This window comes from Typopeltis vanoorti, chromosome 6 (assembly GCF_054136105.1).
Source record: "Typopeltis vanoorti isolate ZY-2024b chromosome 6, IOZ_Tvanoo_1.0, whole genome shotgun sequence".
NCBI classification, from domain to species: domain Eukaryota; kingdom Metazoa; phylum Arthropoda; class Arachnida; order Uropygi; family Thelyphonidae; genus Typopeltis; species Typopeltis vanoorti.
The window spans coordinates 4464996-4525943 of record NC_143554.1 but is presented as its reverse complement, the minus strand read 5'-3'; the positions used below and the strand labels follow the sequence as shown (position 1 = coordinate 4525943).

Genomic DNA, 60948 nt, shown 5'->3' with positions numbered 1-60948 from the left:
TAAAAAATTGCTTTATTAAAAATATTTCACCCTCACCACGAACAAACACTAATAATGAAAGTTTCGTATCTCACAAAAATAACGCGCAAGCATACAATACACTGCTCAAACTAAGGCTCTAAATAACATGTACGCTTACTGGCCGCCATTTTGTATTCAGAGTCGCATTAGTTTGAGCACTTGATTTTTTTCGACTTTATAGCGAACAGTAATATTTAATTATATACATATAAAGCAGTTCAACCAATAATAAAGGTCATGGGAAGTCTTTCCTTTACGAATTACACGAAAAATGAATGCTTATGAACGTTATACAGCTACTTCGTTTATTGATAAATGATACACGATATATAAGCGCCTGTGTAGCGCAATTGGGAGAACGACGGTACATTGCGCCCTTCGATTGGAATAGGCCTAAGTTCGATTCTCGTCGCGATGGGAGAAATCATTAGCTGGACGATTTCAATCAAAGGTGAGTTAGCCGATCTCATACGGTGGTAGCAGGGTTTTTTCTTCTGGAAACTCGGGTTTTTCATCTCGCATACAGACAAATCGGCCCTTCAGAATACACGCAATTTACAGACATAGAATACTAGTGGTGGTGGAGGTGGGCGGTAGATGGCGTTGATGGAGATGATTCGTAGTAGAGGTTCGGTGGAGTGGTTAAGACAGTTGTAGGTATCCTCCCGCGATGAGTCTTCGGACTCCTTGGAGGTGTCAGGAATAATAATAATAAGTATACTGTATAACTATGTCTTATGCATTTTATCAAAATCGCTAATACTTAATTATGTAATGAAAAAAATTACATATATAAAGTAGTATAACCAATAATAAAGAACATGGGAAGTCTCTCTTTACGAATTCCACGAAAAATGAATGCTTATGAACGTTATACAGCCTTCTTTTTACGGATAAATGATACGAGCTCTAACCGCCAAGATGGCGCCTGTAAGCGTACCTGTTATTTAGAGCCTTAGCTCAAACGAGCAATGTCGGAATAACTTGTAACGTGCAATCACAAGCGCAAACGAATATCGGCGAGACTGGCTGAGATGGGTCGAACGTGACAATATTGACATTGCGTTAGATGGCAGTGTATTTGTTTCGTAGTCTAAGGCGTTAATCGAACAATTCCAATTATTATCTATTCAGTTAATGTCGAAACATAAGCTGTAATCTTTAACATGTTATATTGCATGTATATAATGTTTTAAGCATTGTTATTAGTTATAAACACAAACAAATTAAAATTTTTTCATTTTTCCCTTGGGGGTACTGCAGTGTCGCAGAGCTTATGTACGGGTCGCCACTATTCCAGTACAGTCACTGGTCGAAATTTTAGGAGGAAATGTTTTAGAAAATGATTAGCCATAATTGATTTTTCTGGTTTATTCTTATCAGTTCTTCCTTTGGTTGCTTGTAAAGGTTGTTTATATTCTTTTATAAGCTATTTTATTCATTATAATAATACCCTAATAATGCAGTAAGGCTCCATGCCTAGAACGATGATCGCGATTTCAATATGCATAGTTTTATAGCTGAAGAATGTGCAAAATGTCTTCACTTCTTGGAGTGACAGATTTGTGAGCGCACCTGTCCGAAATGTTTAGATAACGAGTCAAAGACGTGTTTGGATATTAAGGAGAATGGCATCGCAGAGTTGAACAATGAAAGGTGGGAAAACGTGAGGCTGAATGCCTTCGAGATTGTTGCAAGTGAAGTGTTGGAAATGAATGAAGATGCATGCAGTACGAATGATAATAAAGATAACGTACTTACATTGAGTTCTCCATGGAACAAAACGTAAAATACAATCTTTGGAGAAATTCCTGGCGGATGGAATGGCACTAAAGCAAAAGAACTCAGTAGATGCCAGTGATGACAAAGCAGAGTATTACAGAGTAAAATAAGGATCGAATTTTGTATGGTGAGGACGTCATGACGAAATCGTGTTTCCCTAAGCCAAGGATTAAGGATGTTAGTGATGCTATCTTATCATGTCTTATACAATGCTCCACAGGTGACAAGTGTTGTATAAGTCATGATAAGACTGTTCTGCTGCAATGGTGTGATAGAGGCAAGGACCTGTAATTGTGAATGAATCAGCACGCAGCTAATACAGGAGTGTAATAAATGGTTTGCTCTTGGATAGATTTGGAGTTTGTCTCTGGAGAAGGCATTGTTCATTTAGTGTTCAAAAGTGCAGAGTCAGGGGAAGTAGAATGTTTCAGGGTTAGGTTGCAGGTGGGAAAGTTATCACATAATACTGAATGTAGTTCCCCAGGTTCTTAATTAGTGGACAAATCAACACAAAATGCAAGGGAGGTTATATTATTATTATTATTATTATTACATGACACCTCCAGAGAGTCCAAAGACTCATCGAGAGAGGGCAACTATTTCTCTGTCTCCAACAACTACCATCATAATCTACACCACCGCCATCTGTCGCCCACCACATCCACTAGTATTTTTATAGACAAACACAAACGTCCATGCACACGGCAGGAATCGAACCTGAAATCTTTGGCTGTAGAGCGGATACGCTAACTACTCAGCCAAACAGGCTGGCTAATACATACATATACCAGAACTATTCAGAATAAAGGTCGAGTTTTGGGCATTCGTTAGTTCATCTTGGCCAAAAGTTATAAGCATTAGTGAGACTTTGTCAATGGAGGATGATATAGTCCAGTGCTGTTCAGCATTTTAATACTTAGCGCCTACTTTTGTAGCTTTCGTGAGGGTAAAATTTCCTTATCGTCCACTAATATTTATAATGAAAAAAAAACACACAAAAGGTTATATACATAAACCCTAGATAAAACAATAAAATTTGTTGAAGTCGCCTTTCATTTAATGAGATCCTTGAGCCTGATGCTGAGAAACTAGACGTTGGATATCTGGTTCGATTTTCGTAAAGAACGCGCGAAGGTCTCCTATTTCAGTGATTTTCAGCCAGTTTCTTTGATTGGTGACAATATGATTCACAGCACTAAAGCCTGATACCACTAGATAGGAGGTAAGGAAAGATAGCAATAAATCAAATATTATTTTTCGCATATTTAAATATAAGGAAGGCATGTTTTTAAATTTTTTTTGTCATAGTTTTTGGTATCCACCAGTACTGAAATTTGATTTGCTCTCTTCACCATATTTAAGTACTAATAATTCTTCTTGAAATATATCTACCTCAGCAACATTTGCAGTAAAAGGATTCACCATCCAGTCAACACCTTCAAGTTCAAAATATTTCTAAATCGTTTTTCCATATCCAATTGAAGTTCATTGAGGTGACTACTGAATCTTTTAATCTCTGGAATTATATCATCTTTTGTTGATGCTAATTCCAGAAACTGATGAAATGTCCCTCTTCAAAAGATTATGACGAAAAAGATCAAGTTTTTTGATAAATAATGACATTTTTGCAACTGATAAATATATATATTCGAGCTTCAAATTAATTTCATTAAATTTCTTAAAAATGCTTAACAAATAAAATGCATCATGCTTTATAGTTTTTAATTGTTGACAGGCGCGGGAACGCGGGTTTTTTCTTCTGGGAACTGGGGTTTTTCGTCCTGTAAACTCAAAAAATCGACCGTAGAACCCACACTATTTTCAGACATTAAAAATATATTGTGTTAGGGTTGAGTACGACGAGATGACGGCACTTGTTAGCTGTCTCTTCATTGCATTCCGCTAAATTAGTGATAGCCTTGGGCCAGCTATCTCTGATCGAGATTGAATGGCCCACTCAGTCTACAAAAGGTAGATAGGACTAAAACAGCTTCGCTTACTCCCTATACGAGAATAAAAAGGCGTTAGCTGCTCTTTTTTATATTTTTTTTATTGGTGATGACAAAAATCAGCCTCATTTTCACTTTCAAAGAACTGTATGACACTCATATAATTCAACAAAACGCATCAAGCATGCACCCTTTGAGAGCCAGTGAACTGTGTGTAACAGTAACCTAATATATTGCTCATTATTGTCATGGCACAGCTGTGAAACATTCTATCATTTTTGGTATTTGATTTGATCTTATTTATAGCCCACATTCTTCTTTTCTTTATATAATAGCGCCTCCGTAGCGCAATTGGAAGAACGACGGTACATTGCGCCCTTCGATTGGAATAGGCCTAAGTTCGATTCTCGTCGCGACGGGAGGAATCTTTATCTGGTTGATTTCAATCGAAGGTGAGTTAGCCGATCTCATATGGAGGTAGCAGGGTTTTTTCTCCCGGAAACTCGGGTTTTTCATCCCGCATACATACAAATCGGCCCATCAGAACACACGCAATTTACAGACAAAAATTACTAGTTGTGGTGGTGTTGGAAGTGGGCGGTAGATGGCGTTGATGGAGATGATTTGTAGTAGAGGTTAGGTGTAGAGAGAATTGTAGATGTCCTCCCACGATGAGTCTTCGGACTCCTTGGAGGTATCAGGAATAATAATAATAATAATAATAATAATAATAATGCTTTTATCCTGTTTGGTGCAGGATCCGCTATGATTATGCGAGCGTGGGATATCCTAACTGGCTTGTCGCCGGGTCTGGCGTTGGAGGGATGGGGGGATTTTTATGATTAGAAGTGTGTGCTCATGGGGCAGATTTGTCTGTTCTGGGAGACTATTTATAGCCCTAATTACTATACTTAACGATGAATTAAGTCTTTACTTAAATGTTATAGCCTCTGCTACTAATGACTCGCAAAAAGGTTAAGCAAATTTGAGCGCGGTTAGTAGTTGGTGGAAGGGATCAATCATTCGATGCTGTTGGCACACACTCCCTCGATGAGTCTTTGGACTCCCTAGAGGTGTCACATAATAATAATAATAATAATATGTTGCTTATGTATCACACAATGAGTACACAAAACGCTTGCACTTCCTCCTTCAAATAAACAACAAAATTACGATAGCGACCTATCATTGATGGTACTCCATCAGTAGAGCATGCAACAATATTGTTCAAGGGTACTGTCCGACCACAGATCCAAGAACCTAGTCTGGCAACCTACCAAGAATAGTCAATTCATGCTGGGGAAAAAGAAATAAAGGATGTACAAATTGGTCGCCAACATGCGAAATCACGTGCTTTATATAAAAATTTCCAACTGTTATACAAGCAAAATAGTTACCATTTTAAAAACTGCAATGTTCATAAAAGAAAAGTTAATTTCCGACTTGTAATAATAAACAACTCATCCCACAAGACGGATTGATTACCCTATTATCAGAATGGATTCTCCTTCTTTTAACATGAGCAGAAGTGTGTCGAAGGATCTCGCATCTGTGGGCTACAGTACATTCTTTAAATTAAGTTGATATTGAATCCAACATTATTTCAAAGCCGAATAGAGAAACTATAAAGTTTCGGCGGATCCAAGTGCAAGCAAACCTTTCATGAAAGCACCAACTCGTAGTAAAGGTGGAGTAAGCTCTGATCACTATCCTTAGTATTTCCCATAATGTAAAACACATCTCCTAGCGAAATGTATGGTGTTATACATTATGGGGGGCGTCACTACCCAGACCGGTTTCGACCTTGTTGAGGTCTCATCAGTGGGAGCCAGACCCAGATGTTCTGCATCACTCAGGTTGAAGTGATGCAGAACTTATACATTACCATACGAGTTGCTAAAAAAGGTGTCACGTCACAAAAGGCACCAAGAATTACCGAAAGAGAGAGCCAAAAGGCTTCATTTCGGCGATCTATAAGTTCTGCATCACTTCAACCTGAGTATTTACATTTGGGTCTTGCTCCCACTGATGAGACTTCAACAAGGTCGAAACCGGTCTGGGTAGTGATCCTCCATAATGTATAACATGTCCACTAGGAGATGTGTTTTAGATCATGGGAAATACTAAGGATAGTGATTAAAGCTTACTCCACCTTTACTACGAGTTTCCCCTGTCATGAAAGGTTTGCTTACGCTTGGATCCGCCGAAACTTTATAATTTCTCTATTCGGCTTTGAAATAATGTTAGATTCAATATCCACTTAATTTAACTAATTTTGCATCGCCAAAGTGAAGCCTTTTGGCTCTCTTTTTCAGTAGTACAGTATATATATATATATATATTTTTTTTTTGTTTTGTTTTTTGCAAAGTACGATTTTACAGTAGTAAATATCAGTGGCACACTCAGAGGGGGGCCAAGGGGCCCTGTACCCTCAAAGAAAAAGGGGAAAAAAAAAACACTAGAAAATTTAAAATTTTCCAAAAATCTTTTCTTAATTAAAATTCTTTTATTTATTTAAGTTTTCATCAAGGTACCGTAAATATGACATCAATAAAGTATTATCTACAATGGTAGACTCGTTTAACTGCATGGAAAATTCCATAAGTTTATTTTCAACATTAACTTCCATTTCATCAATTCGTCGCCTTACTGTGGGAACTGAACATTGCATATCGCTAATATGCAATGCTCAGTTTGATCCTGATGCCATGGCCCTACACGGGTGGGGCTGACGGGGCTCTAATCTGGGGGCCCGTCTTGTCGGGTCGGCCAGTTAAGTGAGACTAACAAACGACAAAAAGAAACTTTATAAATTATGAATGATGTGCCTAGAGGGACTAGTAGCTTTTGCAATCGTTTCCGACCCATTATCCATCTTTTCAGACTTATGGACTTAAGCGTTATTAATAACGCTTCTGAAGTTTCCTTTCAAAAGGATTTACTTTAGTTTTCAGTTTTCGTTCGTCTATCTCGCTTCCTCCTTCAATACTGAACACAATTAAAGGTTTTAAAAAATATTTCAGATCTTATAAAGGTATGCTAATGACAATGTTTTGGCAAAAAATATTAGCAAATGTTGACAATAAGAACATTATTATACAAAGTAAAGGAATATCTCTTGAGGTCGAGTCCGCACTTATAAGAGAATTAGTGCAAGAGATACAACACTTAAATGACTCGTGGGAAAGTGTTGTCCAAGAAGCAAAAGTAGCACACTGATTGCTAAAGCAATCAGTGTGCAACCTCAATTTTGCGAAAATAGAGAAACTACTATAGAACCTGAAGATTTCAAAATTTTCGTAATTTATCCAGTATTGGATTTCATTATGAATGATTTAAAAACGAGGGTTGAAGCAGCAGATAATATATGTGAATTATTCTCACCTATTTTAAATTTCCACAACTTGGATGATGGTCAACTTATCGCAAAAGCAGCAAAACATGTGAAAAAGATCTGTCAGAAGAGTTACTGAAAGAAATTCTTCACCTTAAAAGTATTCATAAGATAGTTTTGGGCACAGAAACAAGTCTGGTGAGACTTCTGAACGCAATTTATGACAAAAACCTGCAAGATATATTTGCCAATATCTGCCTCGCCATTAAACTATTTTGCACAATACCGGTTACTGTTTCTTCAGCTGATAGACCATTCAGCAGACTGGCCAATTCATTGAAAACATGGCAAAGAAGCACAAGCAGCCAAGACCGACTTAATCACCTAGCAATTTTGTGCATCGAAAATGATTTGGCTAAGCGATTTGATTTTACTGACATAATTGATAAATTTGTGTCGAGAAAAGCTAGAAAACATACCTTGAAGTAATTTTGAATATTATTATTAGTTTGTATTATGTAGATGTTGGTAGTTTTTTAAATAAATATTACTTTTGTGTTATCATTTAAACTAATTGATCCTAAACCATGGAGACTGTATAGCAATGTATTATCCTTAACCTGAGCGATAGGTGGGGGGCCCCGCCAAAAATCCTGGTCTGGGGGCCCGCTTCAGGATGTGGAGGCCATGTCTGATGCATTACTGTTGAGATCAATTCTTTGATAGCGGGTATTATCAAATCAAAGTTTCTTCAATGTTATGGCTTTTACCAGATTTTTAAATTAATTGTGATATACGATTAAGCTGCAGTTAATCCCTTTCTTTCTTTGTATTTTGTTTCTTGAATGATGCAGTTATTGTAGAATGATTTTGAAATCTTTCATAGAGTTCTTGAAAATATTTGGATGCTTTGTAGAAAGACCTCGCAATCAACTTAGTTTCATTGCTTCGTCAGAAAATGTGTTCTGCCACAGTAAACACATTGTAAGCTTTTGTTTGTAATAGATTAGATGAAACCCATCTTCAGAACTCTGGTACACAGCCACGGCTTTTTTTTTTTAGCATGATTTTAATATTTGTTACACAAATTATTCAAATCACAATAAAAAAATTATACGAAAAAATCAGAAATCTCATCGATGGCAATACCATGCACTAGCAATATATATTTTGACTGAATTACAGAGGCTGTTTGCACCTGTGAACCAATATTGTGGCGCGTTCAATGAAAACGTTTTGGTAAATCTTGTTTTATGTATGTTCAATATTCGTACACCGTATGCACTTCGAGCATTCAACCAATAGCATGCCACGACGAATAAAATCGTTTTGGAACAACCTTGTGCTATATTAAAGCAAATTATCAGAGACACAGGTATTACAAAAAAAAGTCGAGAAGCGTTTAAATCAGGGGTCGCCAAACTTCTTTGACCGTAGACCCCTTCAAGAGTTTCTTGACTTTTTATCGACCCCCCTCTATTTTATTATTACGTAATTATAATAAGACAAGCAAAAAAGACGCTTATGTGAGTTTTTATTGTTTATTTTATAGTTACAGTGTTTCTTCTATGTATAATATAGTATATATTATTATATTACTATCACTAGTGATATTAATATGCTGGTATTACTACCAGTCCTGCTCAACACTCTCAACACAGAGAAGTTTAGTTCGTGAATGAATAACAATTGAATTAACATGCAGGTATGCATAATAATCTACCTGCATGTTCTATTGTATACTCTTGTCTGCAGTGTGCATGACACAGTTAAACAATTTGCAGGTCTCTATTATTCTCTAAGGTGAATTTTGATGGGTCTGAACCGAACATAATGTCTGAATATTACTCTCCTCATAATTATTTGCATAATAATGTCCATTGCTGTCATTAGCTCAATTATATAACAGTGCTGCTCTTACATTCATATTCTCTCCATTCCTCTCATTATAATTTAGTTTCTTTGACTCTCCGTTCCAGTTATTAATTTTCAAAACCCCTAATACTACACGCATCGAGGTGTAGGCCGTCCCTCTTATACAAATCCAGTCTTTCAGGTACAAAGATTGTACCTGAGACACACTCCACACATCCAAAAACTTGCACCCATTCTTTCTACACAGCCTATGCATCGAATTATTTGCCATCATAGCCCTTCCTCATAATTCATTTTTATCATGGCGATACAATTTTTAGTTTCTCACTCTTGTCTCCCGACTCTTCCAACAACCCTTTCATGTCCTCCCTCATACTGAATTTATCACTGGTTAAGTCGTTAGTACCTACTACAATAATGATCTCGTTTACTTGTCTTTTCTGTTTTTGAATTGCTTGAGTTATATTTTTAATTTTTGCTCTTGGAAAACTCGTAGTTATGACCAGCATGTTTGATGATAGAATCGCCATACCAAATTACATCCTTCTTTTTTTTACAAAGAACGGTATTTACCTGGTTTTCGTTACGTACTGACTTACGTACCGATTATATAACATTTCGTTACGTACCGATTCTGTGCTTTCTTATTTTGCAACTTAATTTTCTTTTCCTTACTATGTTCATGAGCACGTGTAGCTCAGTGGTTGTGGCGTTTGCACACCACCGCGCTTAGCCGCACGAAGGAAGACTTGGTTTCGAGTTTAGTCGGCGACTAGAGGAAATTTTTCTAAGCCTTTTTTCGACCGGTTCCCGAGTTAGTCGATCTCAGGCACAGGCAAGCGGGTTTTTCCTCCCGGAAACTCGGGTTTTTCGTCCTGTAAACTCAAGAAAAGACCGTAGAACCCACATTATTTCAGACATTAAATATATTGTGTTAGGGACCACGAGATGGCGGCACATTTGAGCCGTCTCTCTCTCTTCACTGTGTACCGCTTAATTAGTGATAGTCTTGGGCCATCTATCTCTGCTTGGTACCAGTGGAGATTGAACTGCCCACTCAGTCTCCAAAAAGTTAGATAGGGCTAAATGGCCTCGCCTACTCCCGTATACGGGAATAAAAAGGCGTTAGCTGATTTTTTTTTTGGATTCCTATGTTCATTTAAACCAGTGGTCAATATCGAACCACAGGGGTTCGATATAACATTGTTAGGGGGTCGATTAGGGCTCAGGGGTCCATAGAAAAATATAAGACATCATTGTACAGGTAATATTTAATTCGGTTAACTTGGATTACCTCCATCCTGAATGACAACGCAATTAAGAGTGAATCGTGGGAAGTGACATGAATAAGACCTGTAAGATGGAAAAATTGATTAGGGTAGGGCTTGCATTCAGAAGTGGGCTGACAGTGAATCTCTACTTTGCAATGAAGCACGGGTTTACCAAGGGATGGTCATGTTTTAGCAAAGTGATGAAAATAGTTACGGAGGCCAATCAAGTAGGCCATACCAATAAACGGATGTTGGTGGTTCCCGCACGGCGGGGGCAAGATTGCAACGCGTGCACGGTTTTTATTTACTTATACTTACACGTATTCGATCCCAGTCTCATTTTTGCGCATCGACATACAAGTGAGCGTTAATGTTCTAAAATTCATCAACATACATATTAACACGAATGCTAGGGTTATCAGAAACAAAGGAATAGTTTGTTGCCTTAGTCGATATATTGGGATCTCAGGTTGTAGGCATTAGTGAATCCTGGGTATCAGAATCAGACATCGTAACTGGTATCGAGTGTAAAGAGTACAATATTTTTAGGAAGGACAGACAGTATAGTAGAGGAGAGTGCATTCTGATGATATCGGATGACATGAACCCAGTTAGTGCTGAGACCTATGACTGTAACACTAGTAAGTTTTTCATATTGCAGTGAATTTGAAGCCATCTTGGTGTCAGGTGGAATCTAACAAGACCAATTACATAGTGGGGTGTTGTTACAGATGTGGTGGATTGTTGCTTGTGACGAAGAAATGCATCCAAAAATAGAAACGAGGGGCGCTAAAAGAGTAATCATAATGGAAGATAACCACTTATGTTACCAATATTTCGATAACTTTAATTATCGAAATATTGATTGGTAGCAGTAGAAATTCATTAGAAGAATGAAAATGCATTTATTAAGCTGTTGAAGGAAAACTTCCTCAAGCAGTATGTGACAGAAGGAACTCGAGGTCAAAAAGTATTATATTTGATTATAGTGCCAGAGGGGGTTTCAGTTAAAGACGTAACTATTCTGCCTCTGGTTGGTGACAGTGATCATGCGGTACTCACTTGGGAAGTGGTTAAGTTTGTGAATGTTCCATTCAGAAAAGGTTACATGCTGAACTACAAAGCAGGAAATTATGAACAACTGAGGAACATACCGAGTTCAGTGGAATGGGATTGGCTGATTGATGGGAAGAATATCGACAGTGAATGGAAGGCATTTAAAAATACTTAAATGATGCGATATCAGAATGTGCCCAGAGAGTTCGAAGAATAAATAGTGTAGGGATCAAATGGATGTGTAATCTTATTAAGCAAGAGATTCGTAAGAAATGGATGATGTGGAAGGAATACTGTGTGCAGGATTATGTATGTTTTGAAAATAATTATAAGCAGCAGGCTAGTTACAATTGTTATATGGAAAGCTTAGTCTGAGTATGAAAAGAAACTGGCTCTGCAAGCTAAAGACAACACACAAGAATTCTGTCAACATGCTTCAAGTAAAATGTAAATGAAAATGAAAGAATACTCTTCTAAATGCAGATGGTGTGAGGGTAATAGATGCAGAAGAAGAGGGTCCTTAACTAATAATTGTCCATTCTGCTAAAAGCTGTTAACCTGGTGTATACATTGTGCTCACTGCTACCTCTTCACTGAATGAAGAAACTCAGGTGTATGAAGAGGAGGCATTAGAGCTGTAGCACAGAGTGAATAACAATTCAACAATAGGGACTGATGGGATATCAGCGCCAGTGCTAAAAGAGTGTTCAGATGAACTGGCTATTTCTTTGACCAGGCTATATAATTTGTCTCAGAACAGAGAAGATTCTGCAGTAATGGTTAGAATGTATAATTCCATTGCACAAGAGTGGTGCAAAGACTGATGCACCCAACTATCGACCAATCAGCATCTCAAGTGGTGTTGAAAATTTTGGAAAAATTGATTAGGGTAGGGCTTGCATTCAGAAGTGGGCTGACAGTGAATCTCTACTTTGCAATGAAGCACGGGTTTACCAAGGGATGGTCATGTTTTAGCAACTTGCACACATTCTGTAATAATGTTACCATTGAACTAGACAAGGAGAATGGATACACCACGATAGATTTTGCTAAGAATTTTGACAGAATACAGTATGGAAGACTGTGGCATAAATTGGATAATTTGAGTTTGGATTATAAAATATCAGCGTGCATAAGATGGCTGACTGACAGATATCAAAAAGTGGTCTACGGGAGATGTGAGTCTGCAAGATTTAAGGTAACTAGTGGTGTACCATAAAGATCAGTCCTTGGTCTGCTGTTATTCAATCTGTACATTAATGATATTTAGAAGGATTCAGTGGCACACTTAGGATTTAATCTTGGGGGGGGGGGGGCGAGTTGAGTAGACGATTTGAGAATACACACTACACATTGAGCATCTGAAGCGATCGCCAATACATGTTACCTGTAATCGCCTCTGCCCTGGCTTGGACAAAAGAAGTAGTGCTGTCTGCCTGAGCACTACTTCATTTGCCTTGCATTCACAGCGGCCGATTCCCGAGAGGTATAGGGTATTCCCATCTTATGTGACTGCTAATTCATAAGTAGTATAGAAATAGAAGACATGACACAACATAAACTAATTAATAAAAGAATTTTGGAAAATTTTCTAGTGTCCCCCCCCCTTTTTCTTTGGGGTAGCTAGGGCCTCTTCGTCACCCCCCAAGGGTGCACCACTGAATGATCTGACAAGCGACATACGGCTATTTGATGATGCAAAGATATAGATAAGTAAGATAATCATGCTGATATGCAGTACTTGCAGAATGATTTGAATAGGCTTGGATTGTGGGAATGAGAAAATGGATGGTAGTTCAATGTCAATAAATTTAAAGTCATGCACTTTGGCGTGATTAGATATCCAAGGTCATATCATATTGGTGGGATTATGCTAGAAGAAACTGATCACGTTAGGGATCTTGGAGTGTCAGTACATACAAGTTGAAGTTCAGGGACCATGTACAAGGACTGCAAATACAACTCAAACGATAATTGCAATGCTGAAACAAATGTTCACATGTAGAGATAACGATGTTATTTTGCCTCTTTACAAGGCCTTGATAAGCCCTTACTTGGACTGTTGTGCACAGGTCTAGTCTCCTTGTTTCTGTTGCGATTCTGATACAGTGGAGAGAGTGCAAAGGAGAGGGCTAAAAATGACATCAGGATTTCGGATTGATTATGAAAACAGATTGAGAATTTGTAGACTGTAGACACTAGCAAACAGGAGAAAGTGGGGCGATATGATTGAGATTTACAAACTTCTGAAAGGATCATACAGGATTTCAATTGATGGAATGTGGGAAAAGAATAAGAACGCATCATTGGAAGTTGAGAATGAATGCTGCTAAGAAGGGAGTGAGGGTTAGATTTTTCTCATAGGGTGGTGCATGATTGGAATGGATTGTCATTGGATGTTGTGAGTGCAAGCAGTGTGAATGAATTCAATAAATATGATAGCTGGTGTGTGTAGTATGTGGCCTCTCTTGATGAGTCCCTGAAGGTCTCTTAAAAATATTTTTATTATTTGCTGTACTCACAAAAAATTTTTTAACTTTTTTCGCATACGTTCTCTCACAACTTTGAGTTGGTATATTTTAGATATTTTAATATAGCATGTAATTATTCTGCTGGCCACCTGAAAGCTTAGTTTGCCCAGTAGTGGATAGTACCACGCAGGTTGAAGAGCACTGACATAGTAATAGGCACAGAATGCAAGGGTATAGTATTATCTGAGGCTGGAGGACGGAGCAAACATAATGTTAGGAGCGAGTGTTGCTCATGACAGCAGAAATGAATCCAATAAAAGTAGAAATACATCAGGCCAGCTCACTTGAAGCTATCTGGAATAAAATGAAATATATATAGTATTTGTAACTAGAGACATAGATTGAAAGGAGGAATGGTCACAGGGAAGGAAGGAAATAGAATTTGTACATCTGTTAATTCTTCTTCTTCCCTTCACATATTAGGCCTGGTGGCCTGTCACGGGGCTATTCTTAGCTCTTCTAAGCCATATCCATCCCAAGGATGCCTCCTGGTGTGTTCTATGTCTGTAGATGTGTGTCCATGGGGCCGGTTTGCCTGGTTGCAGGAGGAAAAACCCCAGATAAACTGTGGAGAAAAACCCTGCTGTGCATGCCTAAGACCAGCTAACTTGGCTATGTCTAAGAAAGATCCTTAAGCTCCTCATGTCGGCAACGGGAATCAGACCCAGGAGACTCCTTTCCCAGGCATATGATTGCGAAGCACATAGCCACTCGGCTAACCATGCAGACACATCTGTTAATTACCTGAGACAATAATGAAGTGGACATAAGGTTTGAGAGTGCTGAGTCTGGTCATAGCATCATCAAAGAACTTAGTAGCAACCAATGTAGCCACACTCCCTTATATGGTCTTGACCTGAAAGATTGCGTGAATTTTGCAGAATTTTGTTAAGCAGAGGTATTATGTGTAATTGCAAAGCAGGTGATTAGCAAACTGAGGAGTCAGCCTAGAGCAGTGTGATGGCATAAGAATTTGGAGAGTAGAGATGTGCATGGGAAATGGTCATTGGCCACAGATGCAGTGTCAGGAGGATAAATCAAGGAATTGGATGGATGAATATCATTATTAAACAGGAGACATTAAGTATAAAAAGTTGTGGAGGGTATATAAAGAAAAAGGTAATCTTTCTGGTAAGGAAAATCAAAGCTGATTATTATTACTATTATTTCATGACACCTCCAAGGAGTCCACACTCATTGAGGGAGGACAACTACTCTACAACCCTCTCGCACGACTTCATCCACCAGCTACACCGAACAGCTACTACCATCATCATACACACCAATGCCATCTACTGTCCACTACAGGTACTAGTATTGTCTGTAAATAGAGTGTGTTCTGAAGGCCGATTTATCTGTATTCAGGATGAAAAACCCAAGTTTCTCTGAGAAAAAATCCTGCTACCTCCATATGAGATCAGCTAACTCACCTTCAATCGAAAAAAAACAAAAAAAAACATAGAGATTACCTCCAGTCACGATGAGAATCAAACTCGGGCCTTTTCTATCGAAGGGCACATTGTACTGAGAGTTATGAGAGGAAAGTAGCTGATGGGGCCAGAAGAAATCCCAGAGCTCGTTTGCTTGAAGCAAGGTAAAAGGAAAAATGACTTCAGAATGATGATGAACAATTGCTGATGGAAGGGAGGTAAGCAAATAGTTGAGTTACTGAGTGATCATTTTGCAGGTGTGTACTATCCAGATGGAGACATTTCAGTGTCAGATGTGAACGATAAGAGAATAGAGGTTGTCTTTACAAGGAGATGAACTTCCTTTCCCGTGTGAGACACCATCCTGCTTATTGAATGCCTGAAGTTAGAAGTTCCATGTTTGTTCTCTAATACATAAAAAATAAATATAAAGCAAAAAAAAAAATTAATTTCTCAACCTACCTATGGTACTAATGTACTATACGTGGAAGTCACATTAACCCACTTACCATTCTCAATGTGTTTTACATGGCAATAATAATTACATGGATGCAAAGTGCTCACTGAAATTTAAATAACATTTGAATACTATTGCAATAAAATGCATATAAGGCATAAATTAATTGATATATTTCATCTATATGGACATTTGGGTGGTTAGAGAAATATAAATTCTAATGGAAAGGCTAATATATTGGTTCCATAATGCTATTATTTAAGGAAATTAACAATGGATACAATATATTAATTATAAAAAAACTTTTAATACTTTAAATATTATGGAAGTCAAATTGGAATCTTCAGGGAATGAAGAAATTGAAAGGTAAGTCTAAAGTCTAAAACAGCACCCCCAGTGGGGCTGGGATGGATGTTCTTCGATGCCAGGCTTAAGTTCTCAGGATCAGTACTTCCCAGATTTGAAGCAGTTTTATACATATTCTTATTTAATGAAGTTAGAGCAATTCCTTAAGGCTGATTCCAGGAACAGTCTTTCATATTTGAATTTGCTTCTGCAGAGTAAAGTAGCCTTTTCCCATAGTATCTTGTGGCAGGTGTCCAAATGGTTGGCAAGCTGTGAGTGACTATGTTGGTGGAAACGAATGCAGTCATTTTCAGCAATTTTGATGGCTGTCCTGCCTGTTTGGCCATAATAGGACAGCTTGCAACTGCATGAAATCTGATAGACACCCGAAAGGACTAGGATGTTTGGGAGGAATGAATAAGGGATGCTAATTTTTATATGGTCTGTACGTGGTTATAAGGTTGTATCTTTTTAGAAATTTTTTCAGTTTTTCAGATGTGCTTCGGATACATGGGATAGTAATAGCTGTGGTATAGTCTATGTTCTGGAGGTGGGCAGGGGGTTGGGGTTTTAGTATTTTTTGGATTTGGTAGGATTGTAGACATTGCCTAAGGTGTTATGAATGTGTTCAAGTTCAGTGGAGAGGGCACTGATATCAGAGCTAATCAGTTTTGCTCTGTTGTACAGGATTTTAATGATTCCATACTCTTGGGAGAAGTAGCGTGACTGTTGGTGAATGTATCTGCCTGTGTGTGTGTGTTTTCTGTAAATAGAATGCCAAGGATCCATTTCTTCTCTTTCTCCAAGGTGAACTGAGGTGCTGGATTATACGTTATGTGCCAGGAAGGTGCAGAGTCTCAGAGCCATGTGGCAAATAGAGAACACATCATGAACATGCCAAAATCAAACTATAGGTCTGTGTGGGAAACAGGCTTATATAAATATGAAGATCGAAATACCGGGAAATTAAAATAATTATTTATAACACGGTTGTAGATTCCATCATTTGTGTAAATGAATGCAAATCACCATGTAACACTAAAGGAAATATTCTTTGATAGCTGAAGTGTAAAAAATGTCTGAAAGGAATCCAGAGATTGGCATTCAGAGTAGCAGTAAGCTCCTCTCTAAGTGAACAAATAGCTTGGTTAGTGTCGGCAAGTAGAATACGCATGACTCCAATTTGTTCACATTCGAGAGTGAAGCTAGTGTATTTATATATGTGGAGATACATAGGTGAATTGAAGCAGTGTTTTAATTTCACAGTTAGGAATGGATATAAAAGCACACAAGACCAGCAACGGTCCCTATGGGTTCCAATGCACTTGCAAGTTGTTCTATTATGACCAAGCAAGCATGACTGCCAAAATCACAATTGCTGAAAACACAAGATCTACATCCAATTCCATGACTACAGTCACTCAAGGCTTACCAACCAAGCTTTGGACACCCACTACAAGATACTATGGAAAAAAAAAAGCCACTTACTTCACAGAAGCAAATTCAAATATGAAAGAGTGTTCCTGGAATTAGCCTCAGCCTTAAGGAACTGCCCTAACTTCAATAAATATAGTTGAAAACTGCCTAAAATCTGAGAAGCATTGTTCTTGAGAAATTCAGCCAAGAAAACACATGGCCATTAAGGGCAGCGGCGTTGTTATACCTTTTGCCGACTGGGGTGGTCCTTGAGTTTGCCACCCCTCTCAATACACATCAAATATGCTACAAAAAGTCAAAATAACTTATAGGGTAAGGTTCAAAGTGTCACCTGGGGGCAGACCGCTCCCTCTAGCTACACCACTGATTAAGGACACTATTTTAGAACTGTAGACTTACCTTTCTTGTTTCTTCTCCAGTTATACTTACCCTATGCTGTGCCTCTGTGCACATACCAATTTGTTCTTTGTTCTCAGAAGATGACAAGTTGACTTTGCTGAAATATTGGAAAAAATTCTTTCTAATTAATGTATTATTATTAAGACCAAATCTCTATGAAGTCAAAAGATTAAGCACGTGTGTACTCACTGTTACACACAAAGCCTGTCAACTCTGCTTTAAACTCATTCAATCATCTGTAATCACCACTCACTCACCACTTTCCACGCAAAGTGGTGAGTGAGTGGAATATGCTTCTTATGCCCCTTCTCATACCCTCCTTATACAGATTCCAAGGAATGTTCTATCTTGTTCTATCCCCTTCTCCCATTCCACAAAAAACTTCTTCCACATTAACCTAGTAACAATCCTTTAGGAACTTGAATGTCTCAATCACATCACCTCTCTTCCTCCTATTCACAAAGCTTTGCAAACCATATACCCTCAATCTGTCTTTATATCCCACATTCCAAAGACCTGTTACCACCTTAGTCAGTCCTCTCTGGACCCTTTCCAATATATCCTCATCACCACAAAAAACCATGAGACCGAATCTAGGATCAAGACCTTATACCATGGAACCAGAACCTCTATTTCTACAAGTTAAGGTCCTTCACATCATTGTCATAATCTGATGTGACAACTTCACAACTTGTACAATGTAACCTCTGAAATTTGAACTCTAATAATAATCTTCTTTTTCTTCTCCTCTCAGGTAATAGGCCTAGTGGCCCGTTACAGAGCTATCTTTAGCTCTTCTAAGCCGTACCCATCCCGAGGATAGGGTAGCTAGCCCTATGCCTCCCGGTGTGTCCTATGTCTGTAGATGCGTATGCTCACTGGGCCAGTTTGCCTGCTTGTGGGAGGAAAAACCCCAGATAAAATGGGGAGAAAAATCCTGCAGTCCATGTCCAAGACAAGCTAACTTGGCTATGTCTGAGAAAGATCCTTAAGCTACTCACGTCGATGACAGGAATTGAACCCAGGACACTTCCTTCCCAGGCATATGGTTGCAAAGCGCATAGCCACTCGGCTAACTGCACAGACTTCTAATAATAATAAAGTAAAAAACTCTAATAAAATAATGAAATGAAATTAGCTAATGAAGCCATAAAGAATCCCGGATAGTTCTTTCGATATGTAGCCAGCAAAAAAAAATAATCTTTATGGAAGGATGACATTGATTGGTAAAAATGGTATAAGAACAACTGCTGCAGAAGATATAGTTGAGATATTTAATGAGCAGTTCATAAAGGTCTTTCATATTTGTGAATGTAACATCATGGAGAGGTTTGAGAGAAGTTGATGATGAGGAGAGACTTACTGTAGGTGAGCAAGTGGTATATGCGGACATGAGCAAACCTGATATTAATAAGTCTGTGAGACCTGATAATATTATCACCACATATTTTGAAGGAATGTGACAGAGCTGGTATCTGCCTTATCGGCATCTTGCACTGGGTTGAGTTCCAGAGGAGTGGAAGGAAGGCAAGATTGTGCTGCTTCTTAAGGGAGGTGACAGAACTCAAATATCAAATTATAGGCCTATCTTTGTTTCAGTTGTTGTGGTTCAAGTGTTAGAGAGGCTGGTGAGAACCAGGATTCAGAAATAGGTTGACAATGGTATTATCTTTGATTGACAGAATGGATTTGCTAAAGGGAGGTCATGTTTCAGTAATCTACTTAGTTATTACAATAAGACAACAGCTTCAGACAAAGCAGATCAATACACAGTAGTATACTTACATTTTGCAAAGGCTTTTGATACCACATGATAAGTTGATAGTCAAACTAGAGCAGATGGGGTTGGATATTAGATTAGTGCATTAGTTTGGAGATTGGCTATCTAATAGGTATTAGCAAGTTGTGTATGGGAGAGCAATATCTCAGAAGAGTAAAATCATTAGTGGTGTGCTTCAGGGGTCTGTTTTAGGGCCATTGCTGTTTAACCTGTATATTAATGATATTGGGGAAGATTTGGATGGGAATATTCTAGTTGTTTGCAGATGATGCAAAGCTGGGTGAGGAATAGAGCAGATGATGTGACCTTACAAGTGAATGAACATGAGAGTGGGGATGCCAGTTTAATGCTGCGAAATGTAAAGTTTTAAAATTTGGGAAACAAAGATGGGATGTAGAATTTATGCTTGGTGAGGATATATTATTGGAGGAAATATAAGAGATCATGGGGTGATTGTGGGTAAGGATTTAAAATTTAGAGGATGTATTGCCAAAATTGTGAGAACACCACAATGAATGATGTGGATACTGACCTGTAGAAGGAGAGAATCTGGACCCTTTCCAATATCTTTTCATCCTTTTTGAGTCTAGTGGATAGAAGGAAGAGAGGTGGTATGATAGACATACAAGTTGGTAAGGAGTTGTTTTAGGATCAATATTGAAGAGGTTTTTCATAAAATGGTGGGAGATCAGGGGAGAACAAGAGGTTATCCATGAAAGTTGTATAAGGAGGATGTGAACAAGGAAGTGAGAAGCAGGTATTTTGCATGCAGAGTTGTGAATGCCTTGCATGAAAGCTGTGTGTATGACAACAGGACCTTCTAGATAAGTTTTTGACTCCATGGGGGTCTTAGGTTAATAATAACAACTTCAGATCTTTGTCCAGCACCACTCTGCTGTCTTCTGTCTACTCAACTTCTTCCAATGGGATGCAAAGTGTATACCTTGCATCCCATTGTTGCCTGCCAAATTTCAGAACCTTATACTTTGCAACATTGAACTGACAGTTTTATACTGTTGTCCACTCATACAATATGTTCAAGTCTTCCTGTAAGGCCATATCTGCTTGATTCATCATCACTCTTCCTAGTTTTGCATCAGCAGCAAACACTTGTATATCACTAGTGAAATCTATCCCAATATCATTAATATACAAATTAAATAATAATGGTCTCAAAACAGACCCCTGTGGCACACCACTGGTGACTTTCTCTCCTGGGATAATGTATCCACATAAACAACTTGCTGATACCTCTGTGAAAGCCAGTTGTCTATCCAACTCATTAATCTGTTGAAAGTTTTTCCACTTGGTTATGCTATAAATTAAAGACGCCAAGAAATTATATTCTTGGTTTAATCCTTTATCCAAGTATAAGCAAACAATGTCTATTACATGAAGTAATTTCATAACTAGACTACTTGTATATAGAGGCTAATGACTTCACATCACTTGCCTTAGTATCCCATAATGCAAAGCACATATCCTTATGGATATGTATAATGCTATGTATTATGGGAAGGGTCACTGACCAGACCAGCTTTGCCTTTTATTGAAGTCTCCTCAGTGGGAGCCAGATCAAAAAGTGATAACAAGGTTGAAGTAATGCAGAAGGCATAAATCCACATACAAGTAGATAAAAGGTGTCACACCTCATTACTAAAATACTCTGGATGGTTTACAGATAGATGTTGCAAGTTTTTCCTACCTGGTTATACTATAAATTAAAGATGCCAAGAAACTATATTCTTGCTTTCATCCAAACCAATTTGCTCCAGTTTAGTTAGCAACTTGTGGTGTGGCAATCTATGAAAAACCTTTGCAAAATCTAATTATGCCACTGCATATGTATTTCCCTTGTCCAATACATTCATCACCTTGTTATAGTACATAAGCAAGTTGGCAAAACACAACCTCCCTTTAACAACCCATGCTGACAAGTACAAAGAATACCACTTTTATCAACCCACTTTTGTATCATAGCTCTCATCAACTTCTCCAGTACCTTAACCACAACTCCAGGTATATAAATCTGGCCTATAATTTGTAGCCTTAACTATATCTCCACCTTTGTGAAGTGGAACAATTTAACCTTACATTAATATATTATATATGTTCTTAAGTCCCTTAAATAATGCTGTTATGAATAAAATATACACATACATCAAAATGTGTACTACAATTTAAATATCGTCTTGGTATATTTCAATGAACAACTTTTTCATCAAAAAAAGTTTTCATTGCGGATACATTATCAACATTCCGTAGAACAGAATGTTGATAATGTATCACTTTTTGATCTGGCTCCCACTGAGGAGACTTCCACAGCTTGGTGGGAGGGTGGAGGAGGAGGAGAAGCAGCATCTTTTCTATTTCTTCAAAAATCTTTCAAATATTTGTTTTGTCATTTGATCATGCAACTGTATCACACTTAAACACATATCTGAGATAAAGTACTGCATGAAATATGAAGTTCTAAGCACCAAAGTATCAAAATGAAACCAACATAGCTGTATGGAAAGGAGCAATATTCATTAAAAATAAAATAAATAATAATAAAAAAATGTGAATCTTACCCACAATGTACGATGGTATTGTGGGCAGATTAAGAATTAGATAATCATGGAACCAATAAGCGAAGTATGGTCTCAGAATGGACAGTTGAATTCATCTACAACTTAATTCTGAGCAAGTTGGAGAACTTTATTTAATGAAATTCATATCAAACAAAATCTCAGGGTTAAAAAAAAAAAAAAGAAAAAAAAAATCCCAGTTCTTGTGGGTTGCAGAACTCCCAAATACTTTGTTAATTGCACTTAATGAGCAAATTACTTTAATTCTCACTTGTGTATGCTAAATTAGAACATAACCAGGTGTTCAAATTCATGCATATTAAAAACACAGTAAACTCTCCATTCTCACTTCATGTTGAAAATCTTATATCTTGGACACCCATACTACTAGTGCATTATAGGTGAAGTGCCTTAAAAAAGAACCACATATTTAGAATACTTTATTATAATATGGAATTTATTTCATAGTCCTAAATTTCATAAATTTATAATGCTTTTTGTAAAACACATCTCCAAGCATTTTGCTACTTGAGGCACATATTTGCCTCAAGCAGTAACACATGTACAAAAACCACATGTGTATTTAACAAGTGGTGAAAGATTTGAAAAAGTGATGTATTATAAAAGACAATTCACCTGTTGTGCTCATCTAGCTTTCAAATAACCTTCTCTCACATACTGGCTATACTAGTAGAAATGTTGCTCTAATAGATATTATGACAATATCCATTTCTCATCTCTGAAAACAAACTAGAGATTTTGAAGTAATAAAATGATATTATTATTACTTTGATAATTGAAAAACACACTTTGGCTGAGTGTAAGCTCCCACAATGAGTCTAATGTCATGAAAATTTGCCATTAATAAAAGTAATGAGGGAGAAGAAAAATAAAAGGAACTGAGCAATATAATACCTAGGTGAATTTTTCTCAACTTTTTTGTGTGTGTTTTCTTTTAAAGTCGTGTAATTTATACACACAATAATCACATTTTCTTTCAGCACAAAAGCCTATTAACATCAATTTATTAATTAAAAATGATTAACATTAATGTTTTGTTCAATATATAAATTACAGCTATTTAAAATAAACTTGTGTATTCAAAATTTATTTACATCAGCACCATATATTTAGCAAATACAAAAATTTAGAGTTCTGAAAAATCTCTGTTAATGACAGGAACTTTTTGAAAGTGAACACTAGTCAGGAAATGTAAGTTGTATAAATAAATCAATTATTACTTGACAACACTTAAACATAATACATAGACACACATCACACTTTTATGATTATTTTATCTTTCTATTATGGCAGTAAAATGAGTGGCATACCTCACAGAGATAAAGTATTTTTTTATACATTTAGCTATAAAATTCAATAAGGCACTTTTAATTTTGGGTTAATACATTAATTCTTATAACAATACATTATAGAATGACTTAATTTTTAGAAATGTAAATGCATCAAAAAATAGACTCTGAAAGAAAACATATTCACAAGAGATTATTATAACCACATATTTCTACTAGATTCTGTCTTCTCACCATATTGTTCCTCCCAAGAAAGAATGAGAGAACCAAGCTGAGATTTGGTTCCTAAACTTTCTGCCCTGCTTTGGATGCAATGATTATGCAGTTCACCATTTAGATTTGGGTCACATTCTTTTAAATTAAATCTCAGTCTCAGATCTGGCTCTATTGCACGCATTACATGAACCAGTTTTGACTTTAGAAACATTTCAAATAATCCCAAATCTAAATCATAAAGTTTTGGATTCCTTAAGTCTTTGTCAGATCTAATTATAGGCACTTGTTCTTCTATTGCCTTCCTTGAAGCAAGGAAATCAAACACATAACAACTCATGTGATAATAGCTATGTATATCAAAATGACCAAAATCTTTCTTAACTTCAACAGAACTTGGCATAGTTGTATGTCTGAAAGCTACTGCAGGATGATACTGTATAAAAGGAACTGGAAAATATACTTGAGTTTTCAGGATAGTATTCATTCTTACTCTGTTTAAATATTCAGGATGTATTTCCATACCTACTTGGCATAACAGAATAACTGAATCTGGAGTAAGTTTACGAACAACCAGATCTAAAATGCTAATCTCTGATGGTATTTTTCCAAATGTTCTAATGCTAAGCCATGCAATTTTTGCACCAATAGATCTATATTTATTAGTATTTACATTAATGAGATTTTTTAGTGTTCCAAAAACATCATCCTTTTCTCCCTTGCCTGGATCATGTGGCCCATATAAAAAAACAACAAGTAAAACAGTATTGTCCTGTTTGTCTAAGCAGGATTTTGCATAATCCCCGAGGAAAGTCACAGCACCTTCACGATCTTTTAAAGTTACCACTAAAATAAGAACTATACGGATATGTTCAGTGACAAATGGCACAGGAATGATTTCAACTTGATTTAGAGGTCGAACTACTTCTAAACTCTTCAAAGAAAATGTGTTGCACTTTTCATCTTTGAATACTAAATCAAATCTATACTCCATTCCCCGGGATGGATCAAACCTCCTGTAACCATTTTTGAGGCCATGAAATGTATATTGTCCATTGTAGTTATTTTTTATCCAAGATATACATGCGTGTTTAATGTTTTCTATGTCAAGCTTCTGTGCACCTTTTAATTCAGATACAATAGTAAATTCATCTGAGAGAAAACTGTGAGAGTCATTAAAATACATCCATGGAATGACATCAAACCTGCTGTTTGGCTTAAAGGAAGGCTCTATACCAACTGGCCATGTAACATGCCTTTTATCTTCTGGAAGATGATTGTTATTATTAACTATCTTCTCTTCTACTGAACGCATCATTTCCTCATTCCTATGAAGTTCCTTATGACAAAAGTAATTATGTATCTGGAAATGCTGTTTGGCTTCATATAGTGGAAAAACTGTCATGATATCTTGGATATCTGACCAAGACAACTTCTGAAATGTTGATTTTAATGGGGAATCTCTTGAAATATGATATGCAGAATATAATCCTCCCTTAAAAAAAAGAAAAAAATATATTATATTAAACTGACTTACTGTTTTGGCATTACATTCACTCACCACTCTTGAAAACACAGAGAAAAATATTGTTTTAAAACTGTATTATAAAGATTTTACATTTACTGAAATCATAAAATAAAATCAAAACAAATTACAGCTGACTAAAGTGTAAAAAAATTATCAACAAATCCAAAGTAGACTTCATAAGGGCAAAATACGATAAGTTTTTCTGCTGTTGAACTGGCAATTGAGTTTTGGTCTCTTGCTAAGACTTTTGGCATAATATCTGTCTTTCTTTTTTTCTACCTCTTATTTCCCACTTGTACATTTTGATGGACCATTGTAACATCAGACAAAGATAAGGTAGATCTCTTGGCTGTCTTTTCCTCCAATTCTTATTTAGATGACAAGGCAAATCACCTTCTGCAAGGCTCCATCAAATCATTAGTAATCGCAATACAGATTCTGCCATTCTCATTCTACAACAGACCTCCTAGCTAATCTTTTCATCTTTGGACACAAGCCAAGTAAAGATTTGGAGAATCCATGTGGTTGCTCTGGATATTTTCAAGGCATCTGATTGTCTAGCAGTGAGGCCTTTTCAACAGGCCATCTCATGGTTTCCCTCCTGCCCTTTGTGACTGGAATGTCAGCTTTTCTCTTCTTCATTTGAGAAACTCTAGTCATTCACTACGTGTCATAGTGGGTAACTTCCTCTGATCAGATTTCTTTATTAACACTATAATACACTCACTCATCCTTTTTTCCACTTACATCAATGATCTCTCCAACTTCAAATCCCATTCATAGTTCTGCTGATCACAGGACCTGCCATTCCTCTTCTTCATTTGAGAAACTCTGTAGTAGTACATAAACAATTGAAGTGCCAAGATCTTTCTATAACCAGTCATAAACACTGATCTCCTCACAATTCTCAAGTGAAGGTGAAGAAAACTTGAATTTCAATGCAATTAAACAACAATCCTGTCAATTAATGAGCAAAAAATATTGAACTTCACTCCTTACTGTTGATAATGTTTCAATATCTTCTCAATATCAGTTTCCTCTTCTTGGACTGGCTTTCACATCCAGCTTATCCTGACATAAACATACATCAATAGCCTCCTCTAAAAAACTTGGCATTCTTCTTCTTCAATTAAAATACTACTTCACTCCTAGTCAACTCCTGACACTTTATAAATCTCAATCTTACCCATCTTCAAATATTGTTCTCACATTTGAGATGCTGCACCATAAACCTCCTTAAGAATTCTTGAATGTATGCAGAAGAGAATAATCTGCCTAAAAGGTAGCTCTCTCTCAGACTCACTCCAGTCACTTTCTCATAGAGACTCTGTTTCTGCATTAAGCTTTTATGTTTTCATGGGCATTGCTCTACTGAACTGGCCACTACCACTCCTCTGCTTTCCTCTAATCATGTAAGAACTAGAGCAGCCACTAATCAACATCCATACAAAGTCTAACTCAAAACATATTGAACCAATATTTCATCATCTTCCTTCATTCTATTTATCTCTGATCTTTGGAACAGCCTTCCCATATGTTTTTCCAAATGAGTACAACCCCAGATTTCAAGGAAGATGCTAATAGATTACTTCTTTTTCTTTAATCACTTGCCCACACATAGTACTGTAGTGTTATAGGTTTTGTAGTCACTCATGTATAGGGTCAGTAAAAAAAAAGACTATTGCAGCTTGAGAAAATTATTATTGACTTGTATGGTAAGGACAGCTAATATGCAATATGAGCATAAATTAGCTAATCAGACCAAAAAAAAATCTGAGTTCTTTCAATATATACACATCTTAAGTGAGAAATGAATTTCATCAACCAGTGTGAGACCAGTGCTGCTTATTGGAGGTCCAAGTGGCTCAAAAAAGTTCCATGCTTGGAATTTTGAGCCCCCCCCCCCTCCAAAAATAAAAAATAAAATAAAATCCTCTAGAGTAGGATTTCAAGACTATGTAAAAATAAATAAAATAATATAAATATTATAAAAAAAATTTCTTAGCCTGTCCATACCACTGATGCACTATAGTCTTATAGCCTTTTATGGGTGGGACACAAAAAAATGTGGCCAGTAAGTTTAATTATGGAAGGTTTAATTACGATATTAGTTGATAAAAATGGCAGAATGGTAAGGGAGGATATAATTTAGATATTTAACCCTTTAACTACTATGATCGAGTTAACTCGAGCGTGGAAAAAATGGTGACCTTGCTACGATCAAGTTACTCGACTAAAGTTTATTTGACTTGGATTTCTGTCCTTGTATAACATCTAAAGAGAAAAATTTGAACTGGTGCAACTAATCATATTAAGCACCTTCATAGTGCAATTGGAAGAATGACAGTACATTGCACCCTTCAATTTGAAAAGGCCTAAGTTGAATTCTCGTCGTGCCGGGAGGAATCTTTATATATGGACTTTTTCAATCGAAGGTGAGTGCCGATCTCATAAGGAGATAGCAGGGTTTTTTCTCCCAGAAACTTGGGTTTTTCATCCCGCATACAGACAAATTGGCCCTTCAGAACACACGCAATTTACAGACAAAAAATACTAGTTGTGGTGGGGAGTGGTAGATGGTGTGAATGTTGTACTTCAGATGAAGAAGATCCTGGCGATTCTACATAAATTAATATGTGTGTAATTTGCTTAATCAAGTGGACACCCCCTTGATTATGCAAATTTTATAAAATACTATTATTGCCATTTTTGTGAGTGAACAAGCATATAACAGAATGCATGATGCTTTCTGGACTTCTTACTTCAGTAAGAATTTTAAATGATTTTATTTATAATTTTTTTGCAAAATTAATTCAGCACATAGGACAATGCCAGTAGAATATAAAATCAGCAGTTAAAGGGTTAATAAATTATTCATTAAGGTTTTTCATTCTTGTAAATGCAACATCATGCAGAATTTGAGTACAAAGGGAATTTACAAGGGACTGATGGTGAGCAAGCAGAAGGTATATAAGGAATTAAGTAAATTTGATATTAAGGCAGTAGGATGCAAGACATCATTGCACGTTCGGAAGGAATAGTTCAGTGACTTAATGGTAGCCTCGATCTGCTTCTTTAACCAGTCTTGTAAAAGGGACAAAGAGTGGAAGGCAAATAAAACTGTTCCACTTCACAAATGAACAATAAGTAATTAAGGTGTTGGAGAAATATATAAGGGCTTGAATCCAGAAATGGGTTGATAACAGCAGCATTCTCTATGATAGTCGAGTATGGGTCTACTAAAGGGAGATCATATTTTAGCAATTCACTTACACATTACAAAGTGAAGCATTGAACATGGGTGGCCCTGGCTCAGTGTATAAAAGGAGATATTCATTACGCTGATTAAATTAAATTAGGAAGAGCAATGTTAGGAAGTTGTGATGTGATGTTGTTATAAGAGAATTTGAATATGTTAGAGTTTTGGGCTGAAAATTTGGTAATTAGATGGAGTAAGTTAACAGATTAGTAAGATGGATAGAAGACTGGCTGTCTGATAAGTATCAACAAGGTGTATATGGGAGTGGAAGTAGAAATGGTCCCATGCTTAACTTGACTATGAGAGTTTAATGGGGAGGCATGTAGTTTTGAAGTTTTAGATTTCAGTAGCTGTAAAGACATTCATCAAATTTCTGGTATAACGACATGAGATGAACTAATATAAAAACTTTTACTTTGAGATCTTTTCTTGTCAGATACCATTGTCTTGTTCAGATAGTGTATAGAAATTTTAAGGATAGGTACTGGGAAGAAGCACAAGGTCTTGCTGTGAGTTCCCCATTATTCTTCAGTTCTAGCTAGCTAACTTATTTATGAATCATTTGAGAAGAAAGCCACAAAGATACCAAAAACCTATAATTTGACTGCAATATATTTATATTTTCATAATCTGGCCAATCAAATAAGGATTTCAAGAACTATCTTGAATTCCTCCAGTTCTAGTATAATATGTACTCTTGAACTTGAAAATTGCACAACATTCATTACCTTTTCCACAGAGGTCTCCAAAGATAAGACTTACCTATTCAGTGTACAGAAAACCCACCAACATTACCTCAATCATACTCTTTCACTTAATGGATCCAGTTGCAATACTATCAATAAGATTTTACAAACCCCAAAGAGATTGGCTGAAGCAGAAAACAAAAATCTAGAGAATTTTGCAGTTGTCTCACTAGTGGAACAAATAGTGACTGTGGAAGACCGACTTTAGTTTCCAGGAATGAAACACAGATCACATCTGCTGAAGAAATGGAAATGCTCAGTGAGTACTTCATTAGTGTATTTCATGTAAAGGGGAGGGGGAGTCTTAAATAACAACAGGAAGCATATAAGGATTGTCAGAATGCTGACAATTCAAGAATGGGAAGTATTGAGAATATTAAGTAACTCTAATACTAATAAGGCTGTAGAACTGGATGGGACATCACCACATATATTACAGGAATATACAAAAGAGCTGACCATACCCTTTGACTTAATTGTCAAAGTGTATATCATGCATAGTGGTGAAGGTGTTAGAGAATACAAACCTGGATTGATGAAAATTAAAATCTTTTGAGATACAGCATGGGGATTTGTTACAGGGAGGTATTGCATTAGCAACCTTTGTCCATTTTATAACAGGGTGACTAATGTACTAAACAGAGGAGATGCTTATAAGTGATTTATCTGCATTTTGTGAAAGCATTTTATATAATACCATATGATAAACTACTGTTGAAATTGAGCAGGATGGGGATATCCAATATTCCACAAAATGAAGGCAATGAGTGAAATAATGGGATTCTGTCCTGAGATCACTGTTGTTTATTTTATACATGAATAACATAGCTCAGTGCAGGGCCACCCTATGGGTAAGAGGCACCTTTGCTCAAAGTTATATTTCAGCACCCTCATAAAATAGAAATTAAAATGAAATTTTAAATGAAATGCCACCCCTTCTGATCAGGGACCTTTCTGCAGGGCAAAACTTGCACATGGGTGGCCCTGGCTCAGTGTATAAAAGGAGATATTCATTACACTGATTAAATTAAATTAGGAAGAGCAATGTTAGGAAGTTGTGATGTGATGTTGTTATAAGAGAATTTGAATATGTTAGAGTTTTGGGCTGAAAAATAAGGATATTACTTAAATCATTCTAAGTGCAAAGTTATGAACTTTGACCAAAGAAGAATAAAGTTTGTCATATTACAAACAATAGTGATGTTGAAGATATAATGATAACATTTACAGGATGTATACATATGAAAAGAGATAAACAAATTAGAACAACACTTAAAATCTAACCACATGTGACAATATATGATGTTAACTGCAGGAGGATAACTCCATCTATAACTATTACAATTAAGAGAAATAAATTTTAAAAATAATTTATTAGACACAAGAATGAGAGGTATTAGTTAGGATGACTTCCCAAAATTAGAAAAGTTCAAGACAGTCATTTTTGTTAAGATTCAGTCTATGGATATAAGCTTCACTTTTTTATATAATCTTTCAAGTAAAAAATAACTTTTGTGCCGAACTTTACTTTTATTCCAATTAATTCCATGTCTAATAGATGAAGTGTGGCTGGCCAAAGCAGACTTATCAGACCCATGAAATAGAATATAATCTTAGTGTTCTAGTCGAATTTGCACTGAACAACCCATCTGCCCACAACAAGTGTGGAATTCTATAAACTCCAAGATAAAGAGTTTAGGAAGGAATTTAATCTCCAGACTAGACAGAAGGAAATTTTACATTCAGTTGATTAGCCTTTAACTTTAAGGCTCCTTAAGGATATTGACAAAAGAAAGTTAAAATAGTTTGGACACATAGAAAGGATGGAAGGAGGACTTCTCAGAATAGTAATAGAAAGTAAAGTTCCTGGAAAAAGAGGCAGGGGTAGACCATCAATGAGACCACCAAACAACAGGACTACATGGCGAGGCCTGGTGTGGAACATCATTGAGCATCGGAGCGACTATATACGGCATCTGTAGATGCCAATGTACATAGTAGTAGTAGTTGATTAGTAGAAGGCTTACGAGAAAATAACATATTTTCTCCTCTCCTTATAGAAACTTATAAGTTACTAAAGGGATTCTGTAAGATTGACACAAAAGAAAATTTTCAATACATGGGGTAGAAGGGAGAAAACAAGGGGTCACATGTGAAAGTTGTTTAAGAGTGGTTAGTATGGGTGGCAGACTAGATTCTTTACTTGGAGAGTGGTGAATGAGCAGAATGAACCTGCATTGTATGATAGGTATTGTTTTAATTGATAGTGTGGATCTCGAGCAACAAGTCTTTTGACTCCATGGAGTACCTGTATAAATAATAATATCAACCCTTTCTAAAAGTTCGGTTCTGTGGGATACCATAACTGATATTCCTTCAATTGACATTGCATAATGGAGTTGCTCTGATTATTTGTGGGAAGATATTTTGATGAGAATGTGTCCTAATAGGAGTTAACAGAGATTTTGTTGGAGATGTTCGAGGATCCCACAAACTCTTCCAAATCTTCCTGGATAAAGAAAAGCAACATTTTCTAGATTAGACATCCACTTGTTGGATGTGTAATAAGAAAAAATGGCATTTTCTGTTTCTTGTTTTTATTGTTTGTTGATGTAGCTTTGGTTTCTGTACTTGGTTGAGCTTGGTCTGCAACCAAGTACAGAAACCCACTAGCTGACTGGTCCATGTCTTCATATCTTTCTGAAGCAATCTAAGGCTACCAGGATCTCCCTCTGGATGTCTATGACTGCTATACAGTAAACATAGTGGCATGGCATTAGATACCAGTGATAGTGGACATGAAATTAGGAGAGCAAAAAAAAAGACTCAGGAGAAGTAAGGTGGATAATATAGGAAGAAAACAACACTAACAGCAGAAAAATGAATAGAGAAAGTACCATTACTGGGAGGTACCCCTCCACCATAACACATGTTCCACATGGAGGTGTATAATCATCTATTTGTCACTCACCAGTTTCATCTGCTCGATCATTTTAAAATTATCTCTCTATATTCCCTGGCCTAGAGCAAAACTCAACTAAGCATCTAAAATTCTTACTCATTCCAACCTCACATCAGCTGGCTTTACAAAGCCATTAGGAAATAGAGATAATCACTACTTCCTTTAAGCTCCACATGGAAGGGTTCCAACTAAGATCAGTAACCATTCTTTTTTTCATCCTTCCTCGCTTCCAAAAATGACTATATATCCATCACAAATAACAGACAAATGTAAGCAAAAATAATATATTTAATGATCATTATCTACTGGATTTTTTTTTTTTTTTAATATTCTTGTTCTCATAAGCATCAGTTATTCATTACTTATTGACAAGAACCTTTAAAAACAAATACACCCATAATATTTTATGCTCCAAACTCAGCCCCTTAATATTCTTAATTCTCTTTGCATTGGTTTATAAGTATAATAACTTGACTAGTCCCAATACCTTCCCACAGTTCCTCACCCTATCATTTGACTTACTGCTTCAAGTTAATCCTTGCGGTGAATAGCTATAAACCAAACTCTTCTTGACTGTTAATATATATATGCATCATCATACTTTTCATGGATTAAGGCCTACAGTGGCCTATTCTGGCCTCAGAAGTCATCATCGTTGAATCTCTTAAGAGGACATCCTGGTTTTCTTTTTCCTAATGGTTAGTAATTTAATACTTGTTTTGGTAATCTTCATATTTTCATTCTTTCAACATGTTCCATCCATTCATGTTTCTATTTTTTTTTTTTTTCTATTACTGATTCCTGGTTAGTTCTTTCATAATTTCTTCATTTCTTCTGTGATCAAAAATATAGTATAGTTTGCAGTTTTTCCTCATAAACTTCATTTCAGCTGTTAATCTTTGTCTTTTTTTTTGTTTAATTGTCCAGATTTCACTTCCATACAATAGGACTAATAGGGCTAATGTACTGTATACTTTTAATATATAAATAATATGTATGGGCGTGCGTGCGTGCGTGTGTACACACATACATACATACATATTATTTTTATTTTATTTATTTATTTTATGAAACCATTGTTTTAGACTTTTTTGATATGGTAATTCTACCTTATTGATATTTTGTTGGAGTCAAAATTTTCTGATTGCTAGACCACTAGTACATAATTATTTCCTATATTTGCATATGTTTCAACCCTAATATCCAGTATTTCTTTTGGTTTATCTGTAATTATATAACATATGATAGATTTCCTTATGTTACTTTCCGCTGATTATTATAAATGATCAGTGTTATTTATCTTAAATTCATTATCATATTCCATTTATGAGAATTTTGAAGAACATTACTACTCGGAAGTTCTTTTTTTAAAATAAAATCTATTACTTTATTTCAAGCATGAGTTTTTTTGTTTTTTTTTTGCATCCCACATGTTCTACTTACATAACAACACATGGCTGTAATTGTCTCTTTTGATGAACACATTGAACACATTTTTCAGACACTAAGTTAAGCATTTACAGATGTTGTATCCTTTGGTTTCCTACTGTTTTTTTTTCCCCTCCCCATAACAGAAAAAAATCACAGATCAAATTCTGATATTGTAAAGGGATGTACACAGAATTAAAGGGGGGAAACTGGCCAGAATTATTATCCTAAATTCATACAACTTTTTCAGACTTTCTCTATTACTTTCATTTCTAACACATGCTTTTTTTTTTTTTCTTCTCTCCCTGGCCCTGAGCATTCAACAGATAAATCTCTCCCACATTCAACTCATACAGGATCATGATATCATCATGGTTACATGAGGAGATTTACAGGCTTTTAGTTAGCTTTCTGAAAGGAATAATTATGTATTTACTATATTACAAAAATATCTGAAGTGCCAATAAATACAAATAAGGCACAAAGTCAAATGTGAATGATAAAAATGGAAAACTTATGACAATTTTGTCAACCTTCATAAATCTAAAGCCTGATTTTTTTAAGATGCTTGTTTTAGTATGTGGAAAATTGCAGGATGCAATATTTGAAGATATTTCATTTTTTAAGCCTATCAAAACTTCTACTACAGGTAATATTTTTAATATGACTGATTCATTTTTTGCCAAAAACAACCCTTGAATAGAAAAATTGTATTTCTGTATGTACTGATGGAGCAAAATCAGTGAGTGTTTATATCAAAGGACTAGCAGGTTGTATAAAACAAGTTGCACCAGAATGTAAGTTCACTCATTGTTATCTTCACTGTGAAGCACTGATACCTAAATTTCTCCATGATGATTTAAAAAGAGTTCTGGATGTAAGTGTACAAATGGTTAATTTCATCAAAACTCGACCACTGAAGTCTCGACATTTTTCAATTATCTGTGAAGAAATGGGTATCCTGCATAAGAGATTGCTGCTTCACACAGAAGTACGTTGGACGTCACGAGGAAATGTTCTTGCCATTTATTTGTATGGACCAAGAATTTCAACTTTCTTTTAGACTACAAGACTTAGAATGGCTTCTATGGTTAGTATATTTAGCTGATATTTTTGAAAAAATAAATATTTGAAACTTATCATTGCAAGGAGACAACCCTGATGTGTTCTATGCTGAGAAGAAAACAGAGGCCATGGTAAAAAAATTTATCTCTGAGAAAATGGAATTAAAAAAGAACAGCTGACCAATTTCAGTGACTAGATTAATTTCTTAAAGAAAATGAGCAAATGATTGCAGATTTTGAAGACATCAGAGAACAAATAATTGTTTGCTTAAGCACTTTTAAAACTCTTATAAGGCTGTATTTTATACCCCCTGAAAAAATGCAAGATTGGATTCAAGACCCCCTTCACATTTAATTTGGAAAAATGTAAGCTTCCATTGTCCAATAAAGAAGAGTTGATTGAGATATCTTGTAACAATAGTTTATTTATTATTTGTGTATATATTTATTATTTATTATTATTTGACACCTCCAGGGAGTCCAAAGACTCATCGAGGGAGAGTGTGCTAACAGCATCGAACGATTGACCCCTTCCAACTACTAACTGCGCTTAAACTTGCTTACCTTTTTGCATGAGCCATTAGTAGCAGAGGCTCTACCAATTGACCAAACTTTGCTTTAAAAAGCATTCATTCCAAAAAGCCATTGATTAGTATTTGGATTGGAATGGAGAAGGAATATCTGACTTTGTCAAAAATTGCAACCAAATATTTCTTACCTTTCACAACAACTTGTTTATGTGAAACTGGTTTTTCATCTTTAAAAAATAAATATAGGAACAGGCTGGATGTTGATGATGATTTGTGACTCTATCTTAGCAAGATAACCCCAACTACTGATAAACTGTGCAAGCATAAACAAGTGCAACCATCTCACTGTTTACCCAGTAAAAATGTTTATAATTTTATAAGATTTATTAAACTGTTTATGTCACTCTTTGTGTGTATTGATATATGTAATTTATGAATACAAAATTTAATGTCCGTATATATGTTTTATTTTATTCCCATTGTTATACTATAACTAGAGTTTTATCTATCTATACAAGGGGTATGCCAGTTACCACATTTCCAGGGGGGAGTTACATGAAACATAAAGTGTTCAGATTTATTATTATTCATGACACCTCCAAGGAGTCTGTCGACTCATCACGGGAGGACACCTATTGTACAACTCTCTGTATTCACCCAACGAACCACTACTACCAATCATCTACATCACCGCCATCTACTGCCCACCACAACTAGTATTTTTTGTCTGTAAATTGTGTGTATTCTGAAGGGCCAGTTTGTCTGTATGTGAGATGAAAAACCCGAGTTTCCGGGAGAAAAAACCTGCTACCTCCATATGAGATCGGCTAACTCACCTTCAACTGAAAAAGTGAATTTAAGCCTTTTCCAGTTGAATGTTGAGAATCACTGCTCTAGGCAATAAAAATGGAGCAATAAAAGAAAAAAAAATCACCAATATAATTAAAACAGCAGATGCTTTGTTTTTGGGGTTTAATGGTACAAGAAGATGTATAATCATATACCACAACACATGTAATAAAGAAACAGCATACAAGGTGTGGCTATTAAATAACAAAACTGGTTGAAAAAATGTGGTTTATTATTACAATTGTACAACTTAATTGTTATACTTTTCAACATACTCCCCCCCCCCCCTCCTCTATCTATACACCGTTGCGTACGAATTTTCCATTGTTGGAAGCAATACTGCCGTTTTCTCCTTTACCTTGACCACTGAAAATGGGTGCCCTTCAATGTGGATTTCAACTTTGGAAAAAGGTAAAAGTTGCATGGATCTAAGTCCGGTGAGTAAGGTGGATAGTACAACACTGGGATCTTCTTATCAGCCAGATACTGCTTTACAGACAGTACACCGTGGGCTGGAGCACAGTCCTAATGGAGAATCTAAGCGTTGTTCTTCCACAGATCAGTTAACTGTTGGTTAAGTGTCTGACCCTCCGGTACCCATTCAACCATTAACATGCCACTGATATCAAAAAAAGATCACCATTGCCTTCAGTCATCTTCAATGTTTTCTCAACCTTCAGCAAAGCATTTGTGCCATTCGAACTTCATTCATGTCACATTATTACTGTACACCTCCTGCAACAGTTTCAAACACTCAGTCAGCAATTTCTTCAATTTCATAAGGAATTTGAGATTAATGTGCTGCTTCAATTTAATGAGAAAACAGCAGTACTACTGAAGCAGATAACACTTGATGACTTCCAACAATGGAAAATTTGTATGCAATGGTGTATAGATAGCAGAGGGGAGTATGTTGAAGGGGATAACAATTAAGTTGTACAATTGTAATAATAAACCACATTTTTGCAGCCAGTCTCGCTATTTAATATAGGTCTATATATAGGTCTAAAAACTATTGCTGGCCTGGTTGGCCGAGAGGTTAGTAATCCACTCTTGAACCAAAAGACTGCAGATTCGAATCTTGCCATGGGCAATGCTTGTGATTGTCTGTGAAAATACTAGTAGTGACAGTAGATGGCATTGGTGTAAATGATGTGATTGGTAGATGATGGGTGAATGAGGTTGAGTGCTGACGAAGGAAAGCTGTAGAGCAGATGCCCTCCCTTCATGAGTCGTGAACTCCACTAGAGGTATCAAGCAATAATAATAATAATAATATATATAAATCAAAATAACAATAATCATAAATGAAACATTTCTTAAAATTATACTAGATAATAAATAAGTAAAACAGCATAAAATTCCGAGTAGAAAAACAAATGTAAAAGATGGGTATAACACAGAAGTAAAAAATATAAAAAAGTACTGAAATTAATAAAACATACATATAAACAGATTTTTAAAAACATTCATAATAAATTAAATTAATAAGTATATAATTTATGTGAGATGTTAAGATTAATACTTTGTAAAAATTTAAAAACCAGGGGTGACAGTCGATAAATCTGATAAAATCTGCTTGAGTGCATAAGGGTTCAGACAGATTATAAAAGTGGCTAAAATAATGACTGCACTTGTTGGCAAATGAAGGCAGTTGATTAAAATATGAGTGATGGATAGTCCAGTGTCACAAAACTCACATGTAGGCATGTCATCATTCCTCAATAGCAAGGAGTGCATAATATAGCTATGACCTATGTGGAGCTGAGCAAGAACAAAACCTCCTCTGTTCAAATTTTGTACAGGCTAGACTGCCATAATTTAATTTCAGGCTTAAATTGATAGAGCTTATTATAGTCTCTCTGTTCCAAGAAAACACCACTGGGATAGAAGATGTATATGATAAACTGCAGATAATTTGTGTATGACACAGGTGGATGTTTGAAAAATGAGCTGAACCAGCTACAGCCTCATTTCCCTCAATCCCAACATGGGTTGGAATCCAACAAAAACATACATCAAAGAGTTGCTTCCATAACTGAAAGAGGTGGTGCTGGATTCTTAAGAGCACTGGATGTTTAGGAGCTCTAGACTTCTTATTGCCTGAAGAGAACTTTGTGAGTCTGAATATATTATGCACCTTTGGCAGCGATGCAACCTGATTCGTTTTAGTATAAGCTTTATCACACACAGCTCAGAAATAAAGTGGTCCAGAAAGATGGCAAAAGATGCCACTATTCTATTCCGTCAGCCATATGGCTGGTGGAGGTAGCTATATGCTACCATACTAGGAAAATGATTACGAGCAAGGTCGTTTCCTGTTGCCTTCCTTGCCGTACTATATCCTATGACTGTATCCTGTAAGTTCACGTGGCCAGTTTGCCTGCTTGCGGGATGAAAAACCCCAGATAAACTGGTGGGGAAAAACCCTGCTGTCCACGCCCAAGACTGGCTAACTTGGCTATGGCTGAGGAAGATCCTTAAGCTCCTCACGTTGCCGATGGGAATTGAACCTAGGACACTCCTTCCTCAGGCATATGGTTGCAAAGCACAAAGCCACTAGGCTAACTATGCGGACAGGATCCCACTGTGGTCCTCTGATTTTGAGCCATCTATGCAGATAGCTACAAAATCACAGTATTCAGTTCTATGAGCTTTGAGCTGCAGGTAGATGACAGAAAGATGAATAATTTCAGTGACCTGCTGAAAGAAAAACTACATCTACAGCAATTTCTACAGCTTTTATCTGCAAACCAAAGAATTTTATGACAGTTTGTCGAGTGTTAAAAAGATTCTCCCATTGTGCATGAAAGATAGTTGGCCATGTGATGTGGTCTAGCAGATTTCATTTTTGTGTAACAGGAACAGCTGTTAGTGTCAAGTGATGCATCAAGTGATGATTTTGTATGTCACGTATTCCTAGTCTATTAGGAATACGTGACATACAAAATGCTCCAGTTGTAATTCTGATGACTTGATAGTGAATAGGTTCCAACCACTGCAGTGTAATTTCCCTGGCAGAAGCATACACTTGGGACCTGTAGTCAAGGTTTGATTTTATTAATGCCCTGTACAAACAAAGCAAAGAACATCTATCAGCATTCCCAGCAGGTGGAAATGGGATGCACAGAATGTTCATTGCTTTATGGCACTTGTCATCAACTACCATCATCATCTACACTAACGCCATCTATACTCACCACCACTAGTGTCTGTGAAAATACTAGTGGTGGTGGGCGTAGATGGTGTTAGTGTAGATGATGATGGTAGTTGATACATTGTGTGGTGGAGACAGAGAGCTGTAGAGTAGGTGCCCTCCCTCGATGGGTCTTTGGACTCCCTGGAGGGATCACGTAATAATAATAATTATCTTGTAACTGACATGTGGAGGGGGAAGTGAGTTTGCCATCAAATATCAGTCCTCAAGAACTTAGATTCTGGTGCAACTGCCAGCTAACGCCTTTTTATTCCCATATACGGGGAGTAGGCGAGGCCATTTGCCCTATCTAACTTTTGGAGACTGAGTGAGCAGTTCAATCTCCACTGGTACCAATCAGAGATGGATGGCCCAAGGCTATCACTAATTAAGCGGTACTCAGTGAAGAGAGACGGCTCAAATGTGCCACCATCTCGTGGTCCCTAACCCTAACACAATATATTTAATGTCTGAAATAATGTGGGTTCTACGGTCGATTTTCTTGAGTTTACAGGACGAAAAACCCGAGTTTCCGGGAGGAAAAACCTGCTTGCCCGTGCCAGAGATCGACTAACTCAGGAACCGGTCGAAAAAAGGCTTAGAAAAATTTCCTCTAGTGGCCGAGACTCGAAACCAAGTCTTCCTTCGTACGGCCAAGCGCCGTGGTTGGCAAACGCCACATCCACTGAGCTACACAGGCTCTGGTGCAACTGGGATTAGTGATTGCTCTAGTCAAAGTTCTGGGTCAGCATGAAGACTCACGTTTGTGGCAAATATGAACACAAACCGTCTTCTGCTGTGAAAATCTGAACCCATTTGAAAGCATTCATTTTGAGAGATGGTCAATAGCTTGCTGCAACTTCCTTTCTATAACTCTCATGTTACATAAATGACAGAAGATGATAAAGTAAGTCACCCACATATAGAGCATTACTTACCGTTGAAAGTTGTTCTGTTATCAAGTTGACAATGATTGTAAAAAGTCAGCACTTAACAATCTACAGAATCTTGTAGGACTTCCTCCTCTGTGTTATAAGATCAGAAGAGGGCAGTTCCAACTTAGAAGATTCGCTGTAGAAAGTTTTTTCACTTGGTTATAAATTAAATTAAAAAACTAAGAAATTATATTCTTGTTTAATTCTTTACCAAAGAGTAAGCAAACAAAGTTTGCACGTGAAGTTTCTTTATGACTAAGCTACTTTATATATATATATATATATATATATATATATAGAAGTTATGTGACTTATACACTAGTGGCCAAAATTGTGAAAATATTTTGGAAAAAGTATATTTTAGAGGTTTGATGGCTCATAACACCACTTTTTTTTTAGTGTAATACCATAAAATTATATATCGATGGAAAGATAATTTAATCAAGAATGTAATGCAATAACTTTTATGAAGGATTTTTTTATTAGAACAGCAGTTATAAAGAAGAAAAGTGAAACACATAGAAAAAATGAGATATACAAAAATTCTCACAATGTGAGTTAATACTTAGTTGGGTAACCTTTAGTGTTAATTACGGCCTTACAATGCCTTCCCATGGAGTGAACCAAGTTTTTTAGTTTTGCAGCTGCTATATGTGAAATCAAAATTGAATTATTGCTTCTATTAATTGGGTTTTATTGGTGGGTTGCTTCTGACTAACATGTTTCTTTAGTCGGCTCCATAGATTTTCGATTGGGTTAAGGTCTGGGCTATTCCCAGTCCATTCCAGCAGTGGAATATGATTATCTTGAAACCACTTTTTGCACGCAGCAGCAACATGACATGGAGCTGAATCCTGTGGGTGTTTCATGGTAGGTGTAATGCAATCAGGATGCAAATCTCCTCTGATTCTTCTCCTTACGTATTTTATGCCATCACTACCAAAGAGGGAGATTTTGGTCTCATCACTCCAAATAACACTGTCCCATTGTTCCGCTGTCCAGTTAACATGGGTTTTAGCCCAGTTTAATCTTTTCAATCTTTGTTTGAGAGATAAAAATGGCTTTTTTCATGGAATTCTAGCATTTAGACCAAATTCCTGCAGTCTGCGCCGAACAGTCCTTGCACTCAACTTCACACTGTATTGCACCATTTCATCTTGTATACACCCAGATGATTTTCTTCTGTCACGTAGGCACAATCTCTCAATTCTTCTATCATCACTTGCTGTTGTGCACCTTTTCCTGCCTTTACCAGTCTGGTTTTGTAGTGACTGAGTCTCCTTATACCTCTTCAAAAATTTAGAAATGCCACCTTTGGTTAAGTTTCCACAAATTTTTCTTCTAATTTCTTCATAACTGTAGCCTTCTTCACTTAATAGTACTACTTTACATCGCTTTCTGGGTGACCAGTCAACTCTATGCACCATTTCTTTAATTTTATTATGTTTTACAAGCTCACTAAATGAAAGAACACAAAAAAAAAAAAAAAAAAAAAAAAAAAACTCAACTCGATAGCAATCACATAACACACTGACAAATGTCCTCCTCTCAGCCCCAATACATGACATCAATAGCTGAATCCTACTGTGACCTTATTGGCTCGTTGCCAAAACAAGATGACACCTGATTGGCTCTCTAATCACTCATGCTCATTGGCTACATTAAAACGAAGGAAAGTTACTTCATATCAACCTAAGAAAGTTGTGCTTTTTTCTGGTTATTTGGCTATAACTTTTCATAGAATACAGATAATCGAACAAACTTTGTTGCATTACATTCTTGATTAAATTATCTTTCCATTGATGTATAATTTTATGGTATTAATCCCAAAAAAAAAAAAAGTAGTGTTATGAGCAATCAAACCTCAAAAATACGCTTTTTCCAAAAGGTTTCTACAATTTTGGCTGCTAGTGAATATATAAGGCTTCACATTAATTGCTTTAATCCCATAATGCAAAGCACACATCCTTTCAAGTGTGTATAATTATTATTTTATGGCATCTCTATGGAGTTTGGAGACTCATCATGGGAGAAAAATTAACCATTATACACACAAATTCTATCATATCTCTCCTTGAATCCATTCACTGTCAGGGATCTCAACCAATTCTGGCAATCGATTCCATTCATTCACCACTCTCCATGCAAAAAATCTGGTCCTCACACCCCCCTGCTAACCACACTCTTACACAACTTCCACAGATGGTGCCTAGTTCTCTGACTATTTGTCATATATTGAAAATTATCACTTGCATCAGGTTTATAAAACCCCTTTAATATCTTAAGTGTCTATCATGTCCCTTCTTTTCTGCCTATCAACTAAACTTTATAACCTACAAATCTTCATAGAGAGTATTTCAGAGACCTGTCACCATCTTGGTCACTTGTCTCTATCTTTACTTGTTCGTGTGTTTTTCAACATCCAAGTAATCCTTTTAGCTATTTTACCATTTTGCAATACGTCCTCCGAACTTCAACTCTTTGTCCACCATTATTCCCAAGTCTCATCAATTTCCTGCAATCCGATATCATTAATATGATACACTATATGCAATCTTTTCAATCTAAAGTGCATAATCTTATATTGTGCAACATTAAATGACAATCATTATACTTTGCCCACAATGGCAACTTATTTAAATCATTCTGCAGAAGATTTACACGACCTTTATCAACTATTGCTCTCTCCAGTTTTGCATCATCAGCAAACAATTGAATATCCCTCTTAAACCTTTCCCTATGTCACTGATATACAAATTAAAGACATACGGAAAGATTTAAGAGGGATATTCAGTTACTGAAAAAGATAGATATTCAGTATACTGAATCTGAGATACTCCACTACTCACCATCATTCTCCTAGATTCTACTCCACCATATACTACTCTCTGATGTCTGTCTGTCTGTCTCTCCCCCCCCCCATCCATGCTACTAGCCTCATATCCATTTCCATTTGCTTCAGCTTTTGTAATAGTTTTCCATGTGGTATTCCGTCAAATGCCTTGGCAAAGTCGTGCAGTATCAAGGTGTAGCCATTGCCTTTATCCAATTCTGTTGTCACTTTATTATAAAATGTGAATAAGTTACTAAAACAGGACATATCCTTTAAAAAGCCATGGTGCCCACTATATCACATCCCTATCCACCCTCTGTTGTATTTTACCTTTCACCAACTTTTCCGATACTTAAACGCACCTGATATGTGAAATAGTCTGTAGTTTGCTACCTCTGTCTTGGAGCTACCTTTATGGTGTGGTGCTATCTTATCCTTTTCCCATAATTCATAGCATTATGGGAAGAGCCACTACACAGACCAGACTGGTTTTTAGCTTTACTGGGGCCTCATCAGTGGGAACAAGCCCCAGAGGAGATATCAAGTTTGAAGTAATAATGCAGAAGTCATATTTCCCGATATACAAGTAGTGAAAGAGTGTAACATCTTATTATTAGAATACTCTGGGTTAGAGTTGGTTGCAGTTCCGGAGTATTTTAATAACAAGGTGTTATACCTTGTGGCTAGACAAAGCATAAGAACAAAAAGGTCCGGTACCATCAATGGGAGGCCCCCTCCACCATGAACAGGTGCCTCACATGGAGGGATACAGTAGCAGCAATCCTAGACTTCTGCATGCTGTTGCCTTGTTCTCTGGGAAATACAGCTCACTCTGCAACTCCTCAACTCCTGTAATAAGGCTACCAACTGACAATCACTCCAAATCATTTTTAATTCCTCCTTAACAGTTTCTCATTCAATATTCTATCAAACACCATTGCAAAAAAATAGAAAAATCAATGTCTTAGCTGTTCTGTTTAAATACAACCATTATCCTATTATGAAATGTAACCAGATTATCAAAGTAAAAACTTTGATTAACAAACCAATGTTGCTGTTGCTGATGTGCTCTTGAATGATTCCTATTCATATCAATCCAGTTGTTCTATCAACTGATACATCAATAGATGCTGCTTTACTGAACTAGCATCTATCATTTCTCTGCTTAACATTAACTCTATTAAAACATTTAACAGCAACTGCCCAACATCCATTTATAATCCAATCTCAAACATACCAAATTTGCTTTGCTTCTTTTTTTTCCCCATTCCATCTGCTGCTATTCATTGGTGCAACTTTCCTAACAGTGTTCTTGAACACATCACAACCTCCATCATTTGAAGAAAAATGATCAACAAGTTCCTTCTCCCTTAACTTGCATACACATCCAGCATGCTATTGATTTTGCAACCTTTTGTGTGGGTGTATGTGTGTGTTGGGGGGGGGGGGACTGATATATATATATATATATATATATATATATATATACACACACACACACACACACACACACATATTAAAGTAGTAATTTTTTAGAATTAATTCCACATATCTTCTAAAAGCATCATGAACCAACTGGAAGAAGTAGTATCTTGAACTTAATAACATCAGTGAAATCAAGAACAGACCATTTCAACTATCTAAGGCCAGTATGCAGAAGTAATAATTTAAATTTGATACAAGAACTAAAACTGAGGGAGAAGGCAGTGTTAAGAATGCAAAAAGGTTGACATTTTAAGAAATCTTAAAAGCATAAACAGGGAATCAAGATTTAAAAGGAACAAGGAACACATTTAAGAATATTTTGATAGTAAAAATATTTAAATAGTACATAGAAGGTACTGCAAGAAAGTAATGAGAAAGAAAAATATGCAGTATGAGAAACTGCTACAGACTCAGTGACTTATGATCTTGGCAATCATGACCATAATAAGTTAAGATTACATTGCTTTGCATGATGTTTTGTATGTTGTGCACCATCAGAAACCCAACAATGTAGCCATGTGACATCTACATAAAGATGAGCTAAAAACCCAAATGAAGCACATGAAATATTACAATGCTTATAAGGATGAAGCTTATGGAGCATAAGCATTATGATAGTTTGAAATTCTCCAGAAGGAAGAGGATGTAAGATAATTCTCAAAATGGACGATCTCTGCACAAATTATTTGCAAGAGCCCACTGATTGATACTTGTATCACACTTTGTGTGAACATGTTTTTTTTTTTTCTGAGTGATTTTTGCATGATCTGAGTTTTTCTTAGAAAACATGATGACTGGATCTCTGAACAGGTTTTGTACAAACAGTTAAAACCATGGTTTTCAATAAAACCATGGTTTCTCTGTTCAATAAAAAACAGAGACAGAACAATCTGCTCGAACCATAACAGCCTCTTCACTGAAATCAATCACCTTCAGGACATACTTTTAGTCAATGGCTTCCCCCTTAACAAAATCAAAAAAGCTCTCTCCCCATCCACCCAACAAAATCTCTCTCCCCCAAAATTCAGAACACAAAAATCCATTGCCATTTCCACATCTGATGCACCTCAGATAAAGTGCATGCATTCTTAAACAGTATAACAGAGACATCCTTCAGGCATTGCCAAAAATTATGTTACCCTTATTCACTTACCTACGGATCTTCTCCACCAGGTAAACCTGAAGTCGTGAAGTTACTTCATGTGCAAATTTTGTTTGCCTACACTTGGAAAAAGGATGAGAACAATAATATAATTTCTTGATATCTTTAACTTATAGTAAACTTTCACCAACTAGCTCTAATCCAGAGTATTTCAGTAATAAGGTGTGACACCTTCTGACTTGTATATGGAACTATATGACTTCTACATTACTTCAGCCTTGGTATCTGGACCAGCATTGATTAATACCCTTGGAGGGTAATGGATGGCAATGCTGTAGCCAGTGAAGTTCTGAGGCTCGGCTATTGCTGTTATCCTCCTGCCATGATCAGAGCTTTATATAGCTCAATAACACCGTATCCTTACACTGTCCTCTACAGATAACGGGGAAGATGAAAAGCATTATTGCTTCACCCCTTTAAGCCAGTCCTTATAAGGACCTTGGTATCTCTTCTGGGTCTGACTCCCACTGATGAAGCCTCAATAAAGGTCAAAACCAGTCTGGGTAGTAACCCTTCACATCTCCTTGGGGCATTATACATGTCCCCAAGGAGATGTGCTTTGCATTATGGGATACTAAGGCAAGTGATGTGAATCATTAGCCTTTATATAAAAAAAAAACAGCCTGGTCATGAAGTTACTTCATGCACAAATTTTGTTTGCTTACACTTGGATAAAGGATGAAACGAAGAATATAATTTCTTGCTTTAATTTATAGTATAAACCAAGTAAAAAAACTTTCAACAGAATTTTACATAATTTGTCAAGACCTGTTAATGATAAAGATGGTTTGGAAAGTAATGTCATAATGTTAAAGTGTTTGGCCATGATGCTAAATTGATAAAAGTGATTTTCTGAAAATGAAATTCCTGCAGGATGATTTGAATGGAGCAGTACTACAGACAAACAGTGTCATGTTTAGGCTTAAACACTGGGTAGAACTCATGTTAGAAACTTAAAGTAAAAACAACGCTTGAAAAGGATTTAAACACAACGTTTAATTCTTCAATATTTCATCTCAGTAGCATCTTCAAAAAGTGCAACGTAAATTGTAACATACCCATACAAAGGCAACAGAATACAAGTCTAGTTTGGTAAACTGACTGGAGATATAATGGAAATGTGCAAGTTAGTCAGGATACAAAGATTTTTCGATTCATTGTAGGTGGAGAGAAAAGTCATCTCAATATCTTAAGGTTGTGGCCAACAAACAGGTGAGGTTTCACAATGGCATGGGATGAATAAGTGGAATAAGTTTCTAATGGAAGTAGTTTTTTTTTAATCAATGTCTCTGTTTATTTCAAGGGGCTAGAGGTCTGATAATGTTTCATATATTTTAAGTGTTTTCTGAGTTTAGAAGAGTCCCTGAATGAACCCTTGAGATCCTTGGAGGTGCCCAATGAATAATAATATTATAATTATATAAATCTATGCAGCCGCTTTATTAACTTATAAAGCGGCTGCATAGATTTATATATTTATAAAATTTTTAGACTACTGCAGGAGCATTTTAAGAAAGTAACTCACAATTTACACTACTTTAAATAAAATACAAAATCAATTTCTTTATAATGTAGCTTCTGCCAAGAGATCATTTGCTGTCAAGTTTTTATACAAATCTCATATAAAAAGAATGTCATGAAAAGGTTTTGCAGATTTATGAAATGCTAATTATAAGAGTAGATTGAAGATTTGTGAATTACAAAGTTCGGATAATAAGCAAAAAGAGGGAATATAACATAAACATATGTCACTAAAGGTTTTTTTTTTTTAGAATAAATGCAGTTGAAATATTTGATACATGAGAGGAAGGAAAAGTATGAGGAATCATCCCTGGATGTTGTACATCAATGTAATAAAAAAGGATCACAAGGACTTGATTTTTTGTTGGATAGTAGTGAACAAGTGGATGTCAATGGCAATCATGAGTGATTTGATGAATGATTTAGGGAGAGAAGCAATGCATATTATATGAATAATGGTTAGTTAGTGTAGGTCTCCTGCAATGAGTCTTCAGACTCCATAGAATTGCCCAAATAATAACTTAACTTTTTTAAAACTCAAAACTTCATTACTGATATTATATTTGCTTGAATTGTAGGTTTATATAAATACTATAAGACAGGAGTAGAAATAAATGTGACATTAAAAAGCATTTTTTTAAAAAATACCTGAACCTGTGTTCCACAAGGAAGATTTGTTGAATGTAAAATGCACCGACCAAAATTTTCACTATCATTCTCAGAAAATGCATGCTGCACACACCAGTCAATAGTTTCTGCTGACTTCTTAAGAACATAATTGCTAAGAAGTATTCCTGCTTCAATGTTGCAATACGAAGAATCTGATGTCATTTTTTGACCAAGATGGATATGCTGACTAACACTAATATTGCTTACAAAACTGTATAGTTTAGCTCCCCTAATATATGTTGAATCTCTCGCGATAAAGAAAAAATCGTAATCGTTTATAAAATTGTTTGAAATGTATTGTAACATATGAAAAGGCACAAGGATTGATCTTTCATCAGTGAATCCAACAACTGATGACAGTGCTGTGTTCAACTTATCGGGATTCTTGCCTTCTAGGAAAAACACAAGTTTCTTTACATGGCTTGTCAAAGTCTTGTTAAGTGCTGATCCCAATGTTCCAACGGTAGACGAGTTGCTTATAACACCAACAAACAATTTTTCTTTAATATTCAATTCAGTTGTGTAATAACGGGGTCTTATGAGCTGTAACTTCTCTCCTCGTGCATGATTTTTCTTGGGTTTAGCATGAAGGTTTAAAATCGGCTCGTAATCATCGTTATAAGTGTCATTTGATAAATGATCATTCATTTCTTTTTGAATGTACCACGAGCAATGTTCTTCAAGGAGTGGCATGACAATTAATGACAGGGCTATGCCAAGACTAATTCCAATAAAGAAAGGGGTCTGATGAAAAAAACACAAGTACGCCTTTCCAGCTACTTTCATTGGTAAACATATATAACTTTGCTAAAAAGTAATCAGAAAGGAAACTAGATAGCAAGATATTAAAAACAACAAAAAATAAGACGACCATTCCACCAGATCAAACTCTACAGCACGCTAATCATAACATGGCACAAAATCTCGGTGATTAGCAGGTGCCAAAATCTTATCTAGTTTCTGTAAAATAGACTCGCGAATTTTACGATAAAATTATCACTCTGAGTTCATTTTTCTGACACATTTACAAATTACCTGCAACTAACATCATAAGCATCATGATTCTTCTCGTACCGCCTCGACAAGAGGAATCAAGGAACGCAGAGCGATCAACTTTTCTTTTACTACCACACGTTTCTAGGCGTTGAAATTTTAAGCAAATAGTTTTTAAAAAAAATTGCATTTGAAAAAAAAAAAAAAAAAAAATGAATGGCGAAATCAACTTCGGTTTTATATAAGTGTGTGATTATGCTAGTGTTAAGCTTTTAATAACCAACAGATCTGAAACCAAACCACCTGATTTATATATATATAAATTGTTGTATGTGTATGTATTGAGTGTATGTATGTATGTATGTGTGTGAAGTATTTTAATAATACACGAGGAGTCTGATATATCATTGGACAAGCAAAGTGAATCATATTAGCAATAATTAAGTAAATAAGAATGATTCTGCATGAGACAAAAAGGAATGAGTATTTTTACAAAACTTAAAACTGTCATGAGATATTTTTCAAATTTTACTTCCTCATAATTTTAATTTTAATTTTTAAGAGTATTTTCATGGAAGATAGAGAACCGGATGATCAGGGATGGGTATGATAGCAGAGGAATTTCAGCCGAAAAGAATAGGAGTTCACTTAGAAAGGAAGAGATGAGCAAGGGGATTATACATAGATTATCTGGTGTGGAAAAGATGCCAACAAAACAAAACATAAAAACGTTTGCTGATACCAGATGATTAAAAGAAACGTGTAAACAGCATGTATTAGGAAATTAACACCAGTACACTGAGAATAATTATTATATAGGACATCAACTATGGCGACAGGCTATAAAGAGAAGATCACATGAGGAAGGAAATGAAATTCGTACCACAAGTCCACAACTGCTGATAAGTAATATCCTGAAACAGCATATGACTGCGTGTACTTTGGATTTAAAATTGCTGGATGAGGTGGCAGTATCGGATGATTTGTCAATAAGACAATCGCATGTCCACAACGAAGGTGGTTACATCGACGTGATCGTGGGAAGAGAAAGAGATTATGCATTATTGACGTAGGGGGGTTGCTATTCTTTGCAACTTTCAGTTTAAAAAAAGGGACATGTGGAACCGCAAGGCAGGTGAAAATGGCAAATTTACAGGACAGCATAAAGCAGTGCCATAGCATGAGAAACTGCAAGCCAAAGTTGTTAGCAGTATGGGGGGTATGCTTTGTGGTGTTTGAAGAAACAGTATGAGACTGTACACCCATGATAGTGACAGCAGTAAAATTAATAAGTGGTATCATTCAGCATGAAATGCAAAGAAAATAGAAGAAGAACGTTGCTGACTTGATGGGTGAAGCATAAATGCTTTTCATATTCCCCTTTGTCTGAGGGGGAGTTCTTTGAGTGGAGAGTTATTGAGCGTTAAGCTTGCTCAAGAAGGGCAGTGAGATTAGCTGTGTTCAGCTGAGCATAGAATTGACTTAGGTCTTTTGTATTTGTAGAATTCTGTTTCATTGTAGTCTGAAGCTTGCTTGATCAGCGGGTTTGGATGATTGTTTGTCTTAGTGAAGAACTTTGTTGCTAGATCATGGAGAAGGGATGCGATGTAGGGAGTGTTGACTTCTCGGTGAATCTGGGAGTTTCTGATAAACCATGGGGCATCCAGAATCATTCTCAGGCATTTGTTCTGTATCCTCTGCAGTTTTTGAATATTTGTGTTCGAGGTGTGGCTCCATGTAGGAGATGTGCAAGTGATGACCTGGGCGATTGATTTGGATGTCTTTGATCTTATGCGTTTTATATGATTGGTGAATTGGAGTTTATTATCCAGTATGACACCGGGATATTTGACTTCATTCTGCCATGGGATCTTGACACCTAGCAAGTGTATGTCTTCCTTGATCTGAAACCTCTTTTTGGTGAACAGGATGGCTGAACTCTTCAGTGGGTTTGTTTGGATTCTCCAGTCCATCAGCCATTTCTCCAATGTGTGAATATTGGTTTAGAGTCTTTTGATAGCTAGTTTGGGACTGAGAGATCTTGCTAATAAAGGAGTATCATCCGCATATAATGCTGTGATTGTTGAACTTGGATTTTGTGGAATATGAGCTATGTAGATATAAAACAGCAGGGGAACCAGAAGAGAAAACCCTGCGGCACATCTGCAAGGATCTTGTATCTGGTTGATACGGTTTCATTTATTTTCACTTGCATGGATCTGTCTTTAAGGTAACTATCTATGATTTTTATTAGATTAGTTGGCATGTTAAATTTGTAGAGAAGACCCTGGTGCCACACCTTGTCAAAAGCCTTCGCAGCATCTATAAAGACCACAGCAGTGTAGAGGTTCCAGTTAAAACCTGTAATGATAAATTCAACTAGTCGGTGTATCTGATGTGTGGTGCTATGTTTTTTTCTGAATCCGAACTGCTCATTAGGGATAATACCTAGTTTATCTGTTGCTGATTGAAGCCTTGTAAGGATGACTTTTTCTACAACCTTACCTAGGCTGGACAGTAGGGTGATGGTCTGTAGCTTTCGGGGAGTTGGGATTTTTCCAATCTTTTTGATTGGTGCGATATCAGCAGTTTTCCATGCTAAGGGAAAATATTTGAATCTGATTATTGCATTGATAATATTGACCTGGTGCACAATGGCTTTTCTGGGGGAGTAATTTGTTTGTTCTGTTTGTGATTCCGTCTGAGCCTGGAGCCTTGTTGTTATTCAAGTGGGTTATGATATTTATAATTTCTACTGGAGAAGTGGATGTGATGAGTTCTGCCTTCTCTTTTTATTCTGTTATAACCTGCTTGTTTTGCTCCCTGAGAGCTGATATGACAGAAATCCATTTCTCCTTGTCCCGAAGAATAACTGGAGGGACCTTCTCCAAGTTTTTCGGCACGTCCTGTGTGGGTGAGTCATCCTCCATAGGATCGTCTGCTGTTCTTCTCCGTTTGTTGGAGTACTCTTCTTGTGAATTGTATGACGGGAGATTTTAGATGGTGGAACAGTTATGAATTCCCCTTGGGTTTCTTCATCCTCTACTTCTGGATCATTTGTTTGGGTGTACAGGTTTAAATAACCCAGCCAATCAGCCTCAAACTTTGCCATGATAAGTTTTAAAACTTCTAATGATTCCTCCTTGTTTAGAGTCTTAATCTGTTCCTTGATATGTTCCATACCAATCGGGAGTCTCCTGGAGTTATGTAAGGGCTACAAAAAAAAAAACCCTCAACAACGTGGGGCAGGGAGCCTACGATTCAGTTGCTTTTAGTAATTAATCAACAATGGCGATTCCAACGGCCGTTAGGCCTATCGAATCGCCCAATTACAGTTCACTTACCTATGATGTTAACTTTCTGTTCTTGTAAATAATTTAAAAACTATAATCGCGTCTCTGATAGTTAATCTAGCAGCTACACTACAAAACCAGAGTTTCACATCATACTTGCATTACAATAGTCAACACTCATTCGCTCATCTAACGCTAAAAGTAGAAACACAGTGAACACTCAAGTGCCGCCCGTTAATCTCGATCAGATGCAAAGAATTGACAATTGACAATTGACATTTATGTCTTTAGGGGTGAAGCAAGATGCTTTTCATATTCCCCGCTATCTGTTGTGGTTGCAGTGAAGGTAAAATTTATGAGCAGAATGCTCGCCCTGATTGGGCATGGAGATTATGCATCACTAAAGGAGGCCAATATAGCTTTTGGTCTTCTGTATTTGAATATGTCCGTTGGATCGTATGCTGTAGCTTGTTGAACCAAATCGTTGGGATGTGTGGACGTCTTTAGGAAAAACTTGGTGGCTAAGGATCGTAGAAAAGAGAAGATATAGGGAATATTTGTGTCTCTGTGGAGTTGAATGTTTCTAACATACCACGGAGCATTCAAAATCATTCTCAGGCACTTGTTCTGCACTCGCTGTATTTTGATGATGTTAGCATTAGAGGTGTGGCTCCAGGCCGAAGAGGCATAGGTGATTATAGGACGAATCGTCAACTGGTATAGCTGCAATTTGATTCTGTTGCTGAGCTTGCTATTTCTATTAATTAGCGGATAGATCTGTGCTATGACTTTAGATGCCTTTGTGCATGCAGACTTGGTGTGTTGATTGAAAGATAGCTTTTTGTCGAGAATTACACCCAGGTAATTTGTTTCTGACTGCCAGGGAATTTTAATATTGAATAGTAACAAATCTCCTACAGGAGACATTGGCCTTTTTGAGAAAAGAACGGCTGAGCTTTTCTGGGAGTTGACTTCCAATCTCCATTTAGAGAACCAACCCTCCAGCTTTAGAATGTTTTCTTGAAGCTTTCTGGTAATGAAAAGGGGTCTGAGAGATCTGGTTAGTATTGCCGTATCGTCTGCATATAGGGCCAAAATGGAAGTCATCGGATTGTGTGGGATGTCTGACATGTATACAGAGAACAGCAATGGAGCCAGCAGAGATCCCTGCGGCACTCCAGCAAAGATGTGGCGCTGGGAGGATGTAGAACCGTTGATTTTTACTTGCATTGATCTATTTTGAAGATATGAGTGGATTAAATGAACCATTTTAGGTGAGATGCCGGCTGAGATAAGCTTGTGCAGGAGTCCAAAATGCCAGATTTTGTCAAATGCTTTGGATAAATCTAGGAAAACAGCACCTGTGCACTGGCGCCAGTTGTAGCTGGTTGTGATGTATTCAACAATTCTGTGGATTTGCTGGGTAGTACTATGGTGTTGCCTAAAACCAAACTGTTCTTTTGGAAGGATGTTTAGGTCATTTATTGAGGTTTGAAGTCGTGAGAGGATGACCTTCTCTGCAACCTTACCCAGATTTGAGATGAGACTGATTGGACGATAATTTTGGGGTAGGTGTGAGTCTTTGCCTGGCTTATGTATGGGAATTACGTCAGCCAGTTTCCAGGTGGAAGGAAAATAGTGAAATCTTAAAATTGCATTTATTATACTGGTCAGGTACACTACTGCCCTCCGGGGCAGAAGTTTAATCACACGATTAGTAATGCCGTCTGGTCCAGGAGCTTTTTTGTTCTTTAAATTTTTAATAATGTCATATATCTCAGCAGGTGATGTTGATGCAATATGGTCAGTGCTGGTGATAGGAAGTTTGAGTGAGTGTCTGACCTTGCTGTGAATCTTATGTATGTGGTCAAAGTCAAGGTTTCCATACGAAGGCCTGCATTGCTCTTCTAAGCTGTGCGCTATAACCTCTGCTTTGTCCACATCTGTGTGAGCAAGGCCCTGATCAGTTAATATTGGGGGAAGGGATCTGCCTTTGTTTTTGGTATTTTTCAGTAGTCCCCAGATGGAGTGATCACTAGGTGAAATGGAGGATAACTTTTCATCCCATACATAGTCTCTGTGAGCTTTCAGTGCATCTCTTACTGCCCCATTTAGTCTGTTTAGATTTGTTTTGTCTTGTGGTGCACACGTGTTACGGAATCTCTTTCGAGCTCTGTTTTTATCTCTGATTAAGTTCATGATGTCTTCAGGCAAACGATCTGGCTTGCGGGCAGTTTTGTAGGAGGAAGCTACCTTTATAGCAGAATTAATTTGTTGTGTGAGATTTGTAACTGCAGTTTCTACTTCTTCTTTTGTGCGTATGTGAGGAACAGGTCCAATATGATCCTTGAGTGCGGCTGACAGTCTTTCCCATACAATGTAGGAGTGAGAAGGAGGACACAGGAATTCCTGATTTCCCAGCTGCAGCAGTATTGGATTGTGATCGGATGATAGTTCATCCATAGAAATGATACTGTACTGAAGTTTAATATCCTGCAGGATAGCTATATCCAGGATATCAGCAGTGCCGAACGTACTGAGATGAGTTGGTTCGGTGGGGCCTGCCACAACAGCGTTGCTTGATCCTAAGTAATTGAAAAGGATGCAACCATTCTTGTTTGTGGTTGAACAATTCCAGGCAGGGTGCTTGGAATTCAGATCCCCGGCAATAATGGTGGGCCCTCTGATGCCTAAGATGGCATTTAGATCAGAGTGAAGAAGAGATTTTTGGGGAGGGTTGTAAGCTGAGTAGATTTTCAGTTTGCCAGTGGAGCTGGTGACTACTTCCACTCCTGTGATCTCAAGGTTAGTGGTTGAAGGAATGCTCACAGAGTGGTGCTTAATGTAGTTTTTAATGAAGATGGCAGTGCCACCACCTCTGTAGAGTAGTCTGTCATTTCTGTATAGGTGATAGCCACTTATTGTAGGGTTGTCTGAGGGTCTTAGATGAGTTTCGCTGATTAGAATAACATCTGGCTGATACCTAGATGTGAAGGCACGGAGTTCCAGGATTTTGTTTTTGAGGCCATTTGCGTTCCAAGCAACTATTTGAAGAGATGCTGGAATGAGTTTGTTACTATTCATTTATGAGAGCTGTGAGGATGACCTGTGTTTCACGAAGAAATCTTTTAGTGGAGGTTTCAGTAGGGTTTGATAGGCTAAAATTTTGTAGCATGTTTGCTAGTGAGGCCGTGATAATAGCTGTTAGGTTTTTAGGTGCTCTTGGTTGATTTTGGTCTGGAATTGGCCTAGTTGTACGGGTCACATCGGCATAACTTCTTGTTTGCTTTTGGTTGGAGGTCTCCGACTGTGGTCGATGAGTCTCCGGTTTTGATGTCTGGGCCGCTGGTGTTCTTGTACTGTAGGAGGAGGGCTGATTGATTGCCTCCATCCGTCTGTTCTTTGGGTGTTGAGTACATCCTTTGTAGTTCGCCGGATGAGGGCCACTGCAGTTGGCACATTTGGCCGAGGTGGTCCTTGGCTTAGTGCAGGTATTGGTTGGGTGGCTGTCTCCACATTTTAAACATCTATATTCTGCTCGGCATAGATTCTGGGCATGGCCAAACTTTTGGCACCTGTGGCACTGCCCAGAAGATGATCTTTTACGGAGTGGTTCCGGTGTGACGATGAGACCACAGACTGTTTTTAAGTTGTAGATATCCTTATATATTTTGTGAATCTCAACAAGGACTAATGGCATGGGAGTTTTGTCTGCTTTGTACATTCTGCTCACTTTGACTGGTGGCAGATCCTGAGAATTTAGGTCAGCAGCGATTTCTGCTGTGTCAATGTCTTCACAGACACCACGAAGGACTACTTTTAAATTTTTTTCTGAACTGAGCGCAAAGGTATGATACTGGATGCCTCTGTTGTCCAGTTCCTTGGTCAACCTTCTGTAGTCTGTCACTGTTGCTGGCTGAATCTTTATGCCTTCATCCATGTTTTTGGCCTTAATGAAGCCAATATGCAGATTGGACATTGTGGATCGTAAAGCTGCCCACTTTTGTTTTTCTCTAAGGATGACCGGAGGCACCTTTTCTTTGGGAGAGGTAGCGGCGTCCGAACCCTGAGAATCCTGTTCCATTACAGTATTGTCATTGTGCGGTTCTTCTGTTGTTCTTCGCTTTTTGCGAGCACGCACTTCTACAAAGTCTGAAGGTGTAGAAGGCATCGACTCTAAATGATCTTCAGCGACGACTTTGTGAGCACGCACTTCTGCAAAGTCTGAAGGAGTAGAAGGCATCGACTCTAAATGATCTTCAGCGACAGCGTCTGAGACACATTCAGGGAGAAACGTGTCATACAGTTTAACCTTTCCCGGCCAGTTATCACTCAGTAGCTTTCCCAGTCTGAGGAATTCCCTGTAGACTTCTTCGAATTGGGTCTCATTTAGAAGTTTTGTCATTTCAAGAAATAAAAATGTGTTGATACACAGATGGAGAAAGAGTAGAGGTCCCTCAGGTGCCCCGAGTAGGCAAAGACAATCCTGTGAACTTTTGAGGGTCCACTAGCAGATCCCGTAGACACTCTTAGGTGTCTACCAGCAATAAAATGTTACTCTATTATATATATATCCCGTAGATCAAATCGATCTACCAGCAACGGTAGCAAATATTTCACCTTAAAAAACCTTAGAAAATGAAGAACACTTACCTCTGTATATATCATTTATCATTCAAAACTATCGCCACTAATTAACAACACAACGACTCAGCTGACTCTTTAATTTCATCATCAATAATACACTACACAAAACACTAACACACGGGCCGCCATTTTTTCCTATCTTTATCAGATGCAAAGAAATAAAATGTTGACGGTATATATAGAGAAGGGTGAATGGCAGGCTCATGAGTAATATAAACACAAGAAGGGAGGTGAACAGAATGACAAAATCAGATTACGAAAGAATATTAATCAAGGAAGCTAGAAGAAATAGCATAGAGTTCTTTTTTTATGTGGTAAATAAACAAGAAAGGATTATGTTAATGAATGCTGATGGTAGGGAGCTGACAGAAGCAAGAGAATTAGTGTTGCGAAGAGATTACTTTGCAAAAGTGTATTATCGTAGGGAAGATACTGTGTTATCTGATTTAACGAAAATGACGGTGTTCTTAGCATTACATAATATTATTAATCCATGTAATAATCTGTGTAGTATTACAAGAATGTATACAAAGGAATCTGACACTCCCTCTGATCAGGATACTGTTTCGTGTAAATCTCATCTCTGGTAGTTCCAGTGTATAATAAAAGTCCAAAACAGAGGCAACAAATTATATATAGACTGATAAGTACCTCAGTTTTGATATTAGGCAGGTTCTTTCAGAAAGAATTCAGGTGTAAGTGGTGGAATGGAATATGGCACTTCCAGGGGAAAGCATGGCTGTTTGAAATCAGTTAAATTGTTGGCCTTGCCTTCATAATTTATTCACTTTCTATCATAAGGGTTCAGTTGGATAAAGGAAGTGGAGAGACTATGAGATTGCTGGACTTTGTAAAGACACCTGACAGAATATTTCATCAAATTCTATTTACATAAATTAAGTGAATGGGAATTCACAAAGAGCTGGATAAGAGAGTGTGTGTCTGATTGACAGACATACAATATATTTGTCCATCAGATAGTATTTGGGGAAATAGAATCCAGCAACAACAACAAAAAAAAAAAAAAAGTGACCTCTGTGGTTATCGTGTTCATCTGCATGTGAATTGCTGGGCTTAGTACTTGCACCACTTCTGCTTATTTTGCTCATTAATAACACAGTGCATTTTTGAAGAGACGTATCCAATCGTTTGCTAATTATCTGAAATTGGATAATATAATAATTAACAAAATTGATGTAGAGATCTTCATGACTTACACATGAACAAATGATAATGGATTTCATTTTAATCTGGAAAAAGGGTAAAATTATGCATTTCGGAATAAAAAGGCTTTGGGATGGAAAGATTACAAATATATAAGCGCCTCCGTAGCGCAATTGGAAGAACAACGGTACATTGCGCCCTTCGATTGGAACAGGCCTAAGTTCGATTCTCAACGCGACGGGAGGAATCTTTATCTGGTCGATTTCAATCGATGGTGAGTTAGCCAATCGCATACGGAGGTAGCAGGGTTTTTTCTTCCGGAAACTCGGGTTTTTCATCCCGCATACATACAAATCTGCCCTTCAGAACACACGCAATTTACAGACAAAAATTACTAGTTGTGGTGGTGTTGGAGGTGGGCGGTAGATGGCGTTGATTCGTAGTAGAGGTAAGGTGTAGAGACAGTTGAAGATGTCCTCCCGCGATAAGTCTTCGGACTCCTTGGAGGTATCAGGAATAATAATAATAATAATAATAATAATAATAATAATAATAATATCCACAGTGAAAAGATTAAGAACGATGCACTAGATTGATGAAATCGGACTAATGAGTATGATGAAAATGCACCAGGCTAGGGAATTCTGAATGATGGGGCACAGAGTTGATGTTTGTGGAGAATATTGCAAAGGGGGACACAATAGCTCAAAAGATAACTTGGATGTGAAAAACCCACTGGCAAATAGGGAAGAAGTTATTATTCCTCTTTATAAGGCTTTCATGTAAAACATATGGGGCTACTTCGCACTACACCCAGCTTTCTTGCTGAGGAAGTAGCACTGAGGCAAGATTGCCAAGATTAGTAAAAGATCAGTGGCATATTATATATGAGGATGGTACAAAACTGAACTGTTATATATTTCTTCTACTTTTCTTTGTAGCAGATATATTCAGCAGAGTTCATTCAATTGCAACAGTACATTAGTGCTGTGAATGGGCAGTCACTGAAAGCGACATTTGCATCTATAGTTCTAGGTTGCCCAAAAGAAACACTTAAGTTTAATTCTAGTCACTAACTAGAGGGACGTTTCTAAGACTTTCTCCGACCTGTTTCCAAGTTCGTCGAAGTCTGCCATAGGCAAGCGAGTTTTATCAAGCCTTATATAATGGAACAATAACATCTTAACCATTGTCCTTCGATTCTGGCAATGTTTCTACCAAATTTTATCTCCTTATTCATAATCACACCCAGATCGCTTATCTCCACCAATTCCTCCAAGATATTGCCAACAGCTGTACTTTGCATTCCATCTTTGCTTCCTAAATATTAAAATTTACACTTTGCAACATTGAACTAGTAACCCCAGTTACTTCCCATTAAGCCAACACATTGAAGTTCTCTTGCAAATCATAACACTGGCTTCATTTCTTATTGTTCTCACAAACTTTGCATCATCTACAAACAACAAAATATCGCCATTCAGACCCCTCCCAATATCCTTAACATACAAGATGAACAGCACTGGCCCCAAAACAAATCCTTGGGGTACACCACTTTCCTCTTCTAGGATATCTTCCATACACAACTTGCTGATACTTATCAGACAGCAAGTCCCTTATCCAACGAACTAACCTACTACCCAACCACATGCTTTGCAGTTTAATAACCAGCTTATCATGTGGCAATATATTAAAGGACTTTGCGAAATCTAAATATAACACTGTGTATGCATCACCTTTATCCCATGCATTGGTCATCTTTTATAATAAGTAAGCAGATTACTCATCTCCACTGAAAGCGAAACTTAATTCTACAACCAGTGATGGTTGGAGCATCGAGAATGGCTGCAACTCTTTTTTTTTTTTTTCAAAAAGTTATTTAGGGTTAGCAGCTCCAAGGATTATCTTTGAGAATAAATACGTTAGAGGATTTATTTATTTTTATTTTATTTTATTTTACGTTATTTATTTTTTTGATACTAATATTATTACAAAAGAAGGGGGGGGGAATGAAATGATTTACAGAGAAAAATAGTGATCGCATAACGAGATCACATACGAAAATGAAAAAGATATAAACATAAAAATTGCAAAATATTTAAAAATAACAGGTATAATTAACACTATATTTAAACCAAACCTAGTTCAAAAACAAATCAGGCTAAAAGTATACAATACATTAGCCCTACCAGTTTTAATGTATGAAGCGAAACCTGGATAATAAAACAAAAAGACAAACAAAGATTAACAACAGCAGAAATGAAGTTTATGAGAAAAACTGCAAGGTATACTCTATTCGATCACAAAAGAAATTATGAAAGAATTAAACCAAGAACCAGTAATAGAAAAAAATAAAAAATATAAACATAAATGGATGGAACACGTTCAAAGAATGAAAACAGAAAGATTACCAAAACAAGCCTTGCATTACAAACCATTAAAAAAAAAAAAAGAAAGAAAACCAGGACGTCATCTTAAAAGATTCAACGATGACTTATAAGGCAGGAAGAGGCCATGGTAGGCCTAAATCATTGATATGCATGATGATGATGATGCATAACGAATTTTTGCTCGTCTGGATTTATTCCAGTAACGTATACGAGCAAATGCGGGATTCTTTTAACTGGCAATGTGGAGAAAACTGTCAAATGATACCTTTTCTATCAAAATGTTTCTGCGCGTGTATAGACTGCAGTTCTTTAACCATATTTTTCTACATCAGAAAATCACACGGCGATTAATTATTCTCCTAGTATAAACAGAAGTGACACAATTTTGTAATACCATAATAACTAATGCAGTATCACCCCTACCTAAAATTACATAAAACAATAATAATTAATCTTTCATTCGTGTATAATGAAATATTTTCATAAGTGTGAAATATATCAAATACTGATATCCTTTATTAGCTGACTAGATA

General features: G+C 36.8%; 1 protein-coding gene across 1 annotated transcript; it reads right to left on the bottom strand.

The window, feature by feature from the left end:
* Nucleotides 1-23234: 23234 nt before the first annotated feature.
* Nucleotides 23235-49040, bottom strand: Chpf (Chondroitin polymerizing factor). The gene is made up of 2 exons (XM_090394653.1): nucleotides 47908-49040; nucleotides 23235-25256 (listed from the first exon to the last, which is right to left on the bottom strand). The coding sequence occupies exons 1-2, from the start codon at nucleotides 48712-48714 to the stop codon at nucleotides 23745-23747; spliced, it is 2319 nt and encodes a 772-aa protein (XP_090250779.1). The 5' UTR covers nucleotides 48715-49040; the 3' UTR covers nucleotides 23235-23744.
* Nucleotides 49041-60948: the final 11908 nt, after the last annotated feature.

What these genes read in the sequence shown, in the direction of transcription:
- Chpf (XM_090394653.1), bottom strand. Translation starts at nt 48,714, where the DNA reads ATGAAAGTAGCTGGAAAGGCGTACTTGTGTTTTTTTCATCAGACCCCT. An exon ending in CTTGTGGAACACAGGTTCAG is followed by an intron (nt 25,257 to 47,907) that starts GTATTTTTTAAA and finishes CTTTTTTTTAAG; the next exon opens with GGAGGATTATATTCTGCATA.